The 68,454-nt window shown below is 50.1% G+C and overlaps 2 protein-coding genes across 7 annotated transcripts; both read left to right on the top strand.

Annotated features, from left to right (window-relative positions):
* The first annotated feature begins 15,331 nt into the window (after positions 1-15,331).
* DBF4B (DBF4B-CDC7 kinase regulatory subunit) lies at positions 15,332-38,170 on the top strand. Of its 4 annotated transcripts, none has more exons than XM_064271030.1 (13): positions 15,332-17,579; positions 18,076-18,138; positions 20,964-21,118; positions 23,623-23,808; positions 24,675-24,725; positions 25,809-25,896; positions 27,031-27,104; positions 28,807-28,843; positions 30,316-30,361; positions 32,108-32,224; positions 34,765-34,873; positions 35,083-35,207; positions 36,079-38,170. In XM_064271030.1, exons 2-13 carry the CDS (start codon positions 18,105-18,107, stop codon positions 37,082-37,084), a joined length of 2,028 nt encoding a protein of 675 aa, XP_064127100.1. In that variant the 5' UTR covers positions 15,332-17,579; positions 18,076-18,104; the 3' UTR covers positions 37,085-38,170. The 4 variants fall into 4 exon arrangements, with proteins under 4 accessions (XP_064127100.1, XP_064127099.1, XP_064127098.1 ...); XM_064271029.1 differs by having other exon boundaries at positions 15,332-17,687; XM_064271028.1 differs by having other exon boundaries at positions 15,332-18,138.
* Positions 38,171-45,613: 7,443 nt separating this feature from the next.
* Positions 45,614-66,972, top strand: ADAM11 (ADAM metallopeptidase domain 11). Of its 3 annotated transcripts, XM_010594518.3 has the most exons (25): positions 45,614-46,051; positions 54,922-54,998; positions 55,213-55,279; positions 56,460-56,545; positions 56,626-56,701; positions 57,085-57,151; positions 57,220-57,287; positions 57,621-57,695; positions 57,779-57,850; positions 58,033-58,199; positions 58,758-58,842; positions 58,963-59,053; positions 59,166-59,217; positions 59,617-59,716; positions 59,799-59,870; positions 59,987-60,079; positions 60,470-60,550; positions 61,062-61,112; positions 61,223-61,286; positions 61,480-61,579; positions 61,838-61,957; positions 62,044-62,212; positions 62,297-62,411; positions 62,503-62,593; positions 63,260-66,972. In XM_010594518.3, the coding sequence occupies exons 1-25, from the start codon at positions 45,797-45,799 to the stop codon at positions 63,306-63,308; spliced, it is 2,343 nt and encodes a 780-aa protein (XP_010592820.2). In that variant the 5' UTR covers positions 45,614-45,796; the 3' UTR covers positions 63,309-66,972. The 3 variants fall into 3 exon arrangements, with proteins under 3 accessions (XP_010592820.2, XP_023409516.1, XP_023409517.1); XM_023553748.2 differs by having other exon boundaries at positions 58,758-59,053; XM_023553749.2 differs by lacking the exons at positions 45,614-46,051; positions 54,922-54,998; positions 55,213-55,279; positions 56,460-56,545; positions 56,626-56,701 and having other exon boundaries at positions 56,716-57,151; positions 57,220-57,283.
* Positions 66,973-68,454: the final 1,482 nt, after the last annotated feature.

Raw genomic sequence — 68,454 nt, 5'->3', positions numbered from 1 at the left:
ATCCCACTTCGGAGAGTGGCATCTGGGGTCTTAAACACTAGCAAGTGGCCATCTAAGATGCATCAGTTGGTCTCAACCTACCCAGAGCAAGGAGAATAAAGAACACCAAAGACAAGGTAACTATGAGCCCGAGACAGAAAGGGCCACATGAACCAGAGACTACATCAGCCTGAGACCAGAAGAATTAGATGGTGCCTGGCGACAACTGATGACTGCCCTGACAGGGAACACAACAGAGAACCCCTGGGGGAGCAGGAGAGCAGTAGGATGCAGACCTCAAATTCTTATAAAAAGATCAGACTTAATGGTCTGACTGAAACTAGAAGGACTCTGGAGGTCATGGTCCCCAGACCTTCTGTTAGCCCAAGACAGGAACCATTCCCAAAGCCAAATCTTCAGACAGGGATTGGACTGGACTATAGGATAGAAAATGTTACTGGTGAGCAGTGGGCTTCTCGGATCAAGTAGATACGTGAGACTATGTGGGCAGCTCCTGTCTGGAGGGGAAATGAGAAGGCAGAGGGGGTCAGAACCTGACTGAATGGACACGAAAATAGTGGGTGGAGAGAAGGAGTGTGCTGTCTCATTAGGGGGAGAGCAACTAGGAGTATACAGCAAGACATACAAATTTTTGCATGAGAGACTGACTTGATTTGTAAACTTTCACTTAAAGCACAATAAAAACAAAAAGGATGGTAAGTGGATACAACCCTGATGCACGCCTTTCCTGATTTTAAACCATGCGTTCTGTCCTAGCAACTACCTCTTGGTCTATATACAGAGTCCATATGAGCACAATTAAGTGTTCTTGACATTCCCATTCTTTCCAATGTTATCCATAATTTGCTCCTAGATGCAAAGATGAACGTCACAAAGTCTCTACCCTCAAGTGATCTTCAGTCCAATGGGAACAGAAGTAAAGACATGTTTAAACAACAAAAAACAATATAAAAAAACCAAACCCATTGCCTTGGAATCAATTAAAACTCATAGTGCTCCTATAGGAGAGAGTAGAATTGCCCCATAAGGTTTCTAATGCTGTAATCTTTTATTTTTTCCTAATTGTGTTGTGCTTTAGGTGAAAGTTTGCAGCACAAAGTTTGTCATTCAAAAATTTATGCACATTGTTTTTGTGACATTGATTGCAGTCCTCGCAATGTGACAGCACCTTCCCCCCTTCCCTTTACACCTTGGGTCCCCTCTCTCCCCTTCTTCAAGTTTCCTGTCCCTTCTTGCCTTCTCATCTTTGCTTTTGGGCAGGTGTTGCCAATTTGCTCATTTCCCACCCTCTAGCACTTGCAAATATTTTACCAGTAAGTCCATGGTCATTGATCCTTCTTCCTTACTAGGTCCAATCAACATAATATCATCAATGTAATTAATGGAGCAGTGTGACATCTTGTCGAAAGGAAAGGCAATCAAGGCCCTTCAGACTAAATTATGACATAGGTCTGGAAAGTTGAGGTAGCTCTGAGGTAGGCAAGTGAAAGTGTATTGCTGGCCTTGCCAGCTGAAGACAGCTCTTCTGGTGGTCCTTCAAAACAAGTATGGAGAAAAAGGCATTAACCAGATCAACATCTGCATACCAGATACCAAATCAAAAACCACACCCATTGAGGTCAAGTCAATTTCAACTCTAAGGAGATGTATTCATTTGCTCAAGTGATGAAACTGCATCTGGAACAGCAACTGCAATTGGAGTCACCACCTGGTTAAATTTTCAATAATCCACTGTCTTCTTCCAAGATCCATCTGTTTTTTGCACAGGCCAAACAGGTGAGTTTAATGGGGATGTGGTGATAACTACCACCCCTGCATCCTTCAAGTCCTTGATGTGGCAGTAGTCTCCGCAATCCCTCCAGGAGTCCAGTATTGCTTTTAGTTTACTATTTTCCTGGGTAAGGGAAGTTCTAATGGCTTCCACCTGGCTTTTCTACCATAATAGCCTTACTCCATTTGTCAGGGATCCAGTGTGGGGGTTCTGCCAATTGCTGGGTATATCTATCCCAATTATGCATTCCTGAACTGGGAAATCATTACAGGATCAGTTCGGGGACTCACTGGACCTACTGTGAGATGGACATGAGCTAAGACTCCATTAATAACCAGACCTCTGTATGCCCCCACTCTGACTGGTGGGCCACGGTGACATTTTGGGTCTCCTGGATTTAGTGTCAGTTCAGAGCCAGTATCCAGTAACCCCGAAAAGTCTGATTATTTCCTTTTCCCAAGTGAACAGTGACTCTTCTAAAAGGCTGTAAATCCCTTTGGGGAAGGCTGAGAGAAAGATTAACAGTATAAGTTTTGGGCAGTGTAGTGGAGTCCTTCCTCAAGGGGACCCAGCCTCCCCTTCATTCAAGGGGTTGTAGGTCTTTAAATTTGCTTAAGTCTGGGAATCGATTGAGGGGCTGTGACTCTGTATTCAGGAGATTTGAGTTAGACTGATATTCACTTGACCTAAAATTCACCCGCTTGTACAGATCAAATACAAATATTTGGTAGATTTCCTGTTTCACTTCTAGGGACACTATGACTAAGTAGCCAGCACCATAAGTCCATACAAGTCAGACTGTACTGATTTCTGCTTTGACTCTGCTGTCCGTTATGGTAACCATGCCTACTTGTCTTTGTCGATTGAGGGCCACCACTTGGCCTTTACTACCACAGGGTCCAATCAGCCCCATTGTAATTAGGCATCTTAATTCAGGTACAGCAATTCCCACTGTCAAATCTGACTTACGTAAAATAGCAATCACAGCAATCTTCAAAATGCTGGGGTTCCCTTCACAAATTTGTCCCTCACAGTTGTGGTAAAAGATGTGTCCTCTGGGCACTCCATGCGTGGGTCTGTGGGTCTAACCTGATAAATCCATTCTAGCATGCCAATTTCCCTAAGCCTTTGCATACTGGCTTCTACAGTATATAAAGGCAGGTCTGGTACTTCACCTTGATTTAGTGTAGGCCACCACATAATCCAGGCTTCAGCAACCCAACCAAGTAAACTATTAGATCCTTTTCTCACTTCTTAAGATGAAACATTGAATGAATAATCCGGGCTTAGTGGACCCATATCGATAAACTCAGACTGATCCATCTTTATATTCCTTGCACCATTATCTTACACCCTTAATAGCCAGTCCCACACATATTCCCCAGGTTCCTGTATGTACATATTAGAAAAGTCAAGCAGTTCTTTTGGAGTGTAGCATACCTCCTTGTGGGTCACACTTCGTACTTCACCTTTTGGAATTCACTTGGACTTAAGCCTAGTTATAGGTCTAGAAGCCAAAATCCAGTGGTGGGGAAGTGTTTTGAGAACATTTAGCATTGTCTTGTAAAGCATCTGCCTCAGCCAGTGACCCAAGCAATGACTCAGACAAAGGCTCTTTAGACACAGCTGAGTTAATCTCCTTAAATGGGGGTGGAGGAGCTAATGGTTTTACTGGGGAGGGTGGTCTAGCAGACAAATGTGGAGTAATCTCTTCAAATGGGAGTGAGAGGGCTGCTTCTGTTGACAGGAGTGAGCCAATGAAATTTAGGAGCTAAGTGTCTCAAGCTTCCTGATTATCTGCTCATATGTTCCCATCCCAAGTTTCAGGATCCCGTTTCTTCCCAATCAGTGCCCTCACTTTAACTTCAGACACCTCTCGAGGTTGGCGGTTGAGTTGACGTGATTCATCCACTCTTACGATAAGACTCTGGGTTTGGTTTTCAGCAACATCAGCTCTTGTTACTACAAGAAATAAGGTTTTCTTTCAAGTCACAAGTGGAAAGTTTGAGGTAATTTTAGCAGCACCTTATAAAAAAAAAAAAATTTTTTTTTAAGCTTTGAGTCTGAAGCCCTGAACTCACCCCTTTCTTTCACCAGTTTTTCTAGCAAAAGTAGGACCAACCAAACATCCAGGTTCCTTATACTTCTCACTATGATAAAATTGTAGAAAGGTATTGCTATGGATTGAATTATGTTCCCTAAAATATGTGTCAATTTGACTAGGCCATGATTCCCAGTATCGTGTGATTGTCCATTGTTTTCTCATCTGATGTGATTTTCCCATGTGTTGTAAATCCTACCTCTATGATGTTAATGAAGTAGGATTAGTGGCAGTTATGTTAATGAGGCAGGACTCAATCTACAACATTAGGTTGTGTCTTAAATCAATCTCTTTAGAGATATAAGAGAGAAGCAAGCAGAGAGACAGGGGGACCTCATACCACCAAGAAACAAGAGCCAGGAGAATAGTGCATCCTTTGGACCCAGGGTCCCTACACTGAGAAGCTCCTTGATGGAGGAAGATTGATGACAAGGACCTTCCTTTAGTGCTGACAGAGAAAGAAAGCCTTCCCCTGGAGCTGACACCCTAAATTTAGACTTCTAGCCTCCTAGACTGTGAGAGAATAAATTTCTCTTTGTTAAAGCCATCTACTTGTGGTATTTCTGTTACAGCAGCACTGAATAACTAAGACAGGTATCACACATTCAGTCACCCAGAGAATTGCCATTCACCAATACATGATCTATTGGTGGTGGTATCTTGTGTATTTGTATTGCCACCTCCTGCCCTCTTTACTACTGAAAGCAGAGTCATCAACATCTTTAAGACTAACCAGACTTGAGAACCAATTTAGAAAACTCATCCTTATAATTTTGTTTCTCTAGAACCATCCTTGGTACCAAATGCCTTAGGCTGGGTTCTCTAGATAAGCAAAACCAGTAAAGCATATAAATATCTACATATAAAGATTTATACCGAGGAAATGGCTCACACAGTTGTAGAGGCTGGATGTCCCATGGATCAGGCTGGAGGCTCTGGTTCACATAGCCACGGAGGTTGGCAGGCCCAAGATTGGCAGGTCAGACAGCAGAGCTCTTGTTCACAGGCTGTGAAGACCAGGGAATCCCAAGAACAGCAGGCAAGATAGTAGGTAAGCTGCTAGCTCAAGTCCCAAGAACCAGAGATCAGATGAACACGAGCCAGCTGTAGGATCCAAAGTAAGCAAAAACCCCACAGCCTTGCCAGAGAATTCACTTATGTTGGATGTAGGCCACACCTCCAAGGAAACTCCCTTTCAGTTGGTTGGCTATTCACAACAGATCCTGTCGTGAATGTGATCTCATTATATCAAATCTCATCATGGAAGTGATCACGTCATCATACGACTGTCAAACTACATCATAAGTGCTAAACTATTGAGAATCATGGCCCAGCCAAGCTGACACATAACCTTAACAATCACAGCTGTGTTGACCAGTGAGGAGATAATAGGCAATGGAAAATGTTGGAGCAGAAAGTAAATCTGTACAATCTTGATGGAGTGCAATTTGAAAAAAAAATGCAGTTCTACTTCTGGAATTTATTCTCATACATACATGTATGCAGAATGACATATTTACAAGGGTATTCATTGCAGTGATGCTTATTGTAGCTAAAGTACAGAAACAATCTACATTCAGTCTATCAGAGACTGGCTCAAAAAAGCATGATGTAGCCATACAAGGAAATAGCATGCAACCATAAAAAAGGAAGGAGGAAGCTCTTTATATACTAACGTGACAAAATCCAAGATATATTGTTCAAGGAAAAAGTGCAGCTCAGAACAGAGTATGATGTTTGCTACCATTTGTGTGTAAAAAGAAGGGAGGCTGGGGAATATACATACATGCATGTCCTTGCATATGCTTAGAATATCTCTGGAAAGATACACAAGGAATGTGAGGGTGGCTGGCCTTAAGGGGGAGAATCCAAGGAACCTGTCTCAAAGGTAAGGAGACTACTTTTAAAATTATGAGCTGTTGTTGTTAGGTGCCGTGCAGTTGATTCTGACTCATAGAAACCCTACGTACAACAGAATGAAACCCTGCCTAGTCCTGTGCCATCCTCAGTCATTGCTATGCTTGAGCCCATTGCTGCAGCCACTATGTCAATCCATCTTCTTGAGGGTCTTCCTCTTTTTCACTCACGCTGTGCTTTACAAAGCATGATATCCTTATCCATGTTTATTTGCCTAGCATCTTTTCCTTCCTTCCTTTTTTTTTTTAAGAAATAAAACACATTTGAAGTCCTTTTTCCAGGCTCATTTTTTTTCCCTTCCCATCTCCAGAGGCAACCACTATTCCTGAATTTGGTGTTTTTTTTTTTTTTTTTTTAATGTTTTTAAACATAGTACACATTACACACAAAAAAGTTGCTGTCGAGTTGATTCCAACACATGATAACCCCATGTGTGTCAGAGTAGAACTGTACTCCATAGAGTTTTCAATGGCTGATTTTTCAGAAGTAGATTGTCAGGCCTTTCTTTCGTGGCACCTCTGAGTGAACCCAAACTTCCAGCCTTTCTGTTAGCAGCCAAGCAGTTAACCATTTGAGTCACCTATGGACTTTTACATAGTACTACATCTGCAGTACATATTATAACACATGTATGTATCCATAAACAATATATCACATTTTTTTTGCAAGCTGTACTTTTCATTCTATAATGTGCTATTTTCCCTTAGGATTGCTTTCAGTATTTACCCATGTTGATACATGTAGCTCTTCTCCGTTCATTTAAACACTGTATGGTATTCCATTGCTTGAATATACACCAATTGATCCATTCCTCTGTCGGTGTACATTTATTTCCAAATTGACCAAACAATGCTTCAGTCACATTCTTAATATGTTTCCTTGCCCACTGCCCTCAGACAGTGGGCATCAAACATATTTTTGCCACATACTCTTAGCAGTAAACATATTTTGAACATGTACCCCTATTGTATGAACATGTACCCCTGTTGTATGAACATGTACCCCGTTGTATGAACATGTACCCCTGTTGTATGAACATGTACCCCTGTTGTATGAACATGTACCCCTGTTGTATGAACATGTACTTTTGATTTATATGTCTGTGGATCACTATACTAAATTGGTATGTCTATCATAAAACATACAAAAAGACAACTATGAAAACGATAAAAGGAAGAAAATAGTATTTTACAAATAATCTATTCGTTGAGGCACAAAAAAATCGTTAGCGAAAACAATGTGGTTGACTATGCTTCGTTACTTCTTTAAATTTTGGTTTAACACTTCGTGTAACAGCCGTTCAGAGATCTGGTTTTAAGCTGGATTTATTTCAATCCTTGGTTTTCATGACTGAGAACCACATTCTTCAGTGGATGAAGGTCAATGGAACTGAATAATGGACACGGGTACATTGCAATATTCTACTTTTATTAATATTTGGTATTCTCCATATTTAAAAACTTCTTTATTGTACTTAATGAAACTTAACATCATTTTCAATTCTATCCCCCAAGACTTTTATTGAAATTGAGCTAATAAATTTCCATCTTCCCTGATGTTTATCAGTTGGTCTTACAAACTAACCAGAAGGTATTGTGTTTTCATATCATCAACAACTGGGTTCAAAACTCACTGAAACACTTTTGTTTGAAGATTTTTAAGCGGTGTCTTAGGCTGGGTTCTGTAGAGAAGAAAAACTAGTTGTCATAGTCATCTAGTGCTCCTATAACAGAAATACCACAAGTGGATGGCTTTAACAAAGAGAAATTTGTTCTCTCACTGTCTAGTAGGCTACAAGTCCAAATTCACCGGCTCCAGAGGAAGGCTTTCTCTTCTCTGTCAGCTCTGGAGGAAGGTCCTTGTCATCAGCCTTCCCTTGGTCTGGGAGCATCTTAGCACAGGAACCTCAGGTTCAAAGGATGCGCTCTGCTCCTGGCACTGCTCTCTTGATGGTATGGGATCCCTCTCTCTCTGCTTGCTTCTCTCTTTTATATTTCAAAAGAGATTGGCTTAAGACGCTATCTTGTAGATCTCATCAATATAACTGCTCCTAATCCATCTTATTACATAGTGATAGGATTCACAACGCATAGGGAAATCACATCAGATGATAAAATGATAGACAATCATACAATACTGAGAATCATGACCTAGCCAAGTTGACATATTTTTGGGGACACAATTCAATCCATGACACCAGTAAAGCTTATATATGGAGAGAGAGATTTATATCAAAGAAATGACTCATGCGATTGTAGAGGCTGGAACGTCCCAAGTCCATGGATTAGGATAGAGGCTTCTTCTGATTCACGTAGCCACAAGGGTTGGCAAACCCAAGATCAGCAGGTTGGAAAGCAGGGTTCTTGCTCACAGGCTGATGAATCCCAAGATTGGCAGGTAAAACTGAAAGGCTTCTCCTGATTTACGTAGGTGCAGGGGCTGGCGAACCCAAGAGGGGCACGTCAGAGAGCAGGGCCCTGCTCACAGGCTGTGAAGATTGATGAATCATAAGATGGGCAGGTAAGCTGATAGCTCAAGTCCCAAGAATCAGAGGTCAGACGAACAGGAGGCAGCCACAGGATCCAGAGTGAGCAAAAAGCCAGAACATCTGCTTATATTAAAATATAGGCCACACTCCCAAGGAAACTCCCTTTCAACTGATTGGCTACTCACAGCAGATCGGGAGTGATCACATATAAACATATAAACTCCCGATCTGCTGTGAGTAGCCAATCAGTTGAAAGGGAGTTTCCTTGGGAAACTTGCAGTTGAATGTTGAGTAGCTAAAGCAAAAGGAAGAGATGATGAAGTAAAAGAGCTGCAAAGAAGATTTCAAAGGGTAGCTTGAGAAGACTAAAGTATTACAATGGCACATGCAAAGACCTGGAGATAGAAAACCAAAAGAGAAGAACATGCTCGGCATTTTTTAAGCTGAAAGAACTTAAGAAAAAATTAAAGCCTCAAGTTGCAATGTTGAAAGATTCTACAGGGAAGATATTAGACAATGCAGGAAGCATCAAAAGAAGACGGAAGGAATACACAGAGCCACTATACCAAAAAGAATTAGTTGATGTTCAGCCATTTCAGGAGGTAGCATATGTTCAAAAACCGATGATAACTGAAGGAAGAAGTCCAAGCTGCACTGAAGGCATTGGTGAAAAACAGGGCTCCAGGAATTGATGGAATACCAACTGAGATGTTTCAGCAAACGAATGCAGCACTGGAAGTGCTCACTTGACTATGCCAAGAAATTTGGAAGACAGCTACCGGGCCAGCTGATTGGAAGAGATCCATATTTATGCCTATTCTTAGGAAAGGTGATCCAACCAAATGCAGAAATTATCAAACAATATCATTAATATCACATGCAAGTAAAATTTTGCTGAAGATCATTCAAAAGCAGCTGCAGCAGTATATCAACAAGGAGCTGCCAGAAATTCAAGCCGGATGCAGAAGAGGATGTGGAATGAGGGGTATCACTGCTGATGTTACATGAATCCTCACTGAAAGCAGAAAATACCAGAAAGATGTTTGCCTGTGTTTTATTGACTACGCAAAGGCATTCAACTGTGTGGATCATAACAAATTGTGGATAACATTGGGAAGAATGGGAATTCCGGAACACTTAATTGTGCTCATGAACCTGTAGATAGATCAAGAGTCAGTCGTTCGAACAGAACAAGGGGATACTGCATGGTTTAAAATCAGGAAAGGTGTGCATCAGGGTTGTATCCTTTGACCATACCTATTCAATCTGTATGCTGAGGAAATAATCCAAGCAACTGGACTATATGAAGAAGAATGGGGCATCACAGTTGGAGAAAGACTCATTAATAACAACCTGCATTATGCAGATGACACAACCTTTCTTGCTGAAAGTGAAGATGACTTGAAGTACTTACTGATGAAGACCATAGCTGTCAGAATGGATTATACCACAACATAAGAAAACAGAAATCCTAACAGCTGGACCAATAAGCGACATCATGGTTAACAGAGAAAAGACTGAAGTTGTCAAGGATTTCATTTTACTTGGATCCACAATCAACACCCGTGGAAGCAGCGGTCAAAATATCAAAAGACGCATTGCACTGAGCAAATCTGCTGCAAAAGACTTCCTTAAAGTGTTGAAAAGCAAAGATGTCACCTTGAAGACTAAGGTGCGCCTGACCCAGTCGCCTCATATGCATGCGGAAGTTGGACAATAAATAAGGTAGACCAGAGAAGAATTGACGCCTTTGAGTTGTGATGTTGACGAAGAATACCAAGTATACCATGGACTGCCAAAAGAATGAACAAATGTGCCTTGGAGGAATTCAAACAGAATGCTCCTTTGAAGCAAGGATGGTGAGACTATGTCTCACATACTTTGGATATGTTATCAGGAGGGACAGTCCCTGGAGAAGGCCATCATGCTTGGTAAAGTAGAGGGTCATCGAAAAAGAGGAAGGCCCTCAAGAAGATGGACTGAGACAGTGGCCCCAGCAATGGGCTCAAGCATAACAATTGTGAGGATGGTACAGGATGTTTTGTTCTGTTGTACATAGTGTTGCTATGAGTCAGAACTGACACAATGGCGCCTAACAACAGCAATGACAATTATAGTGAGTTTGAGCATTTTTATGTTTATTGGCCATTCAAATCTCTCCATCTTTGAATTGCCTATTTATATACCTTGCTGGTTTTCCTATTGAATTATTTGTCTTTTCTGTATTCGTTTAATTGTAGAGTCTGCTTGTCTTGGATTGAATTGTGTTCCCCAAAAATATATGTCAACTTGGCTGGGCTGTGATTCCCAGTATTGTGTGATTGTCCATCGTTTTGTCATCTGATGTGGTTTTCCTATATGTTGTAAATCCTATATCTATGATGTTGATGAGATGGGATTAGTGGCAGTTATGTTAATGAGGCAGGACTCAATCTACAAGATTGGATTGTGTCTTGAGCCAATCTCTTTTGAGATGTAAAAGAGAGAAACAAGCAGAGAGACATGAGAACCTCATACTACCAAGAAAGTAGTGCCAGGAGAAGAGCATGTCCTCTGGACTCGTGGTCCCAGTGCTGAGAAGCTCTTAGTCCAGGGGAAGATTGATGACAAGGAGCTTCCTCCAGAGCCAACAGAGAAAGCCTTTCCCTGGAGCTGATGCCCTGAATTTGGACTTCTAGCCTATTAGACTGTGAGAGAATAAACTTCCTTTGGTTGAAGCCATCCACTTGTGGTATTTCTGTGGTAGCAGCACTAGATAACTAAGACACTGCTTTTTCACTTCATTAATTTCTATACTTTATTACCTCTGAACTTCTATAATCTGTGGGTTTACTCTTGTTAATTTTCTGATTTTTCAATTGAATGCTTAGCTGATTCATTTTAAATCTCTTTTATTTTCTAATGTAGGCTAGACATTTAAGGTTATAAATTTCTTTCTAGGTATTTTAGCTTAATTTTACAACTTTTTAAAGTGAATCTCACAGCTTTTGATATGTAGTTTTTCATTGCAGCAGTTTTAAGTACATTACTATGTCCATTATGTTTTCTTCTCCTACCATGAATTATTTAGAAGTGTGGTTTTAACTTTTCAGAGGTATGCATTTGGTTTTATTTTGTCTTATTCCTTTTTAAAAAAAAGTATGTCTTTTTGTTATTGATTTCTAGCATCATTGTATTATAGTCATAGGATACGTTCTGTATGTTGCTGATTCTTTGATATTTGTTGTTACTTCAGTGGTAAAAGTCAATTTGTATGTTCCATGTGTGCTTGAAAATAGTGTTTATTTTCTAATTGTTGGCTATAAGATTATATATATGTATATATTAGATAAAGTCTATTCATAGTATTGTTTAATCTTTTACATGTGGCTAATTTTATTTTTGTTCTTTCTATCAGTTTTTGAGAAAAGTGTGTTAAAATGTCCCAGTATACTTGTAGATTTTTTAGTTTTCCCTTGTAGTTCTGTCAGCTTCTGTTTTAAGTATTTTAAGGCTGTGTTGTTACGATTCCTATACATACTAGATTATTACGTATTCCTGGTGAATTCTTTATCTTCAAACAATGACACCTGTATGCCTAATTATTCTTTATCTTTTAAAGTTTATTTTGTCAGATTTTAATATTACTACATCATTTTCTTCATTTTTGCCAGCTAAACTGAGAGGTTACAGAGAGCAATGTTAAAAGCGTGGACTTAGTCCGGCTGCCAGGTTCAAATCCCAGCTCTGACACTTTCTGGATTTGTGACCTCACAAGTTATTACCTCAGTTTTCTCATCTATAAAATGCAGATAGTTACTACCTACCTCATAGAGTTATTATGAATGTGAAATTAATTATTATGTTTAAAGTACTTTGATGTCACAGTAAGCACTCCCCACATATTTGTAAAATAAAACAATTAAATAAGTATAGCTGCATCCCTTTTCTGCCAACTTTCTGTGTCATTAATCCACAGGTATTTCTCTTACAAACAGCATTTAGCTGGACTCTGTTTTCATCCAGTTTAGAGTCTCAGTGTTTTAACATAGGGGTTTAATACATTTGTATTTTAAAGTATTTTTGTTTTTATGGCTGCATAGTATTCCACTATATGGACTATGCCATATTTTATTTAACTCATCAGTTATTGCTTGATATTTAGTTGCTTCTGATCTTTTGCCATTACCGCAGTGCTCCAGTAGATAATTTTATTACATAAGTCATGTCACATATGTGTGATTATATCTATAAAATAACTCCTAGAAATAGGGCTGCTGGGTGGAAAAATATGTACATTTATAATTTTGCTAGGTAAGACAATTTGGCATTGTCTAGTAAGATTTATCTTTGCCAATCTGTTAAGTGAAAAACAGTACTTCAGTGTAGATTTAATTTGCATTTCTTTTCTTTTAAGTGGGGCTGAGCATATTTTAATATGTTTAAAAGCTCTTCATATTTTCTTTTCTATGGATGTTCCCTTCCCCATTTTCAGTTGGGTTGTTGACCTTTTTTGTACACATTTTTTAATATAGTATTGAGAAATCAGTCCTAGGTCTGTGAAATTAGTTGAAATGTATTGATTTTTTAAATCTAAGCCTTACCCCTAAGGAAATGAGAAAAATTGTGAGAAAGAGAAATTTGAATTATTAACTCAAAAATTTTGTTTGCTCCTACGGTAGTAAAAGCTACCTTTTTCTGATCACTGATTATGTGCTAAACACATGTTTACTCTTTATAATCCGACTACCTGGTAGATAATATTATCCGTATTTTACAAATGACAAAACAAAAGATGGGAGCATTCATTCATTCATTCAACAAATATTCCTATATGAGATAGGGTTGCTGAGTCGGAATCAACTCATGGCACACAACAGACATATATATGTTGGAGCCCTGGTGGCACAGTGGTTAAGAGTTTGGCTGCTAAACAAAAGGTCGACAGTTGGAATCCACCAGCTGCTCCTTGGAAACCCTATGGGGCAGTTCTACTCTGTCCTATAGGGTCTCTTTGAGTCTGAAATTGACTCAATGGCAATGGGTTTGTTTTTTTATTTGTTTTGTTTTGATGTTCCAGGCAGGTTCTTTACTCCAGGGATATAGCAGTGAATGAAACAAAGTCCTTATTCCTTTGTTGCTTACATTCTATATGGGAATATAGGCAATAAACAAGTAAACAAATAAGCAGGATACTTGCTGATAGCAGTAAGTGCTATGAAAGACATAAACCAAGGTGGTGGGGCTGACAAGGGGTGGGGTCAGAGAGGTCTTATCTGAAAAAGTAATACTTGATCTGGTGCCTAAAACAAAAGAGAAGACCTGGGAAATGAAACTATTAATGAAAGGGTCTAAAGCAGGAACAAGCTTAGGTTGTTGAAGAAGGAGAAAGAAGGTATGGTCAGAGGGGCAAAATGGAACTCCACTGGGAGTTTTTTTTTTTTTTAATTTTTATTGAGCTTTAAGTGGACGTTTACAAATCAAGTTAGTCTGTCACATATAAGCTTATATACATCTTACTCCATACTCCCACTTAATCTCCCCCTAATGAGTCAGCCCTTCCAGTCTCTCCTTTTGTGACAATTTTGCCAGTTTCTAACCCTCTCTACCCTCCTATCTCCCCTCCAGACAGGACATGCCACTGGGAGTTTTTTAAAGGGAGGGTAATTTAATCTGTATCAGGATAGGATAGGTAGGCAGTTCTAAATGTTTTGGTCTTACACCCCTTTATATTCTTAAAACATTGAGGATCTCAAACAGCTTTTTTTGTTCATGTATAGATTAATTATTATTGCTGTGTAGAAAAAATCACCTCAAAACTTAGTGGCTTCAATTCAATTGTGGATTTATTCATTTGTTTTCTCTCAATTTCTATGAGTCAGGAAATTCTAGCAATTTGGGGGTTTCTGGCTTGGGAATCTCTTGTGAGGTTGCAGTCATCTGAAGGCTTGAGTAGGCCTGGGAGATTTCCTTCAAGGTAGCTCACTCATATGAGTGGCAAGTTGGTGCTGGCTGTTAGCAGGAAGCCTGAGTTACCTCTCCACATGAACCTCTCCATAGGCATACTGAGTGCCTTTGTGTCATGGTGGCCGACTTCCACCAGAGCAGATGATCCAAGAAACAGCAATATGGAAGTCATGATGTCTTTTATGACCTAGCCACAGAAGTCACACACTATCATTTCCTCAATCCATTGTGAGCATACATACCAGGAGGTGGGGATCACTGAGGGCCATCTTGGAGACTGGCTACCACAATGTGGGTTGCATTTATTGATATTTACAGAATTAGAAATTAAAATATAGAAAGTTTTAAAATATTAACATTCATTTCAAAACAAGAAGCCCACTATATGTTAACACTGTATTTTTAATGAAAATAGTTTTCAAAACAAAAATAATTAGAAGAATGTCGTTGTTTTATATTTTTTCAAATCTCTTTAATATATCTGGTTTAAGAGAAGACAGCGGCATTCTCATTTCTGCTTCTGCATACTCCACTGAACACTATGACAGAATGAGTGAAAAACGGCAAGTTACATTTTAATTTTATTATAAAAATAGTTTTGACTTTGTAGAACCTCCTGAAAGTGTCTTGGGGACCTCAGACTACACTTTAAGAGCCTGGAGCTAGGTTATGATATAGTAACAAATGACCCTAAAATCTCAGTGGCTTCCTACAACAAAGGTTTATTTCTTGCTCATGCTACAAATGCATTATGGATTTGTATCTATTCCATGACATCTTCGTTCATCTTCATTAAGGAACCCAAGTTGACAAACAGCCTGTCTTAGTTATCTAGTGCTGCTGTACCAGAAATACCACAAGTAGATGGCTTTAACAAAGAGAAATTTATTCTCTCGCTGCTTAGGAGGCTAGAAATCTGAATTCAGGGAGCTAGCTCCAGAGGAAGGTTCTCTCTGTAGCCTCTGGGGGAAGATCCTTGTCATCCATCTTCCCCAGTTAAGGAGCCTCTCAGCGCAGGGACCCTGGGTCCAAAGGACATGCTGTTCTCCTGGCTCTTGTTTCTTGGCGGTATGAGGTACGTGTTCTCTCTGCTGAATTCTCTCGTTATATCGTTTAGATTGACTCAAGATACAATCTAATCCTGCAGATTGAGTCCTGCCTCATTAACATAACTGCCACTAATCCTGGCAGTTACATTATTAACAGAACTTATTAACATCATACCCATCGCTGTCAATTCCAACTCATAGCTACCCTATAGGATAGAGTAGAACTGCCCAATAGAGTTTCCAAGGGGCACCTGGTGAATTTGAACTGCCGACCTTTCAGTTAGCAGACATAGCTCTTAACCACTATGTCACCAGGGTTACTTATTCACATCATAGAAGTTAGGATTTATAACACATAGAATAATCACATCAGATGACAAAATGGTGCAGAATCACACAATAGTGGGAATCATGGCCTAACAAAGTTGACACATATTTTTAGGGGACACAATTCAGTCCATAACACAGCCTCTACCTGGGACACTGCTAGTCATTGTGACAGGAGGAAAAGAGAACATGGTGAACCACTCTGGCTCTTAAAGTTTCTTCTTCAGAATGTCACTTTTTCTATCAGCCAAAGCTAAGTCACATGGTCAGGCCTGAGTTCAGGGCGGGCCCCCACTGGAAGGGACACCAAATACACGTGAACGGTAATATACTCCACCATGGTGTTTTATAAATATCACTCTGGCTGATTCATGAAGAATGGGTTATATGGGAAGAGGTAGAAGGCAGTTAAGAGTAGAAGTCGTGTTAAGAATTGACTGCAGTACTTCAGGTAAGAAATGAGAGTGGCTTGGAGTAGGGTGGTAGCAGTGGTCTGATTCAAGATGTTACTACGGAGGTAGAGTTAGTAGGACTTGTTTTTTGGAGTGGGAGTGGGATAGGAAAAATACTGAAAGATAACTTCTAGGTTTTTGGTTTGAGCAATTGGGTGGATAATGATGCTATTTATTGAGATGAGGAAGACTGGGGAAAGAAGAGGTGTTTGTTTTTTGGCAGGGGAAGGAAGGAACAAATTTCTGTTTTGAACATGTTAATGCTCAGATACTTGCTAGATTTCCAAGTGGAAATGTTCAGTGGGCACTGGACATAGTAGATCTCTAAGTCTGGGGCTCAGGGGAGAGGTCAGAAATAGAGACAGAAATTTTGCAGGCATTAGTATAGAGCTGAATTGTAAAGCCTTGGAGCTGGATGAGGTCTCCTAGGGAGTGCCAACAGGGAAGAGAAGAGGGCCAAGATCTAAGTGTTGGAAATACACCAACATTGGACCAGTGGCGTCGGATCCAGCAAAGGAGATTGAGGAGGAGCCATTGAGGCAAGGTGAAAACCAGGATAGTGCTGGGTAGTGAAAACCAAGAGAAGAAAGTATTTTATAACTTTGATTGTCAATGTTATAGAAGTTGGATATCATAAGGATAACAAAGTGACCATAGGATTTGGCAATGTGGAAGTCATTATTGATCTGGACAAGAAAAGTTTTAGGGGAGGGGTGAGGATCAAAGTCTAATTACAGTGGGTTGAAGAAAAGATGGGAGGCGAGGAATGAAGACACCTCTTTGTGTGTGTGTGTGCATTCTTTTTTTTTTTAATTGTGCTTTAAGTGAAAGTTTACAGTTAAAGTCAGTTTCTTATACAAAAATTTACACACTGTTATATGACCCCAGTTGCTCTCCCTACAATGTGACAGCACACTCCTCCTCTCCACCCTTTATTTCCCATGTCCATTCAACCAGCTCCTGTCCCCATCTGCCTTCAAGACAACCTCTTCAGCAGTTTTTTGTTAGGTAAGTGAGTGGAGAAAAGGGACGGGGACAAAGGTGTGAAGATGAAATGATGTGTACATGAAATCTTTACGTAAAGTGTAAACGCTCTGTAATCGTTAGGCTTATTTTATTATTCATACTCTTAGACATTTAAACCCAGCTCAGAGGGCACTGGGTTTTTGGTTCAGGGTAAATTCATTAATGCGCAGAATACCTCCAGCCAATGAAAACCCGAAAATGAGTCAGCTGGAGAAAGCTAGCTAACAATAACGGAGGCGGAGAAGTGGTGGGATTGTGAATTGTCCTCCCAAGGCCACCGTAGGGCAGATCTCGTAGCTATTATGGTGTTTTAGGGGTGGAGCTAGCAGGAAATTTAAACCGAAGCCGCGGCAGAGGGCGCCTAGAGAATGATGCAGAGGAACAGCTGGGATTTGGGAGTCTGAAAGAGATCATGGAGCCGGAGGATGTGCTACGCCGGCCTTAAGGAAGGACTACGGAAGCCGAAAAGGAGCCAAGAGTGTGAGAAGGGAGCTAGGAACGGGTACGGATGCCGGGAAGGGGAGAAAGTTGTAAGAAGGCAGGCGGAAGGGGTCAGAAGAGTTGAAGACGGGATGCGGAGTCAGAAAGTGGACGTAGACATTGAGAAACGGTTAAGTGCAGAAACGGAGGAGGGTATAGAAGCCGTAAAGGCGGGGGGGAGGTCACAGGAATATAGGTGATTCAGCAGGTCTCGGGAGTTGAGGGGACAGAGGTCCAAAGGGAGCGAAGGAACTAGAAGGAACGGGAATTGAAAAGATGTACAGGGGGTGGCCAAGGGCTAACACGAGTTGAGGGAACAGAGTGCGAAAGGGGGCGGTGGGACTGAGGAGACGCTCATGGAAGGAGACGTGGGAGTTGAGTGGGTTGGGGTGGAGTTGAGTCTTGCTGTCCTTGGGAGCCGAATTGGGAACTTTGGGCATTGTGCGGGTTTTGGGGGGGGGGAACGGTGGACGGTCGAAGGCTAGAGAAGGTGGTTGAGCTTTGTCCTCCTTTCTCAGGCGACTATTTGCTCGAGCCGGGGAGTTCCATGGCTGAGGCTAGGCTCCGGGTTCCGGACCTAGGTAGGTAACAGATTAAAACTAGGGATGCGAGGTCAAATTTGCTACTCCTGCCCTAGAGTCTCTTGGGAGAATAAGAGAAATTTTAGTCCTGTTTGGGTTGTCAAACTCCTTAGTAGTTTTGTGGAGGAGAGGATCATTTAGGAATTCATGGTAAAGGTCAAGCGAGAGCTTTTAGTCTGGTGTTATGGACAAAGTAGGCAGATGGAGAGTCAGGATATAGTAATTTGTTAAAACTCATGTTCATGGTTATTTTCACCATAAATTTCTTAAGTTTATTGATAAACTTAAAACACTCCCACCGAGTTAGATAAGTATTATAGCATATAGCAGTGCTTCCCCTTCTTTCTTTTACTATCTATCCAGTTTTAGTTCTGATTGTTACAAATACAGGTTTTGTTGTTGTTGCCTTTTACACAGTAGTAACATTTACTAAGTTTTTTTCGTCCTTCCCAGTCTTGTTGCTTTCTTCTGGATCTGTTTTTCTTTTTCCTGGGGAACTTTGTCCAAGACTGTTTCAAAAGAGGACTCTGTGTGATAAACTTTCTGAGGCTTGCGTGCCTGAGAATATATTTCACTGCTGCATTAAAATTCTTGAGTCAATGTTTTTTCAACACATTGAAAAATTACAATATTTTCTTCTTACACAAAGTAGATACTGTTGAGAAATGATATTAATCTGACTTTTTCCTTTGTAAATGACCTGCTTTTTCTCTTTAGAAAAATTGAGACTATTCTTTCTGTTTGTTCTTAAAATTCACTATGATATGACTGTGTCTGGATTTGGGAGGGTTTTTATTTTTCATTATTATTACAATCTTATGCGTACATTGTTTAAAATAACCAAGGCCTATCACAAAACAAAACATTCTTCCGCTCTTCCTTTCATACCTCATGATTCCCACTCCCTAGGGTGTGACTACAGCTTTTTTAGCTGTTTATTCTAGTATTTTTTTTTTTCTAAATAGCATGTTCATACTGTTTTTTGTTATTGTTGTTTTCCATTTTTAATTTTATCTATTGGCTTTCTGCTATGGAAAGTAAAGATTTTTTTTTTTTCTGTAACCTCTGTCCCCTTCACTACACACATACATATTTCCCTCCTCCCCTCATCCTCTCAGTATATTTTTGTCTAGATGATTTTTGTGTTTACGTTACTATGATTATGTAAAGGCTATTCACAGCTGAGCCATATAGTAAACTAGGAAATTTCCTTTGTTTTCTATGTGTAAATCCCCACAGTCTTTACCAGAAATAACAAACCTCCCAATACTTTTAAGCTCATCAGAAGATCCGTCAGTTTCTTCTCTGTCTCGGAGACATACCTTCTGGAACCATTTGTCTTAGCAGTCTAGTCTGGTTTAGATATGCACTAGGCCTGTTGCATGGATTTCATCCTACTATCCCTTCATCATTCAGTGAAATTCCCTTTGCCTCTTTCCTGTGTTGGATCGTCTGTGTTCTCAATTCCATATTTTCCTCTTTCGGCTCATGTCCTCACTTGGGTAGAGTACATCCTCCAATATAGCTTCCTGAGAAAGGTACATGAGAAATAATTTTTGGAGACTTTGCAGATCTGACAATTCTTTATTCTGTCTTACATTTGAATGATAGTTTGGCTAGGTAAAGAATTCTAGGTTGGAAATTGTTTTTCCTCAGAATTTTAAAGACATGTTTCCATCTTCTTTTAGCTTTCTACCTCCTCCTGAGTATTACAAGAGCCCTAACTGTTTAGCAATGATATTATTATCTTTTTTTTTTTTTTTGCTTCCAAACTATTCATTGTTATTGTTTTACACAGTCGGTGATTATTTAGGTTTATGCATATATTTTTGACATTTTAGTCCTTCCTTCTGGGTTCAGTTTTTTTCTTAAGTGTATCTTTTAGAGCCCTTTAGTGAGAATCTGTTGGTGATAAATTGGGGTTTTGTTTTTTTGAAAAAATGTCTTTATTTTGCCCTCATTCTTCAATAATAGTCTAGTCGTGTATAAAATTCTAAGTCGACGTTTATTTTCTCTCAGCACATTATCACACTGGTTTCTGGGTTCCATTGTTGCTATTGAAATGCCTATGAGAGCGTTAATAGCTGTTCCTTTATAGTTAAAGCTTGGTAGGTTCCCCGCCCCCCCCCCCCATTTAGTATCCTCTCTTTGCCCTTGGTGTTTTGCATATTCACTTTGATGTTTCTAAGTGTGGATTTAGTTTTATTTTATTTCTCCTTTTTGAGATTTGATTTCTGACAGCAAAGATATATGGCTTTCATCAATTTTGGACATGTCACGTAAATGGAATTATACAATATGGAGTCGTACAATATGTGACTCGTTTCTTCCACTTAGCATAGTATTTTCACGGTTCAGCCACATTGTAGCATGTATCAGTATCTCATTCCTTTTTGTTGCTGAATAACCTTCTGTTGTATAGATATAAAAAAAAAAATAGATATACCACATTTTATTTAATCATTCATCAGTTGACGGACATTTGAGTTTTTTCCACTTTTTGGCTATATTGAATAAATAATGCCTCTGTGAAACTTGAACATGAAAACTAGATACAGGTCATATGGTAACTCTATGTTTAATCTTCTGAGGCGCCACCAAACTATTTTCCAAAATGGCTGCACCATAGTACATCCTCACCAGCAATGTGTGAGCACTCCAGTTTCTCCATATCTGAGCAAGTGACAATAGAACACTAGTCTCACAGTCATCTTTGTGTGCCCAGGGCCGGGCATGCAGAGGCTGTTGGTGAGGGCTACTTGACTTGTAGTGTTCCCTCTTACCTCAAGCTCCTTACCTTTCTCCTCTTTGTTGTTGTTTTCTAGGGGCTCAGCTAAGAGTTTCTAGTTGGCTGGAAAGATGCCAGAAGAGCTCACCAGGTGCGGGGAGGCAGCCCTTTTCTGGAAAGTCCTTTTACTTGGATCTCCCTGCTGGCAAGAATCTCCAGTTTTTGACAGGGGCCATCCAGCAGCTGGGTGGGGTATGTAACCTGCTGTTCTCCTGTGATACCATGTGCCTTTGTGGGTTGTAGAGCAGGAGCTGGAGAAGAATTGATCTAATTTCCAGGTATTTTCAGTGGTATCACTACGTTTTCCAAAGTAATTTTAAGTATAAGTCATTTCTTTTAAATAAAGCTGATTTTTATCCTAATTGGAATAGTAATATCTGTTTATTCTAAAAATTTTGGAGAATGTAGAACTGCTGCAAGTGACAGCCAGCATTTGATGTGTTTATTTTCTTCTGATCTTCCTCCTTCTTCTTTCTTTTTTTGTAACAGTTGTATTGAGCTCTGATTCACACACTATACAATTCACCCATTTAAATTGTATAGTTCAGTGGTTTTTAGTATAGTCACAGATTTGTGCAGCCACCACCACGATCAATTTAAGAATATTTTCATCACCCCAAAAAGAAACCACATACCCACTAGCAGTCACTCCTCTTTTCCTCCCATTCCTCCCAGCCCTGGGCAACCACTAATCTATTTTCTGTCACTATCCTATCTTTTTTTTTTTCAATGCTTATTTTCTATGCAGCTATGATTGTGAGTACAGTTTTTGATTATCACCTTTTTGCACGTAACCTTAATGTCTTAGCACTTTCCTAGCATTAACGCTCACATGCATTATTTGTAATGGGAATATAACATTGAGTGGATTATTAATTTACTTAATTGTTGCTTGATGGACATTTAAATTATTTCTCATTTTCATAAATTATATTATGGTGAACAACTTTGGGTAAAAAACATTTGCTGTATTTCAGTCCATGAAACTATTTTTAAAGTATATACCATACCATATAGCACAGTTAGTAAGAGGTGGACATGAACATTACTTGTCTTTAGAAAACAGGATGATGGTGCATGGCCCAAAAGAGTCTGGTAACTGGGGAAACTCAGCATGAATAGGCTTAGAAGGCAGAAGCTCTTTGCTGTCAAACTAACAAAACTCAGGGATGCAGCGCTCAGCCGAGGGCATATAAGGATTATATGCCCAACTGGCCCCTAATTACGTTTTGAACTTTCAGTCTATTCTGTCATTGAATCTTTGCTGTGTTGAAAAACGGCCCCAGAACATAGGCATTATACAGTTTATTATTTTTCACTGTTCTCAGGGTTGACTGGGCAGTTTCTCTGCTGGTTTCCACAGGGCTCACTCATACAACTGCATTTGGCTGGAGGGTCAACTGGGCCGGAAAGACCAAGATGGTCTCACTCCCACCTCTGGCAGTTGGTATTGGCTATGTGCCGGGCCACCTCAGATTTCTGCTCTGTGTCTAGGCCAGCTGACTTACATGGTGGTTTCAGGACAGCCTTCCCAGAAAGTGAAGGGGCAGCTGCAAGGCCTCTTGAGGCCTAGACTTCAGAACTCACACATACGACTTGTGTCACCTTCTATTGGTGAAAGTAAGTCAGATTCCAAGCATGGAAAAATTAGGCTCCACCTCTTGATGGGAACAGCAGCAAAGTCACATTGTAAAGCAATGAATATACAGGGATGAGAAGAATTTGTGGTGGTTAAACAAGCTACCACATTTATGTAATAACTGCCCCCATCCCACCCTCTCGCATTTGTTTTGCCATATTAAAGGAGGTAGATGTACTCGTTGAAGCCATAACTGTAAGGATTTGTTTTTAACCTGGTTTCTCATCCAGTCATGCTTCTGAGACATCATCCATCCTTATTTTCAGTGGGGAGCTGGAGCTCGCCAGTCCTGGCTCACAAGAGCCAATTGTTAACATCTTGTCCCCACTATGCATTGAGCGATGTTATGCTGGTAGCTTGAAGTCAGTCATAGTGGGAATATTTACCCCCAGAAACTGGCAAATGCTACAAAGCAGGTATTTTTTTCCCCCGAGAGTTGATTGTTAATCATTTACCAGCTTACCACTGCTTATTTCCGTTTCTTCTTCTTTCCACAAACACGAGGTGTCATGTTTCAGGCACTGTGCTGGTTCTGGGATATAAAGATGTTGGTCAGACCCTCTCAGTGCCTGTGAGGGACTTATAGTGTTGTAGGGTGAGCAGATGCCTGCACAGCTGAGTACTGTGGTAGCCAGAACCCTCTTTTGTTTCATGTTTTAGGCTCCTTTTTATAGTGTGGTCAAGTGGACAGATCTAGTATACAAGCGGCCCTGTGTATCTAACACAGAAAAATGGTAGCTTAACTACACGACCCTTAATTCTGTCCAGCCTATTCAGTGTGCTTTTGCTCTGTTTAAATGCAAACTGGTCAAACAACTTGAAGCCCATGGCCTTCTGCTATTGGATCAGGAGCAGTCCTGGAGACAAAAACCTGTAGTTTTCCTCTTAAACACTTCCGGTTGTTTTCTTGGAGGCTCTGTACAGCACTGCATTTGGTCTATTTAAAGACATTGATTCTAGAGCTTCTGGCAGCCAAGATTTCCTCTCCTAGCCTCTTAATATTGACAATCCTACATCTTCCTTTTGGTTTTAAGCCACCTCTATGATCTGGTTTCAGGTAATTGAGGGTTTTCTGAGCAAAGAAGTGAGTTACATCGTGTCCAGCCGCAGGGAAGCGAAAGCAGAGAGCAGGGGAACAAGCCACAGAGGCTGTCCCAGCCCCAGCGAGGTCAGAGTGGAAACACCAACCTTGGCCGATCCAAAAGGCAGCCACGCCACACCCTCGCAAAAACCTGTAGACTCGGTAAGAACCTTTGTGGGGCCGGAAAACTATATTCTGTAAACAAAAGAAGTAGGCCTTGGTGAGCCCTTTTAGGCCGTGTCTGATTTTAGCTTAATGTGGTTTAATTTATACTTGCATTCGAATCAGGTACTGAAAATAGCTCTGGACCTAAACAGCTCGGCATCCGCCATCCCCATGTTATCCTGACCATGATATATGTTCACTTTTTATGGAACTTCAGAGTCAGAGGTTCACAAACAATACGAGAGTCCTCTGTACCACAGGGAGGACTTGTTGAAGTTGGTCTAGGCTTGGGCAGGAGGACCCGAGGAGGCAGCAATTCCCTTCTCCCTCTCTCTCAGGTCTGAAGGTAGTTCATACAATGCATATGTCATGTCTTTGACCTAGAATGCACTGTAGCTTTTTCACTTGGATGACATTCCTGTTTTTGCCTTAGGCAAATGTTAAAATGCCCGCAAAGCTACACTATTGGGTTGTGATGAGGGACGGCACTTCCAAGGAGCAAAGAAAACCTTTTCTAAAATCAGACATTTGCTGTGTGTCGTCCACTAGAGAGCACAAGGATTCTTAAATGAGGGCTTAGCACGTTTGTAGCACTTTGACCTTGGGTGAATTCAGAATGCCCTTCTCCACCAGGGTCCAGGCTGTCCAAGCTGCAGCTACCTGTGACTGATGTGAAATTGTGTATGCCTTTACCTTTACCTCCTAAAGGTTCTCTAGGCTCTCATTTCTACCACTCCTCAGCTGTCACCACTCATAGCTCTCTGAGGGACATGACCCCAAGGTGTCCTCACCAGCACATGTGTAAACAACTGTTCGTGCACAGGTCTATGCAACATACCATGTGGCTTTTCTCTTCCTGTCAGGTGCCTCTGAGCAGGGGGAAGGAGCTACTGCAGAAGGCCATCAGAAACCAGGTGAGGTGGGGAGACGGCATGGGGACAGACATCTCATTCTCCTACCTACAGCATAAGGAGGGATTTAGTCTTTTCTCTGAGGTTCTTCCGAACTACTAACATGAACTGCACACCCTGTGAAGTGTGTATTAATTATTCCCTTCTGTCAGTGAGGAAGTGGATTCTCAGAGGAGTTAAGTAACTTGTTCGGAGTCACCCAGTGAGTAAGTGGTAGAGCCAGCATTTGACTCCTTAATCTTTCCAACTGCAGAGCCTACAACAGAACTTTGGAGTGATGCTGTGGGTTAGGTTAATGTCTGCTCCGCATAGAAGGCAGACTTTGTACATCTTTTACAATTAGCTGTGAGAATCCAGAGCCATTGAAGTTAAGTGACAGGAGGAGGAGTTAAAGGACTCTTGTGAGATGAGAGGTGTTGTTAAAGTGCCATCAAAACAGGTGCATGGGCTGCCGCAATGAGGGAGGACTGGGCTGCCAGATGGGGGCAGCAGGGCGGGAAGGGTCTCAGCCGGCATGGTCTCCTGCTGATGACGGTGATGCTCACTGGTGTTTATTATGTACTTACTATGTGCTGAGGAGCCCTGTGCTCAGTGGTTAAAGTACTTACCTGCTAACCAGAAGGTCAGAGGTTTGAACCCACCAGACGTTCCATGGGAGAAATTTGTGGCAGTCTGCTTCGGTAGAGATTTACAGCCTTAGAAACCCTATGGGGCAGTTTTTCTCTGTCCTATAGGGTCGTCATGAGTCCGAATTGACTCGAAAGTAGTGGGTTTGGTTTGGGTACTGTGTACTAAGTGCTGTTCTCACAGAGGCCCTCCAAATAGCTCTGTCATCAGCAGGTGTTCCTTCCTAGTCACCAAGTGGCCAGAGGAGGGCATATGGGCAGATTGGCAGCACCGTACAGGACAGAGTGTCCTCCTGGCAATTAGGGTAGATGCTTCAGGCACTGTGCCCTCTTCCCTGTCTGCCTACCCCTAGCACACGTGGATGACCCAGGGCTCCCAGAAGCCAGAACAACCTGTCCCCATGGTGCTCAGGCCTTGGAGAGTCTCGTGCCCCTGCCTGACCCCGCTTCATCTTTCCAGGGGAGCAGCAGTGGAGGAGGCAGCAGGGGCAGCAGCAGCCTCCTGGCCAATGCCCACTTCTGGGGAGTGAGGATTCTGCATGTGGATGGTACTGTTTCTCCCCTGGGCTCCTGGGGGGCAGGGAGAACTGGTGACTTTAGGAAAACTTCTGGTAGCTGGGAGCCAGAAGTGCTCAGTTAACATGCCGGTTCACAGAGGTGGGAGGGTGTGGGAGAAAGCCTGAACAACAGCAGACCACGCCCCCACCTGCAGCTTACTGTTTCCTTTAATCTGCACAACAGCTCTCCTCAGGCCCGTGTGATGATCCCCATTTACAAATAAGGAAATAATCCTAGTATCTCTGACCACTTACTGGGTCCTTACTCTGCTAGGGGTTACCTCACTCAGTCCTCACTGCTGTCCTGTCCCCATTGTACAGATGAGGACTCAAAGAGGGATTAAGTAAACTGTCTGTGATCTGACCAGGAATGAGTGGTGTGACCTGCATTCCGGCCTGGCTCAGTCCGACCCCAAATTTCATGTTCTTTCTTTTCTGTAGGGTTGCCTCACAGTGTATGGCTTGTTTGTAGGATGTAATAAATTTACACTAGAAGAGCTGTCCTGAATCACCTGGCAATGACTGGCCCCCATACCTAGCTCCACTCTGAGTCCAGGGTTTTTTCTGATCCATGTTGGGGGCTGGTCTAGATGGGACAGGTGCTGACAGGGGTGCCGTCTCACCTTTTAGTAGTAAGGTCTGTTGGGGGTGGGGAGGTGGGGCTGTACAGGAAGTTCCTGGTCCAGGGTAGGGGGCCCCATCTTGCTGGAAACTCGGCCATGTCTAACCTGATCTAATTCCCTGCCTTCCTGTGTGTTAGAGAAGCTGCGCCTGAGGATACGTCCTCGTACCTCATATGGCTTGGGCTCTACTGAAGCAGCTCTCCAATAGTACCTTACAGCCCTTCGTGAGCCAGAAGGCACCTCCTATTCAAATATGAGTTGTATTGCATGCCACAAAAAAGCATGAAGCCAGCTTAGGTGCTGTTCCCGGGATAGAAGATCCAGCTCTTTCTTCTGTTGTCGGGAGGTGCAGAGGTGACCTGTAACCAGAAGGTGGCAGGCAAGGCTGGTGTGAGCTGGTGGGTTAGGCTGGGCAAGTTCAGTCCTTGCACCCCAAGCAGGGGCTGTGCTGGGTGAATGAGGAGTGGAAGCCTTTGGCCACAGCCCTCTGTGTTCTCCACAGAAATGATGATGTACGTGCAGCAGCTTTCTCTTGGTGCTTTATGTGTGAGGAAACAAGAGCCCAAGAAGCCAGAGGTAGGTCATCCTGCTGAACCAAAGGGAAACAAATGGTTCTCAAATACTGAAGTCTGTGACAACTTTGATAAATAACATAGTCCACTTCTTCCTGTCCATCCTGAAAAAAGTGTGAGGAGGGCAGCCTCTCAGTTACCTAACCCTTACTGTCCACAGCCTTGTGTTACCCTTTCTTTTCTTTCCTGTGCTACCTGGAAACCTTCTGTGGTCCACTCATCCTGCCAAGGCATTCACTGTGGCCTGGGTTGTGCGTTGCCTGTGGATAGCCCTGGCCTCGATAGAACCCATAAACACTCGTGGCCTGTTGGTTAGGCTGCCCTTCTGGGGACCACTCTTGACCTGAGGATGAGTGTGCAGATTGCATGGGTGGTGTGAGGGGGGTGTTGTGGTTTCAGATAGCTGCCATCTTCCAAATTCTCGTTTGGCTTTTCCTTCCTTTGCTGGGGTGAGAATTGTGTACCACATCAAGGGAGCCTGGGCTAATTCAAAGCCAGGGTGTCTTCACCAAGGTCTGAATCTGAGGGAGGATTAAGCCCTGCAGATCCGCCCAGGGCCTGGCAGCGAGGAGCAGGACTAGCAGTAGTAGCAAGCCATATCCAAGTGCTCAGCCTCTTACGCTTCCCTCTCTCTACAGCCTCTGGCCTAGGAGCCTTGGGGGTTTTGCTACTGCTGCTACTGTTGCTGCCAAACAGATTTGCATTGCTCAAAATTCAAAAGACATAATAACATTTTCCACCCACCCCCCAACTTCTGTTCCCCAATCACTAAGCTCCATCCCTGAGGTAAAGAGTGTGAACAGTTTCTCAGCTGTCCTTCCAGGACTCCATGCATATAGAAGCAAACAGGTCATAAAGTCTGTCCCTTTTATGCAGATACACAGCATTTTCACTTTGCTTTTTCCACATAGTAATCTGTTTTGGAAATACTCCGGAGTCTTTTCGAGTGAGTTCCGGATATAATCTGCTGATCCACAAGGGACGTGGGAAGCTTCTTTGGGTGGTGTTTGCTCTGGAGGAGACTCTGGGACCTCCTTGGTGGGCCACAGGCGCAGGCAGTCATGGATCCCCACTAGGTCTCTGGTCTCCCAACCACCACTACCATTGAACTGACTTTTAATTTTGTTTCATTGAGTTTTTAACATCAGCTTTGCTTTTCCCCGACTTACATGTTGGTTTTGACCGACAGGGTCAGGCTACCAAAGGTAGGCACAGGAAAGCAGATGGCCCTTGTCTCCACTCTTGTCCTGTAGGCTGACCTGGAGGAGTGCCAAAAGAACAAAAGCTGCCATTAGCAAGCACCTGCCCTGCTGCTCAGCCCCAGTCTTTCACATGCTCCATATTAATACATGCCACATCCTATAAGTGAATACTGCATACATCCATTGCCCACCAGCCTGTGGGACTCCCAAGCTCTTGCTCTTTGCACTGTACTGCGTTCTCTCTAGAGTCAGCTGCTATTGAGGTTCACACACAGAAGGCTGGGCCAGGTCCTGAGTGCTCACCATTCAGCGCATCCCTGGGAAGGCGGGTGGTGGGGAGCCAGTGGCTCAGGTCTGTTCCAGTTTAGGCCTGAGAGCTCTGCAGGCCTCCCAACAGCAGGAGGCAAAGTGGGACAGACTCACAGCTCCTCAGCCTTCCCAGGCCCCACACCTCGACCCCTGTGGTTCCCTCACATCCTTAACCTATTTTCTCTTTCCATTTAGGGAACATGTCCAGCAGCAGAGTCAAGAACACGGAAAGGTCAGTGTGGTAGTTCTTTCTCATCTAATTACAATCCCTCCTCCCTAAACACTTCCCTCTGTGGCAGCATCTGCTCACTTCTCTGCGGCAGGAAGTGAGTCCAGGTTGTGTTACGCCTTCGTGTTCCCAGGGGCTGGGTCCCGGGTTTCTGGGGCAGGAGAGGTATGTCCAAGAGCAAGTCAGAGATGCTGGGCCAGGGCTTCTTTAGAGCCAAGGCCCCCTGTGGTCGCTTTGGCTCTGCGTCCTCTGGCTGTTCTTGGGCATCAATTGAAGTTAAGCATCCTTTTCCTTCTGATTCAGTAACGGTTTGGGGTGGGCACTTTGACAGCTGCCTACGGTTTTCAGAAATGCCAAACTCCCTGCAACTGACAAACGGGCAGATTGACAGGCTCCGTCTCACCGGCTCCTCTTGGACAGCGGGAGAGTTTCTCCCTCTGGATATTTCTCCCAAAGATGCTCTTTAAGTGGCATTTACTCGAGCACAGGCAAGAGCTAAGAAAAGTCACTTGGCACCTCTCTCATGCTCGAAATGCAAGGAAGTCTGGAGGAGTCGATTTTAATCACTGTCTCAGTTAATTAGAAAGACAAGAAATCGCCCAAAAAAAGTAATTAATGGGAGCTGCTGCTGCTCAAGGAGAAAAAGCTGCTTTTTTGCTTGGGTGCTCCTGACTGCCTTGAGCTGGACTAGGAGCCAAGAGCCACCAGCCTCTCTGGGGGTTTGGTGGCTGTCAGGTCTACCTCTCCACAGGACCCCTGGTCACTGTGGAGAGGTAGAAGTGGTTCTTAATGCCTAAAATATTCTGTAATCTATGTGAATAAAAAAACTACCAGTAATTCTCTTGATTTACTGACTTCAGATTTGTTTTTCCAGCACCCTTTTGCCCTGTTTTTTTCAGGAACCAGATTTCGCTTTTGATATTTTTCTTCCATCCTGCTACTGGAATCACGAAACCTCTTTAGCCCTCTTCCTCTCTACTTCCCCTCAAAAAACCTAGGACCCTCATGGAGAATTCTGCCTAACGAGTGTTCTCGGGGCCCTTGGGATTCTGAGACGCCAGGAGCAAAGGTCTGGGAAGGACCTGGGGCTTTGTGGCACTGACTACCCCAACCTAGCTTTTAGCAGGAACCGACAGGAGTTGGGTTTCTCCCCCGCAGCCAGGTTTCTACTAGTGGTGGGATGCTTAGCCAGTTGACAGCCTTCAGAAGCCTCACGCAGGAGTGCCCCAGGCCCTTTGCAGCCTCTCTAACAATAGTGGAATTTTTTCTGTCCCCAGGGGTCAGGGCTGGAAGAGATGGGAGCAGGTCCCTCATCTCTGCCAAATGGAAAGGCACAGCTTGGGGCGGTGTGTTTTCAGTGCTTGAGAGGCTCTTAGGCTTTGGCAGAGCCTCACCTCTGACCATTTTCCGTGCGTGCAGCACAGGCCCTACACTGGGGCAGACAGATAGCTAATGTGTGCCTTCTCCCCCTCCAGTGGCCAGACTGAAGGCACCATTCCTCAAAATTGAAGATGAGAGCAGGTGAGTGGGACCTCCTCTCTCTGCTAGCTCCACCAAGCCTGCATCACTCCACCAGGTCTGCACCAAGGAGAGGCGTTCAGGAGCCCTGAGCTGACATGGGGACGTGGAACACCTCAGCCCAGCACTTCCCCTGCCCCAGAAACCACTTTTCTGCTCTCATGGAGAAGTCCTCACAGAGCAGGAGGAGTCTCTGAGGGTGGCATTGCACACTCCTCTTGAAGATGAGTCAGAGGCTAATGATTTTGTGTGTGAATTTCCCTCCTTTAAACACTGTGCTGTGGAGAATTCTTAATCTCCATCCAGGCTCATCTTGCTCCTCATTTTCCTTGGGAGTGTACTGACATTTCTTGTCAAATTGTTACTGCTCCAGTGCTAGAACAGTCAGAGACACCATCTTGGCTGAAATGAGGATGCTTTGGGTGGTCTCAGGGATTCTCTTATACTCCATGGAGGCTTTCTGTTTTGCCGAGCAAAGCCCTGTTCTGGTGCATGTTATCTCATGACAGCCCTGGGAGAGAAGTACCCCGAGGAGAGTCCATACACTTCCTCGTGGGGAGAACTGAGGTCAGAGAGATCAAGGGACTTGTACACAGCCACCTTGCTAATGAATTGCAGCCCGAGGCTAGAATCCAGCTGTCCTCACTGCTCAGCCTGGTACCTTCTCCACCGTGGCCTCTGTCTACCATTGTGATCCCATCTTACCTAGAGCAGGAAGGTCACATTGATGATGTTAACTCGATGAGCTATTGCCCACCTGGATTGTGACTCAATTCTCAATAAGTACTAGATCAAAAGTCCATCTTAATCTATAGTTATCTCAAAATAAAGTTAACAACAAAGAAAAAAAGTCCACTAATTTGCTCTATAAACTCTCATCTAAAGCACAATTAAAAAAAAGTCCATGTGTGCCCACTGGAGACTACTGGGGCCATAATTCTCCAAGTTTTTCAGCCTGGGCCAGGGCAGGTGAAGACTCAGCCCCAGGAACCTGGCATGCCTGCTCATCTTCCAGATAGGCCTGATGTCCCTTCCCAGTACCTGCAGACAGTACAGAGTTGGCTTTGGTGGCTCAAGAGTGAGTGGAAACAACATGGGGGGTGGTAATGAGGTGCTTCCTTCTTCACTTCCAATCAGACGGGGCACACTTCTTCAACCGCAAACCCTCTTACAGCCGGTTAAATACAAGTAGTCACAACTTACATGCAGCAACTGAGAGATACCATCAGTGCCCCAGCGTCTGCACTGCACATGGCAGGCACAGGTAATGTCACCGTCACCAAAGAGACAAGTCACATTTTGGGCTCCATGCCATTTTCTGTAAAATAGGATAACACCACTTGTTCCACTTATCTTAGAAAGTGGTTATCAAAGATTCAAATGAGGTAACAGGGAGAGCATAAAACCTGTTGCTGTCGAGTTAGTTCCAACTCATAGCGACCCTATAGGACAGGGTGGACCTGCCCCATAGGGTTTCCAAGGAGCAGCTGGTGAATTCAAACTGCTGACCTTTTGGTTAGCAGCCGTAACTCATTGTGGCTCTTAACCACTGCACCACCAGGGCTCCCCAGGGAGAGCATAAGTATTGGTTTAACCTAGCTGATGAGTTTTGTTTCAGAACTTAAAAGATGAAAAGGTGAGGGCCCACTTTGTTACCAGGATTGGAATCCTAGGGAGTTGGGGTAGCCCCTTTTTTCTCAGCCTTTCTCTTCCCCACTGTAGTCAAAGCAGAAGTTTTCTGTGTTTCAGGAAGTTTCGTCCTTTCCACCATCAGTTTAAATCCTTTCCTGAAATTTCTTTTCTGGGACCCAAAGATGCAAGTCCGTTTGAGGCCCTGACGACCCCGGGCAGCTCGCACCGTACCAGGTGGGTCTTTCTGGTTCCTGAGCAGGCTGGTGACAAGCCACAGTCCTCGCCCTTGGGGGCCTGCCGGTCAGATTTGGGAATGGCCGTGTATTAGCTCCTTAGGTGAAGTCTATTCTGGGAAGTTAGCCCAGAGGAGAGAGAAGTGTTCATCCATTTTATTTGGTGTTCTCCAGCCCTACTGAAGAATTTGATTTAGGTGTCTAGAAGGACATTACCTCGTTTCTCAAAGTTGGACCTATAAATCAGTACCATCAGAGTCCCCTGGGGTCCAGTTAAAAATGCAGGTTCCTGGACTCTACCCATACCTACAAAATCAGAATTGCTGATGATGGAGCCCCAAAAGCTGCATTCTCACAAGCTTCTCAGGCAATTCCAAAGTTTGAGACCCATTGGGGTAAACAGCAGAAGGAACTAAGAAATGGGGGGTTAGGGAGACATGCTGCATTGTGTGGCGCAAGAGGGCTTGTAGGCTTGTTGATGTTCCTACTCCAGAGATGTTTAGAAATTCAAAAATTCCGTAACCAAAGTGAAGAAGTAATGCAGCTGCGAGGTACAACTAGATGCCTGTCAGACTCTTTCTAACTTTTGGGTCACATGGTTAGTCCATAGACTAGGAGAATAGGACAGGGTAGGCAGTCTCAGCCAGATAGTTCCTAGGGCCAACGAGGGCCTGTAGGTCCTACCAGCAGTAGATGGAGAGAAGGAAGTGGGGAACAAGTTGAGAAGAAGCTCCAGGTGCCCTTCATACTTCTCCCAGGAGATGTAAGGGTTACCAGAGAGTGTCAGGAGGCAACCCAGGCTTGGGGCCAGCAGAGGGTGCTTGGCCTGGGGTGGCCTTAGGATCACAGAGGCTGAGACACTGTTAAAGGAAGATAATGAAGCTTTGGTATCTGCAGGAGCCTAGGGAGGAGGGAGCTGGTCCGTGAGTGTGTGTGCACGTACGCAGAAAACCTGTGTAGGAGGAAATGTGTAATTTTTTAAATTTTCTTATGTTTCGGACAGTAGGATAGTACATGATTCAGAATTCAAGAGTTACAAAGGGTTTAAAGTGAAAGTTTGTATTACACACCCAGCCTCTAGTTCTTGGGTCTATTTCCAGAGATATTTTATATATACACGAATACATCGTAATATCCTTTGTTTCCTCTTACATAAAGAGTACTCTGATATTCACTGTGGTGCATCTTGCCTGTTCCACTTAACATACCTTAGATTAATTTCTGATTTGTACCTAAAGAGCATCCTTTTTCCTTTTTATGGGTGCATGATATTCCGTCATACATGTGCTATATTCTGTCCGGCCAGTCTCTTCTTGAGGGATGCTTAGATTATTTCCAGTCTTTTGTGATTATTTCCACAGCCTTTTGCAGTGAATAATCTTGTTCAGAGTAATTTTGTAATCGTTCAAGTTAACTTGTGGAATAGGTTCCTAAAGGTGGAGATACTCAGTCCAAATGCTATATGCAGCCAAATTGCTCTTCATGGAGGTGATACCAACTTACACACTGGCCTCGGTGTGCCGACCTGCTCCCCCACCCCTTCCTTAGTACTTGGTACTGTCAGACTTGCTGACCTCTGCCAGTCTGGTGGATTAAAAACTACATTAGTATAATTGTAATTTTTGGTTTTTCTTATTAGGATGAGGTTAAATATGTTTTCATGTTTGATTTATTTAAATTTCTTTTTCTGTGAACCTCCTTCATATCCTTTGCCCATTTTTCTACTAGGCTTTGGATCACTTTTTTATTGATTTGATTGAGAGGAGACTTTCACATCTCTATTAGGGAAACTCCCTCCCATTAGGGAAACTAATCCTTTGCATTATTAACTGTAAACCCCCTACTCGGTTTGCGGTTTGTCTTTTAACTTCACTAATGGAATTTTTTGCCATGCATAGTTCTTAAAAAAATTTGTATGTAGTTGAATTTATTGCTTTTCTGCACGTTTTCAGGGCTTGGAGTCAAACTTAGAAAATCCTTAAAGGGAATGTTTCGGACTCATTGAGTTTGCTAAGACAGGCAAATAGCCTTACAGGCCGTTAGAAACACGGGGCTGAGATTCAGATGGAAAGTCCTTGGCAGCTATATGAGGGACGAGTCAGCATGAGGGGGCAGTCACAGACTGAACCAAGGTGGGATGATGCCAAGGGTCAGGGCATGTTCAAGGTGGAGGAGGGCAGTGCCATCCCCTTTTTGCCGTTGACACCTTTTCTTTTCCTGAAGGTCAGGTGAATATGAGTTTGGGAATGAGCAGTGTTGGAATTCTTACAGGGATTCTTGCCACCACTACCCCCTATGATTTGAGATGCATGGGTGGGGAAAGGACAGAGATAGAACAGGGTGCCCACAGGGCTATCCTGCCTTCCTCCATGCCTCTTCTAGCACCCTTGGACAAGTGTCTGCCTGACCTCTTAGCCATCTTGGTCCTTCATCTCCTTGGCTTGGGGGCTTTTTGTCAAGACCCCTGGCACAGCAGCTTCTCCTGACAGCCTCTGAGGGCCCCAGGGGTGACCACTCCCCCCAACCCTGTGCCCTCCCCAGAGAACCCAAGGACCAAGAGCCAAGCCTACGGTCTACTGCCCGCACTGTCCCCAGGAGGAAGAAAGGGTACTGCGAGTGCTGCCAAGAGGCCTTTGAGGAACTCCATGTGGTGAGCCCCTTCCCCCTAAGCAGCTTCTCCCCAGACTGTTCTGAGAACCTGGCCTACCCAGGACGAGGGTGGGGGACCAGCCACTCGAGCCTTTCCTGCCGAGTCTCTCTACCCTGGCATGGCCGTGCCCTCCAGTGGGTGAGGCTGGGCTGGGAGGTCTCCTGGGTCCCACCCTTAACTAATGCTCTGTGCTTGTCTCACCCCGGCAGCATCTCCAGAGTGCCCAGCACCAGGGCTTTGCCCTTGAAGCCCATCCATATGCAGAAGTCGATCGCATCATCGCCCAGCTCAGCCACAGCTTTGCAGACATCCCCTTCCAAGCCAGCCTTCCCAGGTGAGATGCACAGGTTGGGCATACATGTTCTTACTCTCCTGCTGCTATCTCTGCCTGGGAAGGAAACCTCAGGTTGGCAACAGCAGGGACCATGCTGTAGCAGTTTTTTCTTTACCATCCTCTGTCCTGTTTGTTTTGGGGTGGCCTTCATTTGTGGCTTCAGCTGGCTGAGGCCAGGCCCAAGCCAGAGTAGTGCCCCCTTCCTGACACACAACACTGACACAGTAAGAGGGGTGAGCAGGTCAGCAGGTGTGGCTCCTGGACCCATACACCTTGTCACGTGCCTATCTGGCTATCAAGAAGGTAAAGGAGGGGTTCCTACATCCCTCTACACTGGGGTGAAGAGCAAAGTCTTTCTCTTGCTCTAGAAGTTACCCCTAGAAGGAAAGACTGTTTGGGGTTTGGTGGGAGTTCCAGGGTTCTCTGAGCCCAGCTTCCCCCTGCTACCCACTGAGGGCAAGACTTTCTCCCAGCTTACCTCTCACCCAAAAACTCCACCTCTGGGCTCCCTCCCTGGGCTCTGCTTGGGCAGCCAGGCTCTGGGCTACTTTCTTCAGCCACCAAAGGGCATGGCCTTCTCTGCGAAGTCATTAAATGGAACAGCCTCTAACTGTCTCTCTGGCCAGCCTCAGTCACATGGTGCAGAGCCAAGAGAGGCACAAAGAGTGCTGGCAGCTGCTGCAGGGTCAGACCCAAAGGGCAGGCCTTTCTGAGGGCTCAGAGAGTTCTCTCTATGCACACCAGAACTAGGAAGGGATGGCTCTGTGTGCCCACCGCCAACCCAGTGTGCAGCCCTGGCCTGGGAGGACCCCAACTTGCTGCCTTTTTGGAGTTGAGCCCTACAACTCACTTGGTATTTCTGGTTCCACAGAAGGCCAGGCTCCTGGGCTTCTGACTGTGACATTCTCTGTCCTGAGACTCCACCTCCCAGCCGGCCTTCTCTTCCCAGGGCGGCCTCTCCCGGGATGAGGAAAGAAGACAACCACCAGGTCCCAGGAGGCCCAGAGCAGAATGGAACAGTGGGCAGCATGAAGTCACCACCTGAACTTGCAGGGACTGGTGAGGTACCTGGACCAGTAGTAAGCTGCCAGGAGCTGCAGGGGTCGGTCGATGCCTTTGGGGCTTTTCCAGGAACTCTGAAGTCCAGGAGCCCTGCTTGTCAGTGCTTGCTGACCAGCCCTGGTTTTGCAGACCTCTCCTCTGGCCCAGACCTGGCACTTGTCGGCCACAAGCGGAAGGTTTTGTCCCCCAGTGGCAATGCCGAAAAGAGGCCAGGGGGCTCCTGGCCACAGGCCCCCCTCTTATTGCCAAGCACCCACAGACCCAGTGACACCCAGACCACCAGTGAGAGGCACCTCCTCTCCCTTCCCCTGCCGTGCCATGATCCCAGGACCCTGGCTACACTCCTTCCCTTATACTGCCCACCGACCTGCCTCTCCCCTCAAGACCCCTCACCCTGGCAACCCACAGGCAGGTCAGCAGAATTCTGGGCCGCACAGCCCCCCTGGCCTGGGGGAGGGTGGCCCCCAGGACTGGAGGATCCTGAGCAGGTAGCTCCTGGCCCTGTCTCCCAGCAGGCTGACCAGTCCTCCAGCGGCCCTGCAGCTCCAGGTCTGCTGTCCACCCACCTACACTCAGCTGCCTGCATGCAGCCCCCAGAAGGGCCTGCAGAGAGGCAGTCTACCTCTCTCCCCAACTGTCTGCCCACCAATGGGGGGGCCAGCTGCTCCCGATGGGTCTGGGACCCCCAGCCTCTCCAAGTCCCCTGCCTCCTCCCTGGCTCCCATTTTCCACATCTTCCTGGACCAGCCCCAGCCCAGCACTGGCAGAGAACTGCTCCTCTGAGTCCCCCTGGGCCAGACAGGCTCCAGGCTTGATGGCCACAGACACAAGTTACATTTCTGCTTGGTGCTGCAGCCCCGGCCAGGGCTGACCAGAATGCAAAGCCCCAGGACCTCCCCCAAGAGCCAGAAGACACCCCGGGTCTGCCCTCTGAGGTCCAAGTAAACAGCTGCTATGGCCATGCTCAGCAGAGCCCACAGAACAGGCAGGCCTTTGGTTAGGACCACGAGAGTTAGGCTGGAAGGTCTCCCTTCCCTGTCCTTCCCTCCAGTCATGCTCCTGACCATACAGCACCCCACCATTGGACTGCCCTGCCCTGCCCAGCTTCCCGCCCTCCGTGGCACTTGCCTCTTTGGAGAGCCGTTGCGTACACATAGTCGTTGGTGTTCCCCACCCCACCCCCAGCCTCCTTTCCCACAAGCTTGTGTTGCTTTCCCGCTTTCTAAAATCCTCTGTGTTTGTGTCCCCTCCCCCAGCCCCCCACACTCATGCACAGACCCTCAGGAACATATGAAGCAGAGGAGGGGCTCAGCTGTGGCACTTGGAGAGCTCCCGCCCCCAAGCACTCAGTGAGGCCCAGCACTGCCCCGCCCCCCGCCAGCCCAGGATGCAGCCAGAGCCCCCTCTGGGGACCCCTCTCGGCTCTTCTCTGCCTCCTCAGCCTAGGCTGCCCACCCCGGCCTTGTGCTGTTCCAGGGTCAGCGTCTCACCCGCCAACTTGTACATCTCCCACCCTCCCCAAGGACCTCTCCCCATTTATTTCAGCCAAGCCATTAATCTGGAGACAGAAATGGGTTTTGCTATCGATTCTTTGGCCACTTTTTTTTGTATTACAATGTGTACTGTGGTTCTTCTCACCCTTGTCTGCCACTGTGTGTTTGTCTCTTTAAATGTGGAAGCTACCAGAAGCCTAGTGCTATTCTGTCTAGTTTGGGAGGAGGAAAGGGGGGCCTAGCTGCAGGTGAGGACCTGAGCTGTTAGCTTGGAAATAGAGCAAATGTATATACGGCTGCCTTAAGGTCATGTTTGGCATTTTAAGGCCATTCCTGTTAAATTTCACAATTAATCTTGGTTCAGGTATGTAAATAAACTTGTTCATAATAAACAGTAAAGAGACTGGCCTGGAGTGTGAGTGTCTGGTCTGTGAACTGCCCTCCAGTGACCGAGGTGGAGTGAGTGCCCCGCAGATACCAGCAGAATAACTGGATAGCAGGCCTGGAGCCTCTTGCAAGTTGGAGAGGATGTGTGAGTGCCACCACCCTCCTGCTGGCCAGCCCGGGGGCTGAGGGAAGGCAGGACATAGCCTGTCCCTCTTCTCAGTCTCCTCAGGTCACACACTTGCTCTGCTGCCCAGTGAGGCCTCGCCTGCACAGGGCATGCTCACTGCCCATTCCCAGGGAAGTCCTTCGCCCCAACAGGTACTTCCCTTCCTGGGCCCCAGACAGTGGCTTATTTCTGGGCCCTGATGGGTTTGTCCCATTCCTTTTGTGGCCCCCACTGTCTTTTTCCCTGATGCCACCCCTTTGGGTGAGAAGTCCCCCGTGCACCCCCATCCCTCAGACGTTTGCTGCCCTTGAGCGCTGCTCACCTAGATCCCACTGCGCCAGGTCCTAATGCCCTCATTGCCCTCTGCCCAGGACAAGCCCCCCACCGCCTCATATCTTCTCCGTTTACCCACACTGCTGTCATCCTTGGCAGCATCACCAGCTGTCCAACAGTGGCATTCATGTTCCCTCAATCTCCCCATTTCCCTGAGTCTCTTGCCCCCCGATCCCCCACATCACCACTTGGCCCTGCCCTTTCCAACCACATACTCCTCACAGATGGCTTCTCCTTCCCAGGCCCTGGTTAGGACCCTCCCATCTCAGTGACTGATCTTGGGCAGCTCTCCCAGCTGTACACCAAGGCTGTGTCACTCCCGGCTGTTTCCCCATTCCAGCTTCCAGGCTGTGGACTTAAGTTAGAGGGGAACCCCAGACCACCTGAGACCTAACCCAGTATAGGTGGGTGCTGCTTAACATGACTTAGGCCCCTCAGTGGCTCCTTGACTTGGAAACTGTTCAAATCTCTTTCCTCAAGTCCCCACTCCACATCCACCCCCCCCTCAGCAGACAACCTTGACTCAGTCTCACTAGGCACTGCCTCATCTTGCTGTCAGTTCCCCTTCAACATCTTCCTACTCTTCGTTCCTCTTTCAGAGGAAGCATGTCCTTCCTCCCCAAGTCAAGGAAGCAGTGTCTGTCCTTAAGTCACACCACCCCTGTGCCCTCAGCCCACCCCGCCAGCCTCGTCGGTTTTCCCCTCTCAGATTCTCCACTTCTCCTTCCCTCTACCTGAAAACACGATGCTGCTCCATCCTGGAAAACACTGCATTGATTCTGCAGCCTGAAGAAGGCTCCCTCCTGTTCTCTGCTGCTTCCTGCAGTCCACACCCACTGCCTCCAAGTCTTCCCCCTCCTTCCCCTCCTGATCCTCCGTGGTGGCTGCTGCCTGAAGACTCCACTGGGATTGTCCACTCCAAGGTCACCGGATAACCTGCTAATTACCAAGTTCAGGTTCCTTTTCTCCTTTCCCACCTCCCTGCTGGCTGAAGCATCTGGTACATCTTGAAACTTGGCTCCCTTGGTCCCAGCAACCCCGCATTAGCCTGCTTTCCTTCCTTCCGTCCCCACCCCCCTACCAGCCTTCTCTTCTTTGCCTCTTTCATTCAGCAGGGGCCATAAGTTTCTACCCTGAATCACCTCCCAGGTCCTGAAGAGCCCTCCACACCCAACTGCTTTCCCCCTTGGGCTTTGAACTAGTTCATTCTGATTAGAACCCCTGTGGAGAATTTGCATTTCTTACAGGTTCCTAGGCGATGGTAATGTTGCTGGTTAGGGGCCCATTCTGAGACCCACTAGTAGAGCAGAGGCTCTAAAAATTTGTCATATGTAAGAATCACCTGGGGATCTTGTTAAATTGTAGATTCTGATTCAGTATATCTGGGGAGGGCATCGAAGCCGTTTCCCAGAGACTCGGTCTTGGGATCTTTGTTCTCACCCCTTCTCACCATGTCTTTCACTTCTCTGAAGGTGTGACCTGAATACTAGCTCCACCCCTGACTCCCATCTGAATTCTACTGTCCGGGAGGCAGGTGGAGCAGGGGACCTTCCACTGGGTAGAAAGGCAGGAGGTGGAGCCACACCCCTAACTCACACTGTGACTTTAGGCAAGTCCCTTAACTACTCTGGGCCTCAGCCTCCTCAGCTTTAAATGAGGCATTGGATGAGATGATTTCAAAGGTCCTTCCTTCCAATATCCGGAGCCCTCGTGGTGCAGTGGTTAAGAGCTTGGCTGCTAACCAAAAGGTTGGCAGTTCAAATCTACCAGCCACTCCTTGAAAACTGTATAGGGCAGTTCTACTCTGTCTTATCGGGTCACTATGAGTTAGAATTGACAGCAATGGGTTTGTGTTTTTTTGGTTTTATTTCCTACCAATAGTAAAATTCTACAACCTCCAATGAATCTCTTATATCCCTCCCGGTCCAACAAATGCAACATATCTAAAAATTATCTTGCAGCCCAAGAAGCTGGCTCTCCCACTTTGTCATTCTTTTTTTCCTTGCATTCTCCAACTCGCACCTCTCAAAGCCACTCCTGGAGCCAAACCCAACCAGTCTCAAGTCCTCTTACACTCTCTCCCTCCTGAATGTGCTTCCTCCCCACACCCACCCGTCTCATTCTCTCTGCTGCCTTCCACCAGATCCCTGTTCCAGCCAGACTAGTCCACTTGTCTCTAAACCACATGCGCAGTTCAGACTCCATGTGTTCATTCTTGATGTTCCCTGTCCCTGCAGTGCCCCATTCTCTTAGGCACAGGTCGCATATACTCCAGGAACCCTGGGGTGGAAGTTTTTCAGGGCATGAGCTTTTGAGCCACACAGGCCTGAGTTCCAACCTGTACTTGCCACTTAGCACTGTGTCCTTTCGCAAACTCCTGAAACTTAGTTTTCTTAATTTGAAAAATGGAGGTAATAGTAGTTGCTACCACACTAGGTATGGCTTGCTGAGAAATGGCCAATAGGCAGCCCGGGCTATTCGGGCTACGATCTGAAAAGAATTAAATCCAATACTGTTTGTAAGGTGTTTGGCATCTTGTAGGAGCCCTGGTGGTGCAACGGTTAAGCGCTCAACTGCTAACCAAAAGGTCGGCGGTTTGAATCCACCAGCGGCTCTGCAGGAGAAAGATGTGGCAGTCTGCTTAGATAAAGAGTACAGCCTCGAAATCCCTATGGGGGCAATTCTACTCAGCCCCATAGGGTCACTATGAGCTGGAATTGACTAATGACCGAAACAGGTTTGGTCTTGGTTTGGCATGTTGTAAGAATTAATTATCCCTCTCTCCCACCTGTAAGGTCTCCCTCTTGGACATTAACGGAGGTTATTTGCACTAATCTCCCACCTTGTGATGTCTCTGTAACCTGCATTCTCATGTCCAGTGTGAACTGGTGGATGAAGCTGCTAAGGGTCTTCATGCACCAGAGTGGGGCCCCCAGCCGCTGCCCCATCCTAAGCTTCTGGAGGATCCCTTGTATGGGCAAGAACGGTCAGTGATGTGTGCACTGCAACCCCTCCGTAGCATGTTGGGGCCCTGACGACAGGATGACATTTGTGCCCCACGAACCTCAAAGGATGGATGTGCCTGGGATCCTGGTGCCTCCCACTCCTCCCTGGAACAAGGCCTCAGGGCTTCAGAGACAATGGAGGAATACTCAGATGAGAAGACCAGTCCTCTCCTTTGAGAAAGGATGGCCCTGGGTCGGGGCCTGGAAGGAAGCAGGCTGAATGCCAGACCCCGATTTGGGCATTTCCCCCGCTACCCACCTCCCAACATCATGTCATCGAGCATAGCCTTTTTATGACTGGAAGAGGGTCCTAAGGCCCTGGAGCCTACCAGGGAGCTGGTTTTCTCCTCAGCACCTTAAAAGCAACATTGACAATGAACTCAGGGTGAGTGAGCCCCTTCTGAGTATGTGAGTGCTCTAAGCACTTTCTGCTCATCAGCTCACATCTCACAGTGCAGCTGTGAGGGAGGGCTTCTCTAACCCCCATTTCACAGATGAGAAAACTGAGGCTCAGAGAGATTAGGGGCTTGCTCGAAGTTACACACCTGGTAAGTGGGGGAGCCAGGGTTGGAGAACAGCCTGGTTGCCTGGAGCCCTGAGTCCTACCCCCTTGACTGGCGCAGTCTCTACTGCAGGCCTCAAAGACTGGGCACCAGGCCTAGACGGCATCCATTGGCTGGAAACGCCGCCCACCACGCGGCCCCAGGGCCAGGGGCAGTCGACCCTCTCTCTTACCTGCAGTTGGCTGGGGCTGGGTCTTGCCGCACATCAGCACAGCTTGGCCCTTGTGCAGGAAAAATTGAAGGAAGAATTGGCTGAAGGGCAGAAAGAGCCACAGGGGAAGGAGGCCCTAAGCCAGGCCTCCTGGTGGGGGGGGGGCTCCTGAGGGAGGACATCCTGTAGGAACAGAGCCCATGCCCCCTCACAGCTCCCTCAGCAGGAGCGACTCCAAGGGTGGCATTCAGACAGCAGAAACAGTGGCTGCTGGTCTCCTGGGAGAAACAAGGGATGGGCAAGAGGGACCAAAGGGGCAGCCATAGCTGTGGGGTTGGTAGCAGCCTTCCAGAGAACCCCCTGCTTAGGGGAAAACTCAGGCCCTGCCCTCAGGAGTCCCAGTCTAAGAAGTAAACAGTTCTTGCTATCAGGGGCCAAGTCTGATGGGGGAGACATAGTCCCTGCTCTTGTGAAATCCCAAGTCTGATGGGAGATGCAGTTGCTGCCCTCAGGGAGCCCCCAGTTTGAGGACAGAGCCCCTGAGCTCAGGAAGGAGGGGAGGGGAGGGGGATTGAGGCAAGTTTCCTGCTTGGGGAAGGGGTGCAGCTTGTGGTGGAGCTGAGAGGGTGTGCAGGATGGGGACGGTGGGACCTCATGGGCTGGAGAGTGGGGTGTAGTCAAGAGAGGACTGCCCAGCTGGGGAACCAAGGGAGATGAGGGGCTGTCAGGGCCTGAGGGACCATACAATTGAGTCCCCACTGGAGCTGGCCAGGGTGCCATCATGGAGGAGTCACCCTGGGGGCTGAAAGGGTCTTCCAAACAGGAAGCCAAAGGAACCAGGGCCACAGATGTAACAGGAATCTGACTCAGCAGAGGAGCCCTGGGCCACAGGTTGGTCTTGCTGGGTGATCTTGGACGTGTATGTGTGTGTGGGGGCGGGGAGCTCCTCTAGCACCAGGGCACTCCACTGTAATGACATACCCTGGCTACCCTTTGGGGAGCCACAGCTGTTGTGGCCTTGGAACATGGAGCAGGGGGGCAGGACCAAGTCATCTGGTGGTGACTACAGGACGGCCGTGGCAAGGGATGAAAAGATCAGATATACCTATCCCGTCTAGTTCCAAGGTAGAGAGTGAGGGTAGGGTTACCAGATGTGTGACTTTGGGAAGCTCACATAGCCTCTTGGAGCCTCAGTTTCCCCATCAAATGGGAATCATGATCTCTCTTTCCTGGGGAACTGAGTTTCCAGAGAATATCACACAGTAGACCCTCATCCAGGATGCTCCCTGCTCCTACACCCCAGAGGATGTTTGCAAGATGGCTCCAGAGTGCAGGAACAATCGACTCAGCCCTGCCGTGCATCTGGGTCTGGAGTGGCAGGTGGCTGGAAGGGGGGGAGTCATCCCGTTCCCAGCATTGATGTCAGCGCCTCCCGGGAAATCGCCTTCTCACCTCTACTGGGCCTAAAATAGAGCTGGTGGGGAGTGCCTGTCATGAGCCAGAGGCAGCTCCCCCATCCCCGGCAGAGGCCTGGGTCCCCAGAGAAGCAGAGGAAGGGGTTCCCTGCCTCCATTCCTGTTCCTCAGCAACCTGTGGTCCCCCATATGGGTACGAGGATTCTGTGGCCTCAAGGAGGAAGTCAGGGTGGGACTCTAGCAGTGCCCATGCATCTCACACCCCCACCTCATCTCAGGTCTCTGGGGACCTCTAACAGAGGTCAGTGATTCCAGTCCTCAATATCAGGACCCGTCTTGCTAAGGAGCCCAGGAGCTGGGCTGATGGGGGGGGAGCAGCACAGCTGGGGCAGCTAGGCTAGAGGTTCCAGCTATTTCCTGAAAGTAGGAGGTGGTTGTCAAGCCCATACACCCAAAGAAGAGCTGGCAGAAGACCTGAGGGACCCTGAGAAGAAGCTTGCTTGAGGAAAAGGAGGGATGGGGGTAAAGGTCAGGCATTTTTCAGGCCAGAGAAAGGAGGCTGGGGGCTCCATCAGTGTCTTCTGCTCCTCAAAGATTTGAGCTGGCAAGAGAGGGGCAGAAATGGGGCAGGCTAACAGAATGTAAATGACCTGGGTAGTTTATATTACATTCAGGGGAAGGACCAAGGTGCCCTGTGTGAGGGATTCGGGAGCCGAGAGGTAGATTAGCCCTTTTGGAAGCTTGGATGACAGCAATTCCCGGAGCCCTCCTGGAGGCAAGGGCAGCTTTGGCCCTCAGAAGGAGCCTGCGGGATGGGCACGGGCCTGGACACAGGGTGTGGGAGGACTCCTTAGTGACCCTCTGCGCCGCAGATGGGCCACTGGTCCCGATGAAGGCTCGGGGCTGGCGTTCACCGGACACGCTCCTGCCCTCGGGCCGCGTCCCGCTGCGGCCCGTCCAGCCCTTCCAGCTCCGCAGCCCTCGGTCGCTGGGGCGCTCCAGCCAGATCCGGGGAAGCGCCCTCCTGGCCACCACTCCGAGGGGCGAGCCCGGCCGGACAGCCACGTCCCCGCACCTCGGACGCGCGGGACTCCAGCCCGGCAGTCACCGGGTCAGAGTCCGGGGTCCTGCTGTCCCCTGCCTCCCTCCCTACACATCTTCGGGTCCTCGGAGATCCCCAAGGAAGGGGTGGCTGGGGAGGTGCCTCGGGGCGGGAAGAGCTGCGCCCCGCCCGGCACCTGCCCAGCCGGCGGCGGAGGTGCGGAGAAGGCCGGCCCCGGGGCGGCGCCTCTTTTGTCCTCCCGTCGCGGCGGCCCGGGCCTGCCGGCAGGGGCGGGGAACGGGGCGCGGGGGCGGGCCCTGGCTCACGTGCTCGCCGCTCGGCTTAGCTCGGCCCGCCGCCCGCCGGGATGGCAGCGGCCGGAGAGCGCTGAGCCCGCGCCCGCGCCGCGACCCCCGGCCGACCGGCCCCCAGCCGCCGGCGCCTCCCCGCGCCCGCCCCTCCGCCGCCCGCCGCGCCGCTAGCAGCCGCAGCCCCCGGACCAGAGGATTATGAGCGAACCATGAGGCGGCTGCGGGGCTGGGCGTTCGCGGCTCTGCTGCTGCTCCTGCCGCTGCTCCCCCCGCCCGGTGAGTGACCCCCGGCCGGCGGCCCCCTCCTCGCACTCCGGTCCCGCCCCGCCCCGCCCCCGCCCGGGTTTTGCAGCGGTTTCTGGTGCAGCCACGTTTTCCTGCAGTGCTGGGGTGACGGCCGGTCCAGAGCGCGGAGGGGGCAGGGGATAGGGTGCCTGCACCCACCTGTCCCACTCTGGCCGGCACCACCGGACACATTTCTCTGCCGCCGGCCAGCAGACTCTGCAGGTCTCTGCGGGTTTGGGGGGGCAGTCGTGACGGTTGGGCAGGAGTGAAGCTCTTAGCCCCCTCCCCATCGGGTTCTTCCCTCCTCTGGGCGGCCAGCCCCCACCAGGACCCCCCAGGGCTCCAGGGGCTCCAGGGCTCCACACCAGCATGCGGGATGGGGTCTGCCCACCCTATTCCCAAGTCTTCTGCCCCAAGGTGGGCATCCGCCTGCAGCTGTGGCCTTGTCTCCCCAGGTCTTGAGGCCCGGGGTCCTGCCGGAGCTCTGCGCTGGGGGAGCTCACCCCAGGTGGGGGATCAGGAAGCCCCCGAGGTCATGGAGCCCAGCCGTCTTGTGGGGGAGAGCTCCGGGGGAGAGGTCCGAAAGCAGCAGCTAGACACCAGGGTCCGCCAGGAGCCGCCAGGGGGCCCGGTGAGCGGGGCTGGGTGGCGGGGCCCCCGGGAGCTGGAAGAGCCCAAGGGCAACTGGGGTTCCGGGGAACCAGGGGAACCAGGGTCTGGGTGCCTTCTCTGATGCCGCGGGCTCCTGCAGCTTCTTCTTCTGCACAATGGCTATCAGGTGGGTGCTGAGGACACTAGTGAGGACACTGGGCCCTGCGGGCTCCAGACCCCCCCTCCTATCGAGGGGATCCTGTCCTCAGCATCAGAGATCCTGGGATACCCAGGTCTTGGGTCGGCCTACCACTAGCCCCCAGTCCCCTCCTGCCAAGGCAAGTCCTTCTGCTCAAATATGGGGCTGGAGTGTGTGTAGGGGGCGGTGGGGGTGCAGGCAGGCAGGGGAGAAGCTAGTTCCCAGTTCTCCCTGCAGCTGCCTTCACTTCAGTGGGCTTTCTTGGAACGCTTAGTGCTTGCTCCAGCCTCAGTTTCCCACTGTGCACGCACAGGCTTGTGGCTCTCCTTCCTGCATTCCTGAGAGTGGGGCCCTAGAAAGTCGTTTGGGGCCCCGAGCTCACCCACAAATGCTAGCTCCACCTGCCCTCTACCCTTTCAGCTGCCAGGCCCCACCTGCCTCCCAAAGGAAGGTTAGAAATGAAGGAGATTAATTGCAATTAATAATTAATTAATATCATGTGAATAATAATCACCCAGATGGAATATTCGTTCAGCACGCCTCGGCTCTCCAGGAGCTTGAGCTGAAGGTTAGCCAGGCCAGTGGGGGAGGTGGAGTCCTGGCAGGAATAGGTGTAGGGGAGCGACTCAGAGGAGGGGTGCACCCAGGTCCAGGAAGTTTTGGCAGCCAGAAGTGGTGGGAGGTAAATTGGGAAGGGCAGAGGGAGGAAGGAGGGAAACGGAGGCTAACGTTATGGACATCTGTCAGACTGGCATCTGGCCCTGCCTAATGTACTTGGTTAAAAGCCCTTAAGGAGGGGTGGTGGAGGGGGGATGTGGGGTGGCTAGTGCAGTGGGTGGGGAAATGGAATGGAGCAGGAAGGACCATGCATAATAGATGGACCATCACTGGGGGCAGTGCTGAGGCGGGGGAGGGGTTAATGGTTCTGAGCTGGCCTGGGGTGGGGGTGGGGGCTGGCTTCAGGGCCTGCCCAGGCTCCCTGGGAGGCAGGTGGGTTGGCTATGGGGACGTCATAGGCCCAGGGATGGGCGTCCTGGCTGCAGTCTGACCCTTAGTCCAGCTTTCTTCCTTGGTGTTGCACTCTGCCTTGGCACTGTCTGGGAGCTTGCAGCCCTGCTTGACTGCTGGGACTCCTGGCTTGTGCATTAGGCACAAGCCTAAAGATTTGGGGATGGGATGATGACATGGTGGGGTCAAGGGGTTGAGATGAGAGAAAGCATGGAACCAGGCAGGGATGAAAAGTGGGCTGCCCCAACTGTGTAGGTTGCTGCTTCAGCCTAGTCCTTACCAGATAGAGTGTGTGTCCTGTGTACGGGTTGTGGGTATGTGGTACCAAGACCCTGTGTGAGGAGAGCAGCACTGATGCAGTTGGATTGGATGGCTCGGGTATGCAGAGGCACGTGTGGGGGGATCTCTTTGGGTGTCACTCTGCTGGGTGAGTGGGTGACCCGTGTGCACATGTGTGAGTGACTATGTCTGAACACCCCTAAGGCAGAGTCTGAGGACATGAGAGCTGAGCAGAGGGTGCCGCGTGGGGCAGTGGTCACCTCCGATGGGGGTCTCTCAAGGTCTCAGCCTTCCCAGGGCTTCACTAAAGCCTCCCCAAAGGCGCTGCCTTATCTGTGCCTCAGTGTCCCGTGACAGGGAAAGTCCGCCTTGGTGGGGATGGAGAAGGACTATTAAGGTGGTGGACTTCTCTGGGCCAGGCACACGGCTAAGCTTTGTATGCACTTTACATGACTTAATTCTTACAACTCTGTAAGGCAGGGAACTCTTGTCTACCCCATTTTGCAGATGAGCTAACTCAGGCTCTGAGAGGTTAAGTAACCTGCACGAAGTCTGAGAGTCATTTTTCCAAGATCAGAGCACTTCCTACTGCACCACTCTTCCTCTAGGGACTCCCTGGATTCCGGCCCAGAGCTCAATCCCCCAGCCCCAGCTGGGGATTCAAGGTCTGAAAGAGGGCCAAGGGAGACAGAAAGATCAATCCAGAATGTTTTATCCTGGTGGGTGGAAGACATTCCAACCCTCTGACATTTCTCCCTAGGCTAAGTGCTTCTGGCCTCTGAACCACTGGCTGATGGTGGGGCCAGTACAGTGCTGAGACTAAGTGACCCACAGGAAGTGCCCCAACCCGGTGCGGCTTGAGTTTTGTCCTAAAGTACTACGCCGGGTTGGGACGTTAGGCCGAGCGATGTGTTGGGTCAGAAGCAAGATTTCTGTCTGCTGGGGGTCATGTGGCGTGTATGAGGGGCCTTGAACACTGACCTGTCTGTGACTTCAGGCTGGTCACTTCCCCTTTCTGGGCCCTGGCTTCCTGATCCCTAGGATTTGTTGTTGTTGTTAGCGGCCTCACACTGCCCGATCCTGCACCATCCCCATGATAGGTTGCAGATCGGACTGTTGTGATCCATAGGGTTTTCCTTGGCTGGTTTTCAGATGTAGATCACCAGGCTTTTCTTCCTAGTCCATCTTAGTCTGCAAGCTCTGCTGAAACCTGTTCAGCATCACAGCAACACACAAACCTCCAATGACAGACAGGTGGTGGCTGGGCATGAGATGCCCTACCTACTGCCAGGAGGTGGTGATGGGAAAGGACTTTGTGCACTGAGGTCCCCTGGCTGGGGGGCGAGGGAAGGGAATGTGGCCAGGGAGAGATTAGAAGCTAGAGAACTTAAAATTTACTAGACCCTTACTGGACCAGGCACTGTTCTGCCCTAAACATATCAATTTATTTAATCTTCGTCACAACCACAGGAGGTAGGGCCACTATTATCCCCATTTCATAGATGGGGAAACAAGCATAGAGAGGTGAAGTAATGCACCCAAGGTCACACAGCTTAAGCAGCAGAGCCAAGATTGATACCCAGGGAGCCAGTTCGAGAGCAGGGCTCTGAACCAGTGCACTGCCCCGCCTCTTGCTCAGGGGCATAGTGAAGGGGGCACAGGGGAGTCTTTGCCCTTTCTTTGCCACTGCTCCTAACACCTCACTTCGTCCACTGTGGAAGTGGGTTGAGCCTGAGGCCCAGAGAGGTGGAGAGTTTCTGGAAGTGCAGGAACCTGTAGCCACATCGAGCCTGCAGCTAACTGGTGAGGCAGGAGGACAATGCAGGGCCACAGTGTACAGTTGGGCTGGTTGTTCACTGCACAAGGGCTCCTGGGCACAGGGCAAGTGGGCTGAAATCCATGGGCTCTTGATGCTGCATGAGTCCTGAGGGGACACCTTCTTCTAATTCACACAAAGCTGCCAAGTGGGTCATGCCTACCCCTGGGATAGCTCTCACTCGTTGGGAACCAGGGGGAGGGCAGGATGTGGGGAAAAGAACGGGGATCCTGGGCAGGCCCAGGGGATGCTCATCCCAGCAGGCCGGTGGAGGGGGCTTCAGTCACTGGCCTGAGCATTGTGAGAGCCACCCTGACCAGCGTTTACTGGAAACGCTGCCTTCAAGGCCCTCGGCTGAGGGTGTGCTGCAGTGCTTGCGCTTTCTTGCTCCAGAGGGGTGGGGGACAGTTGGGCTCAGCCCCCAGCCCTTTCAAAATGGGAGTCACCAGCAAGGAGTCACATGACTGTGCCCAGGGCCCTGGTATACCACTAGGGCCAAGACCACGCTTTGGTCTGTGCAGTCACAGTCACAGCTCTGTACTGGGGTTGGGGGCAGGAGGGGGCTCCTGGGAGGATGCTGGTGGCTGGAAGCCAGGACCAGGCTTTGTGCTGGGCCCAGCCTGCTCGGGGAGGGTCTCAGATGAACAGAGGATGAGTTTACGAAGGAGGCTAACTTCCGTCTGAAAGTCTTCAGGATATGACTTTAGGGTGGGACAGCCTTGGGGCAGGTGCTGGCTCCACGGCTTTTGACTGTGACCTGGACAAGCCTCCGCAGCTTTCTGAACCTCACGTTCTTCATGCGGACAGTAGAGATAATAATAATAGCCCCCCCTCACAGGCTGCTGCTCTGATTAGAGGCAATAATGTGTCAGGCGCCTGGCCTGGGATCTGGTAAGAGCAAATGTTCAACATCTGTGAGGCCTGCCCTCCCTCCTGGGTATCAGGTGGGGTGCCCGGCACCTGGTGCTGGCACTGGGCCTGGGTTTTCAGAACAGGAGCTGGGTCACTTGGCAGTGACCTGTCAGGGTGCGAGTGGGGACAGGGACTGGACTCTGTCCTGTGCACATGGCCTCTCCCAAGCACCCTCCTGGCTGCTTAGAGGACTCAGCTGCCCAGAGTCTGTCCCGGGAGGGACTGATGACCCGGCAGGGAGGTGACTCTGTCCTCAAAAATTTAGGTCAAATCCCATCATCGGAAACTCGTTCAACTGTTCTCATTGTCTGGGAACCCCCGTTGCCCTGTTGATAAGTGGGGCATCAGCGCAGTGCTGGGAGGCGTGGAAGGGGAGGCTGGTGAGTGAGGGCTAGTTCTCCCAGGCAGGACGTGCTCCCAGGCGGGGCCCCTGTGCTCTGGCTCCTCCCCCATCTATTGGGGCCCACAAAATGGTGTCTTCATGCACAGCAGGCTGGAGGGGATTCTAGAGAGAAAGATGTTCCCGGGTGAGACACCTCACAGCAAATCACTCCAGTCCATACAGATCTGGAGCCCAAAGCCACCCTCCTGGTGTGCCCCTGCCACAGGAGGGGGTGACCCAAGGGGGTCTTTTGTCCAGTTCCTCAAAGTCCTGTTTAGGTGGAACATTTAAACTTTCTTCCTCATTTATTATTGTCCGGAGTAACCCTTAGAGTAATGAAAAGAGCTTTCATTTAATCCTCATCCCTTAACCTGTTCCTGTAGAGTCAGTTCCGACTCAGTGACCCTGTATGACAGAGTAGAACTGCCCCATAGGGTTTCCAAGACTGTAGTCTTTACAACAGCAGACTGCCATGTCTTTCTCCCACAGAGCAGCTGATGGGTTTGAACTGCCAACCTTTTCGTTAGTAGCTGAGTGCTTAACCACTGTGTCACCAAGGCTCCTTAATCCTCACAGCAACCTCATTTTACCAGTGAGGAACCTGAGGCTCAGTGAGGTGAAGCAGCTCATTTAGGCTCACTCGGGCCTTCTAACTCAATTCCATTCAACACAAGTGTAGAGCCCCGGGACACCGCACAGGGGAGAGAAAAAAAGACAAGCTCGGCTCCAGGGGGAAAAAGGTTGCCCATATGAAAAGTTGAATCAGAGATCAAAAAAGTATGTCAAGAACTGTGTGCTTAAAGGCCCAGGAGTGGACAGGCCAAAAGCCCTGTGTGTGTTGCCAGGTGTGGGCTTTGAGCGGAGGGTTGGGAGGAAAGGACCAGGGGGAGGGGGGAGAGGTCTGGGTCGAGGGCTCTCTGGCCACAGCTGCTTCTGGGATACAAGATAATTCTGTGAGGGGCAGTGGCTGGAGGCTGTGTGGAGCAGTAAGTCTCAAATGCCAGTGGTCTGCCTGTTAGAATTTTCTGGAGCATTTGGGAATCCTGAAGCTCTTGAGTCTCCCCCTTCCCAAGACTGATTCTCAAGGTCTGAGAGGAGGCCAGGCATCTGTGTTTGTGATTCTGGGGCTTTAGTGGAATTTTTGCCTCCTTCTCTCTACACCCCATGTCTACCATAGTCGGGCCTAACACAGGGTTTTCTCTCTACACCCGTCTCTACCATAGTTGGGCCTAACACAGGGTACAGAGAGAAGGAGGCACAGTTCCTTAGAAGCAGGTGCCTGCAGAGTGGAGGGCCAGTGACAGGGAGGCCTCGGATGGAGGGGCAGACACCCTGCAGGGCAGACAGAAACCCCAGCCCAAGGGCGAGACTTCCCACTGCACCAAGCTGTGACCCTGGGCCAGTCACTTGCAGGTGTCTCTCTCTGCCTTGGCCCCACATTTGTAAAATGAGGACCAGATGGCCTGGGAAGTTGAGATCAAGTGAGCTGGACCACATGAGGTCCCGGGCCACCAAGAAGCAAGGGACAAGTGCAGGGCACAGGGTCGCAGCCACCGGTCACAGTCACAAGCAGCTGAGATGGTGCAGAGGTGGGGCTGCTGGAGGATGGAGCATGGGTGTGGCCTCAAGACTGCAGGAGGCCCTGGGGGACTGAGGATAACGGGACGAGGTCAACTGTAGGTCAGGGTCAGGAAGCAGGCCCAGGCAATGAAGCAGTTTGGCTTTGATAGTGTGGTAGGACATTGCCCTCAATCTTGGCTGGGGGGTTTCAGGACTCTGAGGGCCAGTAGTAGTTCCCTCCCCAGGCACCTGGGATGCAGAGGCCCTGGGGGCTGAGGTGGGCTCACCTGGTCTGTCTGTTCCCTAAGGCAGAAGGCTGCTGTGTTTTCCCCTTAGGCCAGGCCCAGCAAGCATGCTCAGACGCCTGGTTTCTCTCTTCCTCCTCCAGCCCCCCACTCCTGAGCTGCCTCCTGTTCGGCAGCTGCCCTTGAACTGACCCCAGGGTTTTATCTGGCCTGAGCCCTGTGTCCTGCTAGGGAGGGCCAGCCCACCCCGACAATCCAGCCCTCCTTTCACTCCCTTGGGGGAGTGAAACCTCAGCAGGCTAAAGGGTATTGGGGGCGGGGCAAAGAGGATCCTGGGGTGTCAGGTGCTGCTCTCCAATCAGGCTTTCCCCGGAGTGGGACTCTAGAGTGTTAGCTCGCTAACTTCCAGAATAGGGGAGTCTGTAAGCACCAGGGCCAACTCTGCCAGAATCCTCCCGGCCCAGGACGACTCCCTGCCACACATAGCAAGCTCCCAGCTTGCACCTGGGCTCATCTTACTACTTTCAGTGGGAAAATCTGAGGCTCAGGCTGCCGGATCATTTCTGGACTGCACAGCCTGAGAGGGTGGAATCAGAGCAAGAGAACTGGGCGGGGTGCTCCTCCAGGTGGCCAGAGGTCGGGCTGGGGTAGGGGCTTGTCAGTGGGGGGCAGACAGAACAAATGGGGACAATCCTAAGGGAGGCGGAGACAGAGATGGTCCAGGTCAGGGGGAGGGTAGATATAGTCCAGCCCAGGGAAGGGAGAGAGAAGATGGTCTAGGTTTAGCTGGGGGAAGGAGGCAGTGACTCTTTGTCCTTTACTTTCTATTTCAAGACTGATCGATGCTCTAGGGGCTTAGGGTGGAGCTGGGAGGCTCAGTCAGCCTGGAATGGGGTGAGTCAGTGACCTTGGGGCTCAGAGGCCTGCCCAGGCTCTGACCCATCATGTCCTCTCAGCCCCTCTCCCAGAACCTCTCATGTGCACTGGACCCATTTCCATCTTACCTCACTTTGGGGGTGAGAAGGCCCTGGAAGCTGATTTCTTAGGTTTGAGTGCCAGCTATGCCACTTCTTAGCTATGAGACCATGGACAAGTTAGTTAGCTTTCTGTGCCTCAGTTTCTCCATCTGTGAGATGAAAACAGTAGCATCTACTCTTGTTGTGAGGATTAAATGCAATAATACTTGTAAGGTGCTTAGGGCAGTGCCTGGCGCATAATAAGTGCTCAGTAAAGATTAGGGTTGTTGATAAGGAAGCTGCCTGCGCAGCCAGCTATGGGATTTCATAACCCACTCCTTCCTTCAACCTGCTTCCACCTCTTAAAAGCCCCACATCTATACTAAGTGCAGTGTAATCCTCCTCTGGGTGCCTGGATTTCAGTTTTGTTAACTGAAGGATGGAAGAGGGGCTGTGGGCAGAAGACTCCAGCCCCTGAATCCTCTCAGCCTTTGCCTGGCCTTCTAGATCCTTTCTAAGACCGGAGGTCTTACACTCCTGCTTGGGGTGGGGAACATGGAGCCTCCAGGTGTATCAATTAGTGTTGTTGTAGTTCAGCACCAACTCCCCCTCAGCCCAGACTCTCCTGTCCCTTCTCTCTTGGAGTCACTTTCCCTCCAGGCACACTAGCTCTAGGCTTTGAAGACTCCATCCCTCCACAGTAGCTGGGCACCCAGGTCCGGGAGGGAGGCCATCTTGCTCAGGCCTAGTATGTTGCCATGACAACCTGGAGCCTCCCAGCCCCACTGCATAGGCCCCTCTGAAAAATTCATCAGGAAAACTTCCGTGTTTAAAAATTAACCATGGGATTGAAATATTAAAGATGAGCAGACAGAGGGCAGTGGATTTGGGGGTAGAGAAGCCAAGGCCTTTCCTCCTGACAGAATGGCACCGGCCCATTGCCCTAGCTTCTGGGGCCCAGGGATCAATTCATCTCATCCACCCTGCAGAGTCTAATTGAGACTGGGGCCTGGTAGGGGAACAGGAAGGGAGAAGCTTGCTTCAGCAGGGTGGGGGGGTCACACTGCATTCCATCTTGTATTTGCCCCCATACTGAACCCTTCTCCCTTTCCCATACTTCTGAGGTTTTCCCTTTATTTCACTGGAGGGTGGGATGGCCCTGCCAACAGCACAGAGTGCCTGGCATGAGGCTGTGGGAAGGCTGAGCGCCCCTCCCCGTGCCCACTGCTCCAGTGGACTGGCCCCTTTAAGGGGCCTACACCAGAGCAGATGGCTGGAACCTGCCCCCGCCCCCCTCCCCCCACTCACCGTGCTGTGGCTCAGAGGGCAGAGTGTAGGCCGTGCACCAGGATGACCCTCTTGTTCCCCATGGTGAAGGAACAGCCTTGGAGGAAGATAAGCTTGTGCAAAGCATCCCCCCTCCCAAACTGATGGTCCCCTCACCTGCAGCAGCTGGGCCACCCCCTCCCCAAGAGCTACCTCCCATTCTGGGTTCCCCCAATTCCCACTTTCAGGCCTCCCCAGGTTGACTCCCCCTCTGTCCCTCCTCCTAGCCTGTTCACCTGGCTCAGGTGAGTTTCGTCATCCCAGCCTTCAACTCAAACTTCACCCTGGACCTGGAGCTGAACCAGTGAGTGTGGCCTTGAGCTTGAGAGGAAGGGCAGTGGATGGGTGGGCAAAGCCTGGCCTAGACTTGGCTGATTGGTGTCAGAATGGTCTGGAGGGGGACCGGGGCCTGGGCTGGGGTGGTGGAGGTCCTAGATTCTGAGCTGAGGCCACACCCAAGTCTGAACTTGCCTCACCCATGACCCTCTCCTTCCTCCTGCCCACTCTGTTTGTTCCAGTCACCTCCTCTCCTCGCAATATGTGGAGCGTCATTTCAGCCGTGAGGGGACAACCCAGCACAGCACTGTGAGTGCCTTTGGAGGGGCAGAGGGGAGGTTGAATTGAGGTGCTGTCTGTGTGTGGTCAGAGATAGAGGGACAGGTGGCTGGTGGAGATGGGGTCAAGGGTATACTCAGAACGGGCACTGCCCCTCAAGACCCTCCATTCTCTCACCATCTTGGGGGCTCCAAGGTAGGCAATCGGGATGGGCAGGTGTGGGACCCAACTGCAGGGGTCTGATTCCCAGCCGGCCTCCCTGCCCGGTATGCAGGTATGCACGGACACTCATGGCCTTGCCCAGCTCGGTCTGGAAGGGGGCAGATGGGGAAATGCCCTCTCTTGTCCAGCACCAAGGCCCCAGGATTTCCCAGCTTTTGGGACCCCCTGCTTCCAGGCCTGGCTGCCCAGAGGCTGAGCAGAGATGAATGAGTGGCTATAAATAGCTACCTTTCCCCTCCTCCTCCAGCCTGCTCAGTAACTGGAACACAAGTAATTCTGCAGGAAGCAGTGTGGGAAGGGGGTGCCACTGGTCCCCTCTGGCCCTCATGCTGCTCACAGTGCCTCAGCCACCGACCATAGGCCCAGGGATGACTACCCGAGCCCCTTGCGGGGCACCGGCATCTGTGAATGCACTTAAATATGAAATCTGTGTTTGGGGGACGAGTCCATAGTGTCCACTTGATTAAACGAGATACTATATATAAGTGCTTAGAACTGAGTTCAGCACATAGTAGGTGCTTGTATGTTGTTAGGTGCTGTCGAGTCGGTTCCAACTCATATCGACCCTATAGGACAGAGTAGAACTGCCCCATAGAGTTTCCAAGGAGCGTGTGGTGGATCTGAACTGCTGACCTTTTGGTTAGCAGCCAAGCTTTTAACCACTGTGTCACCAGGGCGCCTACAAAAATATTAGCTACTATTACGCCCAGAGGAGTCTGTGATTCTCGTCCTACCCCCAACAAATGGTGAAGAACCACTGATAACAGTCCAACTTCCTCATTTTACAGGCCATAGGAGGAGGCCCAGAGGGGTAGGAACTTGTCCAGGGTCACATACCACATTAGGAGTCCAACCAGAGCACAGCCAGGCTCTGGCTCCCCAAGAGTCCCCATCACTGGGCTCAGTGGAGCTTCTTGCACCCCTTCTCTGTCCTCCTGCCCTCATGCTGGGGTGGAGCATGTTCTGCTCACTTCTGCCGATCCTCCAGGGTGCCGGAGACCACTGCTACTACCAGGGGAAGCTTCGGGGAAACCCGCACTCCTTTGCCGCCCTTGCCACCTGCCAGGGCCTGCAGTGAGTATGGGGGCGGGAGCAGGAGACAGCTTCTAGCCCCTGGCTCAGGGCATGTGGGGAGCTGGCCTCTCTCTCTGCAGTGGGGTCTTCTCTGATGGGAACTTCACTTACATTGTGGAGCCCCGTGAGATGGCTGGGCCACGGGAAGCCCGCCAGGTAAGTCCCACACAGCCCCACACGCGTCCCCGTGGCATTTGCTGCCTCCTTTCCCTCCCCCTCCCTTGGTAACTTCAGCCTCACTGCCCTCTTCAGTGACCCCAGCTCTGGTTCCCAACCCCGGTGCCCCCAGCTCCAGTGTCTCCCCCACCCCCCAGGTAACCTCCCACTGGGCTCCAGTGTCCTTTGCCCTGTCTCTCAGGGCACCCCCAGGGCTTGACCCCAGAATGTGAGCAGCTGGGAGATCAGATCCGACATGGGAGCTCTAGCCAGTTCTGGGTCACTTCAGAGTGGTGTGGGAGAAGGACTGAGCTGTCTCCCCTCCAACTGGGCTCAGAACTGGCCCAGCCAGCCCCACAAGAACTAATTCCCCCTCATTGCAGGGACCCTTTCCCCACCTCATTTACCGGACCCCTCTTCTCCCAGCCCCCCTCGGATGCAGGGAGCCAGGTAAGGGAGGGAAAGTGGGGCTGGGGAGGGGGCCAGCTGTGCCCCCCTCACCTGCCCCCTCCCCACAGGCTGCCTGTTTGCTGCCCCTGCCCATGTTGCTCCCCTGAACCAGCAGAAGCTGAGGAGGAAAAGGCAGGTACGGGGGCCCGCACAGACCTCGGGCTGCAGAGACCCCCGGCTGGGGTCCAGAGCAGGACACCCCATCCATGGTGGGGGCAAAGAAGGGCTCAGACTGATGCAGTAGGGGGCCAGGGACAATCTCTGGGAGGAAGCCCCCACCCCATTCCCTAAGGCTGCTCTGCACGCCATTGTGGGCAACCTGAGCTGCCTGCCATCATGTCAAGGTTGGGGAGGATGGGACCCTCTGCCAGTGGAGGCTGGCATTGTCCTGGCTGGAGCCCAGGCCCCCGAGTCTGCCCATGGCTTGGCCACAAGAAGGGACTGATTCCAAGTGCCTGCCCACCCCCAGGTCCGCCGGGGCCACCCGACTGTGCACAGTGAGACCAAGTATGTGGAGCTGATTGTGATCAATGACCACCAGCTGGTAAGTTCCCAGGCTGAAGGGGTGAAGTTGGGGAGGAGGGGGCGGAAAGAGCCTCGCCCTCCTCCCACTCATCTCCCTCCTAGTTTGAACAGATGCGACAGTCGGTGGTCCTCACCAGCAACTTTGCCAAGTCTGTGGTGAACCTGGCTGATGTGGTGAGCAGCCCTACCCTAGCACCCCCAGCATCCCTCACATATTCTTGGGGCTGAACTGGGGGTGCTGTCAGCCTCTGACCCTGACTTCCTGGAGGACAGACTGAAGCCCCTTTCCAGTCCTGTCCCAAACACCCACTCCCACCCTTTAGCCCCCTCCTCACCCTTCTCCCCTCCGGGCCCAGATATACAAGGAACAGCTCAACACCCGCATTGTGCTCGTCGCTATGGAAACATGGGCAGATGGGGACAAAATCCAGGTGCAAGATGACCTCTTGGAGACCCTGGCCCGGCTCATGGTCTATAGGCGGGAGGGCCTGCCTGAGCCCAGCGATGCCACTCACCTCTTCTCGTGAGTCTCCCACCCCATGTATCCTGCAGCCTCTGCTGGGGGCCCCTCCTCAGTCAGCCATTCCTAGGGGGTTACTTAGCACCTGTCCTGTGCCAGGCATAGGCACTCTCTGGGGCCTGGGCTCACCGTGCACCTGCCACCCAACCCCCAGCCAGATACAACAGGCTGGGCAGCTTCCCCAGCATCTTAGCTGATGCCCCCTTGCCCTACCCCAAGTTATCTGTACATCGCCTCCCCTCCGTCCCCTCTTTCTGCCTTTCAAACCATCCCAGGGACACCATCAGGGAACCCAGTGGCCAGTAGGGGAAAAAATCTGATTAAAAATCCTTGCATTGAGGGACTTTTGGGATTATCTAGTGGGAACTTCTCATTTGACTTATGGGCAAATGAACCTAGAGATGAGGAGGGGCTTGCTGAGGTCCCACAGATTAACATGGGGAGATGCTTACCTCCCCAAGAAAGGATCTGGTGTCAGAGGCTCCCAAGCCTGCGCCTCACAGCCCGGGGGAGCCACCGTGGGAGGACAGGAGGTTCTCCTGACAACCCCCTTCCTTCCAGGGGCAAGACTTTCCAGAGCACCAGCAGCGGGGCTGCCTACATGGGGGGCATTTGCTCCATGGCCCGGGGTGGGGGTGTGAACGAGGTGAGCAGTGTGGGGGCACAGCTCGGGTGGGAAACTGAAGGGAGGGGGGCTGTGAAGGGCATGAGCCCTGTGATGTTGGAGGGTGTAGACATCTTTGTGCCCCATCTTCCTCACCCCCAGTTCGGCAACGTGGGGGCCATGGCGGTGACCCTGGCCCAGACGCTGGGGCAGAACCTGGGGATGATGTGGAACAAACACCGGAGCTCTGCAGGTATTGGCCCTCCGACACCCTGTGTGGCCCCACGACCAGCCCAGACTCACACCCAGCGACTCGGGAAGTGAAGACCAACCCTTCCTCATGTTCACTTGCCTCTCTCCCTCAGGGGACTGCAAGTGCCCCGACATCTGGCTGGGTTGCATCATGGAGGACACTGGGTGAGTTCTTGGGGACAAACTGGGGGAAGCATCTGGACCAAGGGGATCCCCAAGTTGAGCACTGGGTGGGCGTCTGGCTCAGTTCTCCAGACTACTCAGAATTCCATGGAGCCCAGTGTTCTGCAGACACTGCCCGGCATCCCGATTCCCCTGCCTGACACCAAAGCTGCCCAGACTGCAGCGGGCACTGTCGCCACTGGGCGCCGCCACAGGCTCGTTTGGAGGCACCTGCCCTTCGGCCCTCCAGGCGCGGACTCCTCGCCCGCTCCCTCCTGATGGGCAGGCCAGAGGATCCTCAGTCTCCTCTTGGTGACCGGAACCCCCATTGCGCCCCCTCCCCAGTCCTGAGAAGGGGCGGGGTGGCAGGCCGGGATACACTGTTCCCTCACCCCTGCCCAGGTTCTATCTGCCCCGCAAGTTCTCGCGCTGCAGCATCGACGAGTACAACCAGTTTCTGCAGGAGGGCGGTGGGAGCTGCCTCTTCAACAAGCCCCTCAAGGTACCAGCCCCGGGGCGGGGAATGTGGAAGTGGGGCTTGGGCAGGGTTCTGGCCAGACTCCCGACACCCTCTGCCCGTCCAGCTCCTGGACCCCCCTGAATGCGGGAACGGCTTCGTGGAAGCGGGGGAGGAGTGTGACTGCGGCTCCCTGCAGGTGAGCGATGAGCGCCAGCGCCAGGCTCGGAGGGGGACGCCGGGCGGGCGAGAGGGAGGGCCCAAGCGGGGAGGATTAGGGCTCGCCCGCCTCCCGCCCCTTCTCGTGTCTCTCAGGAGTGCAGCCGCACGGGCGGGAACTGCTGCAAGAAATGCACCCTGACGCACGACGCCATGTGCAGCGACGGGCTCTGCTGTCGCCGCTGCAAGGTGAGGGGAACCGGCAGCATGGACCGGAAGCAGACACAGCCAGGAGGGGCGGGGCTGGGGACGAAGGAGGGGCGATTAGCGGCCAACCGTGGGGGCGGGGCTTAGGGTGGAGGGGCCGTCGGAGGCGGGGCAGACCTGGAGGGGGCTGGACCTGACGTTGAGAAGGCGCCAATGGAGAGGGAGGGGGCAGTGCCCCTATCAAGTGGCGGGAGGGGCGGCAACGTGAGCGGGCCTGGGGGCGGTGCCAAGAGGAATAGGGGCCCGGTGAGGAGTGGGCGGAGAGGGGATGGGGGCTGAGAAACAAGAACAGGCCCAGGGGCCGGGTTGTAGGCCGGCTGGCGGGCGGGTCCGCGGGATCCCGCGTGAGCCTGGAACAAATCCATTCCCTAGTACGAGCCGCGGGGCGTGTCCTGCCGAGAGGCCGTGAACGAGTGTGACATCGCGGAGACCTGTACCGGGGACTCGAGCCAGGTTCGCCCGGCCGCCCTGCGGAGCCCCGGGCGAGGGAACCCGTATCCCTATCGGTTTGACTCTGCCGGGCGGCTGCTCTTCGGCCCCTCTACACTGCAGCCGGTGTCTCCCCGCCGCCAGCTTCAGTTTCTTCATCTGAAAAAGGGCCCCCTCATGCCTCCTGGCGTTCCTTTAATCATCGAGCCAATATTTATAGTCTGGTTGGTGTTCCCAGCCATGACGCCGTGTCTGCTCTATATGCTGGGGATCAGTGGTTAATAATATTGGTTAACATTAAGTCCTTACTACTGACGAGGCATTGAGTCCTCTCTGCGCTATGAGGTAGGTACAGGAAACTGTGACAGGCTTGGGAGGCTACAGGACTTGTGGATCCGGGTGGTCTGAGTTCAGAGGCAGACCCATTGTCCTTGACGTGGAAGGGCCCTGTCACATGAGCCCCCACATGGGGGCACTTGGAGTCCCTTCACTGCTCCCGGGGTCAGGCCTCAGCAGCCCAGCCCTCTCTCCACAGTGTCCCCCTAATCTGCACAAGCTGGATGGTTACTACTGTGATCATGAACAGGTATGATGGGATACGGCCACTCTCCCCTGGGGTCTCTGGCTTAGTGTGATCTCTTGTCTCTGCTCTGACTACTCAGTACCTGTGTTCCTTGTCTCCTGTTTGTCCCTCAGGGTCGCTGCTATGGCGGTCGATGCAAAACTCGAGACCGGCAATGCCAGGCTCTCTGGGGCCATGGTGAGTCTGCCAGCAGACTCCAGAAGACCCAGAGCTGGGAGGGGGCAGCTTCTGGCTGAATATGCTCCCTAAATGTGTGGCTCCCCCAGAATCTTGGCACTCCCGCTGGACTGGGGGTCAGGTCAGAGTGTTGGACTTGCAGGCCTGAGGTCCAAGGGTGGGTATGGTGACACCTGGCATCGTCTCCCTGCAGCGGCTGCTGATCGCTTCTGCTATGAGAAGCTGAATGTGGAGGGGACGGAGCGTGGGAACTGTGGGCGCAAGGGGTCAGGCTGGGTCCAGTGCAATAAACAGTGAGTAGCCAATCGCTATGAGTCGGAATCGACTCGACGGCAATGGGTTTGTTTTTTTTTGTTTGTTTTAGCCAGGACCCCAGCTCTGGGGTTGGGAGGGGTTTTGAGAGGTAGGGTAGCAGATTCTCCTAGTAGGAGCCTGTGAGTCCCAATGGGCGACTATACAGAAGATCAGGTGGCAGGTAAGAGCAGGTTAAGAGTCCAGTAGTTACATCTGAGGTCAGACTTGGGGCTCGCTGTCTCTATCCTGCCCAACAGGGACGTGCTCTGTGGCTTTCTCCTCTGCGTCAACATCTCTGGGGTCCCTCGTCTCGGGGACCTGGGGGGAGACATCAGCAGTGTCACCTTCTACCACCAGGGCAAGGAGCTGGACTGCAGGTGTTGGCTGGGTCCATGGCTGGGGAAGGGGAGGCTCCCACTATGGTAGGGGCCAGGGGCTGAGGCTGGTTGTGCCCTTTCCCCAGGGGAGGCCATGTGCAGCTGGCTGATGGCTCAGACCTGAGCTATGTGGAGGATGGCACAGCCTGTGGACCCAACATGCTGTGCCTGGACCATCGCTGCCTGCCAGCCTCTGCCTTCAACTTCAGCACCTGTCCGGGCAGTGGGGAGCGTCAGATCTGCTCCCATCATGGGGTGGGTGCCTGGAGGCTGGGGATGGTGGAGGAGGCTCTCGGGAGGGGACAGGCCCCTGCTCATTTCTACCCGCCCCACCCCTAGGTCTGCAGCAATGAAGGGAAGTGCATCTGTCAGCCAGACTGGACAGGCAAAGACTGCAGTATCCACAACCCCCTGCCCACATCCCCACCCACGGGAGAGACAGAGAGATACAAGGGTGAGGCTGGAGCCAGCTGAGTGAGGGCAGGGTACCTTCTTTGCCATTCTCTATCCCTCTTCCTGCCAACCAAGCCCTGCCCTCCTCCCAGGTCCCAGCGGCACCAACATCATCATTGGCTCCATCGCCGGGGCAGTCCTGGTTGCAGCCATCGTCCTGGGCGGCACGGGCTGGGGATTTAAGTAAGAGCCCCCCACCACACACCGTTCTACACCCTGGCTTCCTCAGTGGTTCTCAGAACCCCAGACTATCAGAGCTGAAGGGCTTTCCCGAGAGGTTACTAGAGCTCACAAATCACGGGTCCAAGCTAGCTCACAGGGTCTTGTTTTAACGCTTTAAAAATTAGTTGCTAACGTATTAAAACCAGGAGATTTGACATTAAAGATCCTGACTTCTAGCTTCTCTTGAAAAATGAGTAGATTGGGCTACACTGGGCCTCAGTGCTCTCCAGCAGGGCCAGGGTAGGGCTGAGCAGGGCACGGGCCCTCCATCTCTGGTGCCCACCCAGCCTGTGGTGTTCTGTTGGCATCTGAGTTTGGGGTCCTTGAACTGGCCCAACCCCTTTAATGTGCAAAGGATGGACCTAAGGCCCAAGGAGGAAGTGGGACTGTCCCAGAGTCACATGGTGAATTAGTTGCAGAGTAAGGATTTGAACCCAAGACGCATTTTTGGTGGGTCTCCTTGGTCTCACTCCTTGGTTGTCATTAGTGCCCAGGCTCCAGGGACCCCCGGCCCATCCCTGGGTAAGAGGTCTCATGGGACTGGAAGGCCCCTCCCTGAGAGAAAGGGAAGGTCATAGATAGCTCCTTTTCTCTCTTTTCTGCTTGTCCTCTCTTTGGCTCCTGAAGGAACATCCGCCGAGGAAGGTACGACCCTACCCAGCAGGGGGCAGTGTGACACCGGCCACCTCATTCCTCCTGCTGTCTCGTCTCCTCCATCTCATTTGCCTCGCATTCTGTTGTTGGGGAGTTTCATTCTGGTGTTGGGGTGCTGGGGCTGATTCTCCCACCCCTGCTGGCAGCCCTGTCACTATGAGGGTGGGAGAAGCCCATACTGGGAAGCAAGTCCCCAGCCTATCCTGCCCCCTGTCTCACCTACCCATCCTCTCAGGCCTTGGGCCACCTCCTGCTGCCCCTCCTGTGGCCACACCACCCCTGACCAGGTGGGTCCTGGAGCTGTGCCCCTCACAGCCCCTGGCCCCTGGGAAGGGAGCCTCTGTGTCACATCTGTTTTGTCTACCATGTCACCACTGTCTGACCCTGCCTGGCCAGCCTGTCACTTACCTCCTCCAGGGCCTAGCACTGACCTCCCAGGCCCGGCTAGAGGGCTTGCCCTCTGGGCTCTGGCTCATATCCTCCCCTGATGCCCCGTCTCCATTCCAGATCCGGAGGGGCCTAAGTGCCACCCCCTGCCCTCCAAGCCTGGTGCCCACTGACTCAGCCCTGAACCATGAGGCTGCCCCTGCCCAGCCACAGAAGGAGGCACCATGCCAATGTCTTCCAGCCCCAAGCCCTTCAACTCCTGGCCCCAGTAGGGCTTTGGGGGGAATGGCCCTGCCCTTTGCACCACCAGGGTGGACTGGGCCTGGAGGGCATTTCCCTCTTGGTTCCCCACCTCACCTCATGCAGCTTTGGCCTTGCACACCAACCCCCCTCTGTATGAATGTAGCTTCCATCACCACAAACTGCCACAGCTCAAGTAGGGGCCTGGCGGGATGCCCCGGCAGGGGCAGCAGCCACCAGCAGATATGGCCTCGGATGGCCCCTCCTCAAAACCAGGCAACGGGGACCAGGGTCTTAGCTTTCTGGGACCCGGTGGGAGGGGGCTGACATCTACATTTTTTTTTAACTGAATCTTAAATGATGAATGTAACCTTGGGGTGCTGGGGCCAGGGCATTCCATTTGTGGGGGGTGTTTTGATGGTTGCCGGAGGGCCTGGGAGAACTGAGATGTGGCCATCCCCTGGGATGATCCCACCAGAAGTCCTCTCAATGCACACAGCCATGCTCAGGCCCAGTGGTGCTGGGCCTCACCGCTCATCCCCCCAGCCCAGCCCCTCTGGGTTCTGAGAGAAGTCTGAGTGCTGAATTCAAACCAAAGCTGCCTGTTCTGTGCCCAAGGCCTAGATTATGGGTACGGCGACCACAAATCCCAGATTCTCTTCAATTCCAAAACCATTGTCCTGCTGTCTCTGCCAGGACGTACTTGTTTGGGGGTTTAGAAAATACAGTCCCTGAAATAAAATGGCACCTTCTCCCTTTCAAGAAGGGTGATTCTGGGGCTGACTCAGGGTTTAGGTGCCCCCTGATGTGGCCTAGAGGCCCCTGGCTGGGCCATCTTCCTAGGTAGGGTAGGCCAGAGGTGGTCCAGTGCCTGGAGGGCTAGGGGCTCAGCCTGTGACATGCAAGAGGGGGGGGAAGGGCAGGTCTCAGGTATGACCCTTGGCTTCTAGGGAAGTCCTCAATGTGTTGTCTCTGTCAAACCCATTCTGCTCCTTACCCCACTTCCAGGGCCGGGTAGCAAGTTTACAGATGTTCTCCCCATCCTGTCCTCTGACTCCCTGCAGTGGCCAAGCCTGAGTGACGAGGTCTGGGCCAGGCAGAACTCCCTACCCACACAGACAGTCCTGCCCAGGCCTTTCCGCATGGCCCTCGCTTGGCACGGAGGAGCAGCTCCTTGGCAGCTGAAAGCCAGCTGGCAGGGGCAAGATGGGGGCAAGCTACCTTATGGATGAAAGCCACAAAAGCGTGGAGCCCTTCTCCCCAGGGATTAGACATCCAGACTCGGCAGAGGTCCTGAACCCCCAGGCCTTTGAGCTGCCTGTTGCAGTTTCTTTGTTTCTGAGGTGTCTCAGAGGAGGAGTCACGGGGGAAACCTCGCTCCCTGCTTATCTGCACCACCCATCAGGGGCAAACCAAACTGGGACTGGAACCCACTGACAGCCTTTTGGGTGGCTGATGGCATCTGGCTACAGTGGGGTCCTCAGTACTGAGCTCCAGCTGGCACTGCCCAAGGGAGGGGGGCTGGGTGGGGTGCCCCCCCGGCCAGTCCTTTCCCACCAGCCTCATAAGCTGGGCAGGGCAGGATGGGAAGGGCTGGGTTTTGCACTATTGCTGCAATACCTTAAGGCATCTTCTGGCGGTGCACACATGCACACAGGTGGCGATTCTTCTGGGCAAAAGCATTTGGATCCACATCTCTGCACAAGTGTGAATACCTCTGTGCACACATGGCATGTCTGTGTATGTGCACACACATATATGGGGAGGCGTGGAGAACATGAGACTTCCTCTGACCAGTCCATCCTGGCTCCCAGCTGTCTGCATCCTCCTTTCCCCCCTTGGCAGTGCCTAGGGAGGAGCAGAGGCTGCACTGGCCTGGGCCTTGAACAGGTCCCATACAGCATCCTGTACATATGTCATTGGGGCTGGGGGGTGGGGAGGCAAGACATGAGCATCGATTAAAGACTACATCCTGGGGCTTCCATGGAGCTCACACCAAGCTTGTTTCTCTCCTTTCTGTGAATGATTGAACTGTGACTGGGTTCCCCCCAGCCCTGGAGGGAGCATGATGACTGGGTCCTTGAAGGAGGAAAGTGAGCCCTCAGTATGGGTGGGGGTCAGGAAAGAAGGGGTGTGGTTTCCTATTCCTGGTGAGGAATAGGCACTGACTGGGTGGAGGGCCTGGCCCTTCCGCTTTCTCTACTCCAACAAAGACAGTTGTGTGTGGCCCAGTCCCTGTGGCTATAAAGGGCACATGTTACTCACATGGCAAGAGGCAAAGCCAGGCAACCCAACATCCCTTTTCTGCTTGAAGCCAGAGAAGCCTCTCAGATCCCAAGAGATTCTAGAAAGCTGGGAAAAACCACTAACCTGGCCCCAGGGCATCATGCTGGGAGGTGGGCAGAGGATTTGCTCTTTCCCACCTCTCCTTTCTCCTGCTGTGGGCCAGGGCTGAGAACTCAGTCGCTGTTTGGAGCCAGGCACCTGTTACTGCTCTCATCTTCCTCTTCAAAAAGCATTGGGCTGGCAGTCTTGGTAGTCAGGGAGACTGAAGGTAAGGGCTGTTGGAGCACCTCTCAGGGTCCAGGAGTCCTGCTAGTTCAGGGAAAGATAAGATGAAAGAGGTGGGGATGGGAAAACGAAAGAGAGGAGATAATGACAGCAAGAAATAGCAGCAGGCAGGGCCTGGGGAGAACGAGCAGCTAGGAGCTCTAGGGCCATAGCCTCACTCCCAAACTACCAGGCCTCCCCAGGGCCCCCTGGCATGGCCAAATAAGAGGCCATTGGCCACTGGGGCTCACCTGCAGAAAGAGCAAGACATGGCCTGGTCCCAATGCTGTTCTGGCACCTCCATCCCCCAGGACCCCTGGCAAGATCTGACCCAGTCTCCCCCCCACCACCCGGGAGCCAAGCAGCCTCTTTCCATTCAGTTCCTGGCAAGAGGAAGGCCAGCAGGAATCATCCTCAAACCCATCAGTCACGAACAGAAGCTAGCTAGGTCTGTCCTTGTCTTCTTTGCTCTGGGCTGGAGAACCCTATTTTTAACTTTTCTCATTGCTCCTGCCTCTCAATTCTTCCATCCCCAGGCATAACCTCTTAGCTCCCAGCTAGCAGTTGGGGTCATGAGACTGAAATGCAGCCTGATGTGTGAAGTGTGGCTTTGGGCGGGTAGATGGCAGGCGGGGGTGGGGGGCGGGTGGTGCTCAGCACTCCTGGCTCTTAAAGGTCAGTGCCGAGTCACTCTCAGCACCTGCCCCTCAGCCTCAAATTGAATCCTGGGGCTCCAGATGTTACCCGAATAGGTGCCCAGAAGTGCAGGCAGCTTCAGAACAAAGCAGGCGCTGAGTGGCAGCCCAAACTACCCATGCCCTGCCTGCCCTCTGATGCTAGTACACCTCTCCCACCTTCCCTGGAGGAAGTCTCCTGTAGGCTAGATGGAACATCAGATTTGGCCCAGACAGATCATCTGAAAAGTACTTACCTGGGCTTCAGAACACGCTACAGGCTGTTCTGGAGGAGTGGTTTCTAAGCAGTGCCGAGTGAAACCAAGAATTTGAAATTTGCTGGGAAGGCCACCTGTTGCAAGGGATGCTCAGGTGGATGTATTTTTCCAAAAGTAGAAAATCCTTTGATAAGATCAACCCCGGGCAGGTGGTCTCTGACTCACCCTCCTTAAGCTACCTGTTGAAGATTTCTGGGTGGGGCATGAGCACAGACTTAGATTCCCAATGATGCTGTTCAGGCTGACGTGTGCCTTCACAAGCTGAAAGTGGCTAAGATGGAGAGTGGGGGTCATGTAGCCCACCTGTGCTTAGCAGGCATCAAAGTGTGCTTGTTGAGTTGAAGGAATGATTATAATTTCTTACGGCTCATCCGGTGTCTAGACCAGTGCTATCCGATAGCATTAGGAAGTGGCCGCAAATGCAGCAACATATGTATTCTTCTAATTTCTAGTAGCCCCATTAAAAAAGTAAAAATAAACAGGTAAAATTGGTCTCAATAATACATTTAATTCAACAGACCCAAAATATTCTCAGTTCAACATGTAATCAGTATAAAATAATTGTTAGAACATTACTTTTTTTTACATGAAATCTTCCTGAAATCAGGGATGTGATTTGCCTTGACAACACATCTCAGTTTGGACAAGCCACTGCAAGTGCTCAATGGCCACGTGTGGCTAGAGGCTACCATGTTGGATAGCGCAGATCTAGGTAAGAACTGATGGATGCTATTAAGTAGCCATCTTTAAAGCCAGGAAGCTTTGAAATAAGACCAGAATAAAGACAATGGACAACTGCGGTAGGGAAGACCTGGATCAGCTGCAGTGGACAAGACCTCATGAAAGGTCAGACCTTTCTGGAAGGCAAGAGAGGAGCTAAGATGACCGGAAGATTTGCGGATTTTAACTTAACCTAGATAGACCTAGATTTGCCCTGCCCTGAAAGGGACTCTGGCCCCCGGGGAACGTAACTATACGTAAAATAAGATTTCTGTCAACCTTTTCAGAAGGTGAAAACCCTGGTGGCATAGAGGTTAAG

Source organism: Loxodonta africana, chromosome 18 (assembly GCF_030014295.1).
Source record: "Loxodonta africana isolate mLoxAfr1 chromosome 18, mLoxAfr1.hap2, whole genome shotgun sequence".
Taxonomy (NCBI): Eukaryota; Metazoa; Chordata; class Mammalia; order Proboscidea; family Elephantidae; genus Loxodonta; species Loxodonta africana.
The sequence above is the reverse complement of the archived record's forward strand: the minus strand, read 5'-3'. Positions and strand labels throughout refer to the sequence as shown.

What these genes read in the sequence shown, in the direction of transcription:
- DBF4B (XM_064271030.1), top strand. Translation starts at nt 18,105, where the DNA reads ATGGCTGAGGCTAGGCTCCGGGTTCCGGACCTAG. An exon ending in GAGGATTCTGCATGTGGATG is followed by an intron (nt 25,897 to 27,030) that starts GTACTGTTTCTC and finishes TGTTCTCCACAG; the next exon opens with AAATGATGATGTACGTGCAG. An exon ending in TTCCAAGCCAGCCTTCCCAG is followed by an intron (nt 35,208 to 36,078) that starts GTGAGATGCACA and finishes CTGGTTCCACAG; the next exon opens with AAGGCCAGGCTCCTGGGCTT.
- ADAM11 (XM_023553748.2), top strand. Translation starts at nt 45,797, where the DNA reads ATGGGGTCTGCCCACCCTATTCCCAAGTCTTCTGCCCCAAGGTGGGCA. An exon ending in GTGACTGCGGCTCCCTGCAG is followed by an intron (nt 59,871 to 59,986) that starts GTGAGCGATGAG and finishes CGTGTCTCTCAG; the next exon opens with GAGTGCAGCCGCACGGGCGG. An exon ending in GGCAAGGAGCTGGACTGCAG is followed by an intron (nt 61,958 to 62,043) that starts GTGTTGGCTGGG and finishes CCCTTTCCCCAG; the next exon opens with GGGAGGCCATGTGCAGCTGG.